Source organism: Cervus elaphus, chromosome X, assembly GCF_910594005.1.
Source record: "Cervus elaphus chromosome X, mCerEla1.1, whole genome shotgun sequence".
Classification (NCBI taxonomy): domain Eukaryota; kingdom Metazoa; phylum Chordata; class Mammalia; order Artiodactyla; family Cervidae; genus Cervus; species Cervus elaphus.
The window spans coordinates 22004303-22075189 of NC_057848.1; positions in this window are offsets into that span (position 1 = coordinate 22004303).

The following is a 70887-nucleotide window of genomic DNA, read 5'->3' on the forward strand; positions in this document are numbered from 1 at the left end:
TCGAGGAGTCAGGCATCGTCTCCTGTGGAGGCACTGATCTCCGCGTACCTCTGAACTTTTCAAAGGATGTGAGGCCTCCGGTCGCGATGAGGTGGGGAACTAGGTCTTTCTCTGTGGTCTACACAGGTGATTCAGACATGCTTTCGTCTTGGGAGATGCAAGACGAGCCTGCATTCAAGTCACTGCAGGGATATCCGGCCTTATTTCGAGTCAGGGCATCGCGGTTTCCATTCCACTTGAGACCGCAAACTCAGGGTCCCTCTCACATACCTAGAGCTGAGAGAAGCCTCCTCTTGAGGTGCTTGTGGTAAGGTGGTATTCCTCTGGAGTCGAAGCCAGGGACTAACCTCTCATCTCGAGTTGATTTGTGGTCCACGGAGCTCTTTCGTGTTGCTACAGTGACCTCAGGATCCCTCTAGCCTTGAAACAGTGTTCTTGGGGTTTCTCTGAAGTACCACCATGGAAATCAAGGCTCCTTTCATGTGTGATATGCAACACGGAATTGCTCTGCACGCAGTGCAGGGGAATCGGGCCTCATCTCCCGGCGAGGAGGAAGTCTCATGGTTTTTCTAGAGTTGCGGCGGGAATCTGGGGTATACTCTCGAGTTACGACGGGGATGGCCCTTCCACCCACGTGTTTGTTCAGCGATGGCAGGACTCCTGCCTATTTGCGAGGGAAAACTCGGGATTCTCCTCGAGGCTTGGCAGGGCAATTGGGACGCCTCTCCAGCTGAGGCGGGAGACCAAGTGTCCCTTTCCATGTGCCACAGGAATCCTGGGACTCCTATCAAGTTTCACGAGGAGTCAGGCATCGTCTCCTTTGGAGGCACTGATCTCTGCGAACCTCTGGAGTTTTCCAAGGATGTGAGGCCTCCGGTCGCCATGAGGTGTGGAACTAGGTCTTTCTCTGTGGTCTCCACAGGGGATTCAGACATCCTTTACTCTTGGGAGATGCAAGACGAGCCTGCATTCAAGTCACTGCAGGGATATCCGGCCTTATTTCGCGTCAGGGCATCGCAGTGTCCATTCCACTTGAGGCCGCAAACTCAGGGTCCCTCTCACATACCTAGAGCTGAGAGAAGCCTCCTCTTGAGGTGCTTGTGGTAAGGTGGTATTCCTCTGGAGTCGAAGCCAGGGACTAACCTCTCATTACGAGTTGATTCTTGGACCACGGAGCTCTTTCGTGTTGCTACAGTGACCTCAGGATCCCTCTAGCCTTGAAACACTGTTCTTTTGGTTTCTCTGGAGTGCCATCAAGGAAATCAAGGCTCCTTTCATGTGTGATGTGCAACACGGAATTGCTCTGCACGCAGTGCAGGGGAATCGGGCCTCATCTCGCGGCGAGGGGGAAGTCTCATGGTTTTTCTCGAGTTGCGGCGGGAACCTGGGGTATATTCTCGAGTTACGACGGGGATGGCCCTTCCACACACGTGTTTATTCAGCGACGGCAGGACTCCTGCCTAGTTGCGAGGGACAACTCGGGATTCTCCTCGAGGCTTGGCAGGGCAATTGGGACGCCTCTCCAGCTGAGGCGGGAGACCAAGGGTCCCTTTCCACGTGCCACAGGAATCCTGTGACTCCTATCAAGTTTCTCGAGGAGTCAGGCATCGTCTCCTTTGGAGGCACTGATCTCCTCCTACCTCTGAAGTTTTCAAAGGATGTGAGGCCTCCGGTCGTGATGAGGTGGGGAACTAGGTCTTTCTCTGTGGTCTACACAGGTGATTCAGACATCCTTTCGTCTTGGGAGATGCAAGACGAGCCTGCATTCAAGTCACTGCAGGGATATCCGGCCTTATTTCGAGTCAGGGCATCGCGGTGTCCATTCCACTTGAGACCGCAAACTCAGGGTCCCTCTCACATACCTAGAGCTGAGAGAAGCCTCCTCTTGAGGTGCTTGCGGTAAGGTGGTATTCCTCTGGAGTCAAAGCCAGGGACTAACCTCTCATCTCGAGTTGATTTGTGGTCCACGGAGCTCTTTCGTGTTGCTACAGTGACCTCAGGATCCCTCTAGCCTTGAAACAGTGTTCTTGGGGTTTCTCTGGAGTGCCACCATGGAAATCAAGGCTCCTTTCATGTGTGATGTGCAACACGGAATTGCTCTGCACGCAGTGCAGGGGAATCGGGCCTCATCTCGCGGCGAGGGGGAAGTCTCATGGTTTTTCTCGAGTTGCGGCGGGAACCTGGGGTATACTCTCGCGTTACGACGGGGATGGCCCTTCCACCCACGTGTTTGTTCAGCGACGGCAGCACTCCTGCCTAGTTGCGAGGGACAACTCGGGATTCTCCTCGAGGCTTGGCAGGGCAATTGGGACGCCTCTCCAGCTGAGGCGGGGGACCAAGTGTCCCTTTCCATGTGCCACAGGAATCCTGGGACTCCTATCAAGTTTCACGAGGAGTCAGGCATCGTCTCCTTTGGAGGCACTGATCTCTGCCTACCTCTGGAGTTTTCCAAGGATGGGAGGCCTCCGGTCGCCATGAGGTGGGGAACTAGGTCTTTCTCTGTGGTCTCCACAGGGGATTCAGACATTCGTTCATTTTGGGAGATGCAAGACGAGCCTGCATTCAAGTCACTGCAGGGATATCCGGCCTTATTTCGAGTCAGGGCATCGCGGTGTCCATTCCACTTGAGGCCGCAAACTCAGGGTACCTCTCACATACCTAGAGCTGAGAGAAGCCTCCTCTTGAGGTGCTTGTGGTAAGGTGGTATTCCTCTGGAGTCGAAGCCAGGGACTAACCTTTCATCTCCAGTTGATTTTTGGTCCACGGAGTTCTTTCGTGTTGCTACAGTGACCTCAGTTTCCCTCTAGCCTTGAAACAGTGTTCTTGGGGTTTCTCTGGAGTGCCATCAAGGAAATCACGGCTCCTTTCATGTGTGATGTGCTACACGGAATTGCTCTGCTCGCAGAGCTGGTTAATCGGGCCTCATCTCGTGGCGAGGGGGAAGTCTCATTGTTTTTCTCGAGTTGCGGCGGGAACCTGGGGTATATTCTCGAGTTACGACGGGGATGGCCCTTCCACACACGTGTTTGTTCAGCGACGTCAGGACTCCTGCCTAGTTGTGACGGACAACTCGGGATTCTCCTCGAGGCTTGGCAGGGCAATTGGGACGCCTCTCCAGCTGAGGCGGGAGACCAAGTGTCCCTATCCACGTGCCACCGGAATCCTGGGACTCCTTTCATGTTTCACGAGGAGTCAGGCATCGTCTCCTTTGGAGGCACTGATCTCCACGTACCTCTTGAGTTTTCAAAGGATGTGAGGCCTCCGGACGCCATGAGGTGGGAAACTAGGTCTTTCTCTGTGGTCTCCACAGGGGATTCAGACATTCTTTCATCTTGGGAGATGCAAGACGAGCCTGCATTCAAGTCACTGCAGGGATTTCCGGCCTTATTTCCAGTCAGGGCATCGCGGTGTCCATTCCACTTGAGGCCGCAAACTCAGGGTCCCTCTCACATACGTAGAGCTGAGAGAAGCCTCCTCTTGAGGTGCTTGTGGTAAGGTGGTATTCCTCTGGAGTCGAAGCCAGGGACTAACCTTTCTTCTCGAGTTGATTTTTGGTCCACAGAGTTCTTTCGTGTTGCTACAGTGACCTCAGGATCCATCTAGCCTTGAAACAGTGTTCTTGGGGTTTCTCTGGAGTGCCATCAAGGAAATCAAGGCTCCTTTCATGTGTGATGTACAAGACGGAATTGCTCTGCACGCAGTACAGGGGAATCGGGCCTCATCTCGCGGCGAGGGGGAAGTCTCATGGTTTTCTCGAGTTGCGGCGGGAACCTTGGGTATATTCGCGAGTTACGACGGGGATGGCCCTTCCACCCACGTGTTTGTTCAGCGACGTCAGGACTCCTGACTAGTTGCGAGGGACAACTCGGGATTCTCCTCGAGGCTTGGCAGGCAATTGGAACGCCTCTCCAGCTGAGGCGGGAGACCAAGTGTCCCTTTCCACGTGCCACAAGAATCCTGGGACTCCTATCAAGTTTCACGAGGAGTCAGGCATCGTATCCTTTGGAGGCACTGATCTCCGAGTACCTCTGGAGTTTTCAAAGGATGTGAGGCCTCCGGTCGCGATGAGGTGGGGAACTAGGTCTTTCTCTGTGGTCTCCACAGGGGATTCAGACATCCTTTACTCTTGGGAGATGCAAGACGAGCCTGCATTCAAGTCACTGCAGGGATATCCGGCCTTATTTCGCGTCAGGGCATCGCAGTGTCCATTCCACTAGAGGCCGCAAACTCAGGGTCCCTGTCACATACCTACAGCTGAGAGAAGCCTCCTCTTGAGGTGCTTGTGGTAAGGTGGTATTCCTCTGGAGTTGAAACCAGGGACTAACCTCTCATCTCGAGTTGATTTGTGGTCCACGGAGCTCTTTCGTGTTGCTACAGTGACCTCAGGTTCTCTCTAGCCTTGAAACAGTGTTCTTGGGGTTTCTCTGGAGTGCCATCAAGGAAATCAAGGCTCCTTTCATGTGTGATGTGCAACACGGAATTGCTCTGCACGCAGTGCAGGGGAATCGGGCCTCATCTCGCGGCGAGGGGGAAGTCTCATGGTTTTTCTCGAGTTGCGGCGGAAATTGGGGTATATTCTCGAATTACGATGGGGATGGCCCTTCCACCCACGTGTTTGTTCAGCGACGTCAGGACTCCTGCCTAGTTGCGAGTGACAACTCGGGATTCTTCTCGAGGCTTGGCAGGGCAGTTGGGACGCCTCTCCAGCTGAGGCGGGAGACCAAGGGTCCCTTTCCACGTGCCACAGGAATCCTGGGACTCCTATCAAGTTTCACGAGGAGTCAGGCATCGTCTCCTTTGGAGGCACTGATCTCCGCGTACCTCTGGAGTTTTCAAAGGATGTGAGGCCTCCGGTCGTGATGTTGTGGGGAATTAGTCTTTCCTCTGTGGTCTCCACAGGGGATTCAGACATCCTTTCGTCTTGGGAAATGCAAGACGAGCCTGCATTCAAGTCACTGCAGGGATATCCGGCCTTATTTCGAGTCAGGGCATCGCGGTGTCCATTCCACTTGAGGCCGCAAACTCAGGGTCCCTCTCACATACCTAGAGCTGAGAGAAGCCTCCTCTTGAGGTGCTTGTGGTAAGGTGGTATTCCTCTGGAGTCGAAGCCAGGGACTAACCTCTCATCTCGAGTTGATTTTTGGTCCACGGAGCTCTTTCGTGTTGCTACATTGACCTCAGGATCCCTCTAGCCTTGAAACAGTGTTCTTGGGGTGTCTCTGGAGTGCCATCAAGGAAATCAAGGCTCCTTTCATGTGTGATGTGCAACACGGAATTGCTCTACATGCAGTGCAGGGAAATCGGGCCTCATCTCGCGGCGAGGGGGAAGTCTCATGGTTTTTCTCGAGTTGCGGCGGGAACCTGGGGTATATTCTCGAGTTACGACGGGGATGGCCCTTCCACACACGTGTTTGTTCAGCGACGGCAGGACTCCTGCCTAGTTGCGAGGGACAACTCGGGATTTTCCTCGAGGCTTGGCAGGGCAATTGGGACGCCTCTCCAGGTGAGGCGGGAGACCAAGGGTCCCTTTCCACGTGCCACAGGAATCCTGGGACTCCTATCAAGTTTCACGAGGGGTCAGGCATCGTCTCCTTTGGAGGCACTGATCTCCGCGTACCTCTGGTGTTTTCAAAGGATGTGAGGCCTGCGGGCGCCATGAGGTGGGGAACTAGGTGTTTCTCTGTGGTCTCCACAGGGGATTCAGACATCCTTTCATCTTGGGAGATGCAAGACGAGCCTGCATTCAAGTCACTGCAGGGATATCCGGCCTTATATCGAGCCAGGGCATCGCGGTGTCCATTCCACTTGAGGCCGCAAACTCAGGGTCCCTCTCACTTACCTACAGCTGAGAATAGCCTCCTCTTGAGGTGCTTGTGGTAAGGTGGAATTCCTCTGGAGTCGAAGCCAGGGACTAACCTCTCATCTTGAGTTGATTTTTGGTCCACGGAGCTCTTTCTTGTTGCTACAGTGACCTCAGGATCCCTCGAGCCTTGAAACAGTGTTCTTGGGGTTTCTCTGGAGTGCCATCAAGGAAATCAAGGCTCCTTTCATGTGTGATGTGCAACACGGAATTGCTCTGCACGCAGTGCAGGGGAATCGGGCCTCATCTCGCGGCGAGGGGAAAGTCTCATGGTTTTTCTCGAATTGCGGCGGGAACCTGGGGTATATTCTCGAGTTACGACGGGGATGGCCCTTCCACCAAGTGTTTGTTCAGCGACGGCAGGACTCCTGCCTAGTTGCGAGGGACAACTCGGGATTCTCCTCGAGTCTTGGCAGGGCAATTGGGACGCCTCTCCAGCTGAGGCGGGAGACCAAGGGTCCCTTTCCACGTGCCACAGGAATCCTGGGACTCCTATCAAGTTTCACGAGAAGTCAGGCATCGTCTGCTTTCTAGGCACTGATCTCCGCGTCCCTCTGTAGATTTGACAGGATGTGAGGCCTCCGGTCACGATGAGGTGGGGAACTAGGTCTTTCTCTGTGGTCTCCACAGGGGATTCAGACATCCTTTCATCTTGGCAGATGCAAGACGAGCCTGAATTCAAGTCACTGGAGGGATATCCGGCCTTATTTCGAGTCAGGGCATCGCGGTGTCCATTCCACTTGAGGCCACAAACTCAGGGTCCCTCTCACATACCTAGAGCTGAGAGAAGCCTCCTCTTGAGGTGCTTATGGTAAGGTGGTATTCCTCTGGAGTCGAAGCCAGGGACTAACCTCTCATCTCGAGTTGATTTTAGGTCCACGGAGCTCTTTCGTGTGGCTACAGTGACATCAGAATCCCTCTAGCCTTAAAACACTATTCTTGGGGTTTCTCTGGAGTGCCATCAAGGAAATCAAGGCTCCTTACATGTGTGATGTGCAACACGGAATTGCTCTGCACGCAGTGCAGGGGAATCGGGCCTCATCTCGCGGCGAGGGGGAAGTCTCATGGTTTCTCTCGAGTTGTGGCGGGAAACTGGGGTATATTCTCGAGTTACGACTGGGATGGCCCTTCCACCCACGTGTTTCTTCAGCAATGTCAGGAGTTCTGCCTAGTTGCGAGGGACAACTCGGGATTCTCCTCGAGGCTTGGCAGGCAATTGGGATGCCTCTCCAGCTGAGGCCGGAGACCAAGGGTCCCTTTCCACGTGCCACAGGAATCCTGGGACTCCTATCAAGTTTCACGAGGAGTCAGGCATCGTCTCCTTTGGAGGCACTGATCTCCGCGTACCTCTGGAGTTTTCAAAGGATGTGAGGCCTCCGGTCGCGATGAAGTGGGGAACTAGATCTTTCTCTGTGGTTTCCACAGGGGATTCAGACATCCTTTCGTCTTGGGAGATGCAAGACGAGCCTGCATTCAAGTCACTGCAGGGATATCTGGTCTTATTTCGAGTCAGGGCATCGCGGTGTCCATTCCACTTGAGGCCGCAAACTCAGGGTCCCTCTCCCATACCTAGAGCTGAGAGAAGCCTCCTCTTGAGGTGCTTGTGGTAAGGTGGTGTTCCTCTGCAGTCGAAGCCAGGGACTAACCTCTCATCTCGAGTTGATTTTTGGTCCACGGAGCTCTTTCGTGTTCTTACAGTGACCTCAGGATCCCTCTAGCCTTGAAACAGTGTTCTTGGGGTTTCTCTGGAGTGCCATCAAGGAAATCAAGGCTCCTTTCATGTGTGATGTGCAACACGGAATTGCTCTGCACGCAGTGCAGGGGAATCGGGCCTCATCTCGTGGCGAGGGGGAAGTCTCATGGTTTTTCTCAAGTTGCGGCGGGAACCTGGGGTATATTCTCGAGTTACGACGGGGATGGCCCTTCCACACACGTGTTTGTTCAGCGACGGCAGGACTCCTGCCTAGTTGCGAGGGACAACTCGGGATTCTCCTCGATGCTTGGCAGGGCAATTGGGACGCCTCTCCAGCTGAGGCGGGAGACCAAGGGTGCCTTTCCACGTGACTCAGGAATCCTGGGACTCCTATCAAGTTTCACGAGGAGTCAGGCATCGTCTCCTTTGGAGTCACTGATCTCCGCATACCTCTGAAGTTTTCAAAGGATGTGAGGCCTCCGGTCGCGATGAGGTGGGGAACTAGATCTTTCTCTGAGGTCTCCACAGGGGATTAGGACATCCTTTCATCTTGGGAGATGCAAGACGCGCCTGCATTCAAGTCACTGCAGGGATATCCGGCCTTATTTTGAGTCAGGGCATCGCGGTGTCCATTCCACTTGAGGCCGCAAACTCAGAACATAGCTAGAGCTGAGAGAAGCCTCCACTTGAGGTGCTTGTGGTAAGGTGGTATTCCTCTGGAGTTGAAGCCAGGGACTAACCTCTCATCTCGAGTTGATTGTTGGTCCACGGAGCTCTTTCCTGTTGCTACAGTGACCTCAGGATCCCGCTAGCCTTGAAACAGTGTTCTTGGGGTTTCTCTGGAGTGCCATCAAGGAAATCAAGGCTCCTTTCATGTGTGATGTGCAACACGGAATTGCTCTGCACGCAGTGCAGGGGAATCGGGCCTCATCTCGCGGAAAGGGGGAAGTCTCATGGTTTTTCTCGAGTTGCGGCGGGAACCTGGGGTATATTCTCGAGTTACGACGGGGATGGCCCTTCCAACCACGTGTTTGTTCAGCGACGGCAGGACTACTGCCTAGTTGCGACGGACAACTCGGGATTCTCCTCGAGGCTTGGCAGGGCAATTGGGACGCCTCTCCAGCTGAGGCGGGAGAACAAGGGTCCCTTTCCACGAGCACAGGAATCCTGGGACTCCTATCAAGTTTCACGAGGAGTCAGGCATCGTCTCCTTTGGAGCCACTGACCTCCGCGTACCTCTGGAGTTTTCAAAGGATGTGAGGCCTGCGGTCGCCATGAGGTGGGGAACTAGGTGTTTCTCTGTGGTCTCCACAGGGGATTCAGACATCCTTTCATCTTGGGAGATGCAAGACGAGCCTGCATTCAAATCACTGCAGGTATATGCGGCCTTAATTTGAGTCAGGGCATCGCGGTGTCCATTCCACTTGAGACCGCAAACTCAGGGTCCATCTCACATACCTAGAGCTGAGAGAAGCCTCGTCTTGAGGTGCTTGTGGTAAGGTGGTATTCCTCTGCAGTCGAAGCCAGAGACTAACCTCTCATCTCGAGTTGATTTGTGGTCCACGGAGCTCTTTCTTGTTGCTACAGTGACCTCAGGATGCCTCTAGCCTTGAAACAGTGTTCTTGGGGTTTCTCTGGAGTGCCATCAAGGAAATCAAGGCTCCTTTCATGTGTGATGTGCAACACGGAATTGCTCTGCATGCACTGCAGGGGAATCAGGCCTCATCTCGCAGCGAGGGGGAAGTCTCATGGTTTTTCTCGAGTTGAGGCGGGAACCAGGGGTATATTCTCGAGTTACAACGGGGATGCCCTTCCACACACGTGTTTGTTCAGCGACGGCAGGACTCCTGCCTAGTTGCGAGGGACAACTCGGGATTCTCCTCGAGGCTTGGCAGGGCAATTGGGACGCCTCTCCAGGTGAGGCGGGAGACCAAGGGTCCCTTTCCACGTGCCACAGGAATCCTGGGACTCCTATCAAGTTTCACGAGGGGTCAGGCATCGTCTCCTTTGGAGGCACTGATCTCCGCGTACCTCTGGTGTTTTCAAAGGATGTGAGGCCTGCGGGCGCCATGAGGTGGGGAACTAGGTGTTTCTCTGTGGGCTCCACAGGGGATTCAGACATCCTTTCATCTTGGGAGATGCAAGACGAGCCTGCATTCAAGTCACTGCAGGGATATCCGGCCTTATATCGAGCCAGGGCATCGCGGTGTCCATTCCACTTGAGGCCGCAAACTCAGGGTCCCTCTCACTTTCCTACAGCTGAGAATAGTCTCCTCTTGAGGTGCTTGTGGTAAGGTGGAATTCCTCTGGAGTCGAAGCCAGGGACTAACCTCTCATCTTGAGTTGATTTTTGGTCCACGGAGCTCTTTCGTGTTGCTACAGTGACCTCAGGATCCCTCGAGCCTTGAAACAGTGTTCTTGGGGTTTCTCTGGAGTGCCATCAAGGAAATCAAGGCTCCTTTCATGTGTGATGTGCAACACGGAATTGCTCTGCACGCAGTGCAGGGGAATCGGGCCTCATCTCGCGGCGAGGGGAAAGTCTCATGGTTTTTCTCGAATTGCGGCGGGAACCTGGGGTATATTCTCGAGTTACGACGGGGATGGCCCTTCCACCAAGTGTTTGTTCAGCGACGGCAGGACTCCTGCCTAGTTGCGAGGGACAACTCGGGATTCTCCTCGAGTCTTGGCAGGGCAATTGGGACGCCTCTCCAGCTGAGGCGGGAGACCAAGGGTCCCTTTCCACGTGCCACAGGAATCCTGGGACTCCTATCAAGTTTCACGAGGAGTCAGGCATCGTCTGCTTTGGAGGCACTGATCTCCGCGTCCCTCTGTAGATTTGACAGGATGTGAGGCCTCCGGTCACGATGAGGTGGGGAACTAGGTCTTTTTCTGTGGTCTCCACAGGGGATTCAGACATCCTTTCATCTTGGCAGATGCAAGACGAGCCTGAATTCAAGTCACTGGAGGGATATCCGGCCTTATTTCGAGTCAGGGCATCGCGGTGTCCATTCCACTTGCGGCCACAAACTCAGGGTCCCTCTCACATACCTAGAGCTGAGAGAAGCCTCCTCTTGAGGTGCTTGTGGTAAGGTGGTATTCCTCTGGAGTCGAAGCCAGGGACTAACCTCTCATCTCGAGTTGATTTTAGGTCCACGGAGCTCTTTCGTGTGGCTACAGTGACATCAGAATCCCTCTAGCCTTAAAACACTATTCTTGGGGTTTCTCTGGAGTGCCATCAAGGAAATCAAGGCTCCTTTCATGTGTGATGTGTAACCCGGAATTGCTCTGCACACGGTGCAGGGGAATCGGAGCTCATCTCGCGAGGAGGGGGAAGTCTCATGGTTTTTCTCGAGTTGCGGCGGGAACCTGGGGTATATTCTCGAGTTACGACGGGGATGGCCCTTTCACACACGTGCTTGTTCAGTGACGTCAGGACTCCTGCCTAGTTGCGAGGGACAACTCGGGATTCTCCTCGGGGCTGGCCAGGGCAATTGGGACGCCTCTCCAGCTGAGGCGGGAGACCAAGGGTCCCTTTCCACGTGCCACAGGAACCCTGGGACTCCTATCAAGTTTTAAGAGGAGTCAGGCATCGTCTCCTTTGGAGGCACTGATCTCCGCGTACCTCTGGAGTTTTCAAAGGATGTGAGGCCTCCGGTCGCGATGAGGTGGGGAACTAGGTCTTTCTCTGTAGTCTCCACAGGGGATTCAGACATACTTTCGTCTTGGGAGACGCAAGACGAACCTGCATTCTAGTCACTGTAGGGATATCCGGCCTTACTTCGAGTCAGGGCATCGAGGTGTCCATTCCACTTGAGGCCGCAAACTCAGGGTCCCTCTCACTTACCTAGAGCTGAGAATAGCCTCCTCTTGAGGTGCTTGTGGTAAGGTGGAATTCCTCTGGAGTCGAAGCCAGGGATTAACCTTTCATCTCGAGTTGATTTTTGGTCCACGGAGATCTTTCGTGTTGCTACAGTGACCTCAGGATCCCTCTAGCCCCGAAACAGGGTTCTTGGGATTTCTCTGGAGTGCCATCAAGGAAATCAAGGCTCCTTACATGTGTGATGTGCAACACGGAATTGCTCTGCACGCAGTGCAGGGGAATCGGGCCTCATCTCGCGGCGAGGGGGAAGTCTCATGGTTTCTCTCGAGTTGTGGCGGGAAACTGGGGTATATTCTCGAGTTACGACTGGGATGGCCCTTCCACCCACGTGTTTCTTCAGCAATGTCAGGAGTTCTGCCTAGTTGCGAGGGACAACTCGGGATTCTCCTCGAGGCTTGGCAGGCAATTGGGATGCCTCTCCAGCTGAGGCCGGAGACCAAGGGTCCCTTTCCACTTGCCACAGGAATCCTGGGACTCCTATCAAGTTTCACGAGGAGTCAGGCATCGTCTCCTTTGGAGGCACTGATCTCCGCGTACCTCTGGAGTTTTCAAAGGATGTGAGGCCTCCGGTCGCGATGAAGTGGGGAACTAGATCTTTCTCTGTGGTTTCCACAGGGGATTCAGACATCCTTTCGTCTTGGGAGATGCAAGACGAGCCTGCATTCAAGTCACTGCAGGGATATCCGGCCTTATTACGAGTCAGGGCATCGCGGTGTCTATTCCACTTGAGGCCGCAATCTCAGGGTCCCTCTCACATACCTAGAGCTGAGAGAAGCCTCCTCTTGAGGTGCTTGTGGTAAGGTGGTATTCCTCTGGAGTCGAAGCCAGGTACTAACCTCTCATCTCGAGTTGATTTTTGGTCCACGGAGCTCTTTCGTGTCGCTACAGTGACATCAGAATCCCACTAGCCTTAAAACAGTTTTCTTGGGGTTTCTCTGGAGTGCCATCAAGGAAATCAAAGCTCCTTTCATGTGTGATGTGTAACACGGAATTGCTCTGCACACGGTGCAGGGGAATCGGAGCTATCTCGCGGCGAGGGGGAAGTCTCATGGTTTTTCTCGAGTTGCGGTGGGAACCTGGGGTATATTCTCGAGATACTACGGGGATTGCCCTTCCACACACGTGTTTGTTCAGCGACGTCAGGACTCCTGCCTAGTTGCGAGGGACAACTCGGGATTCTCCTCGATGCTTGGCAGGGCAATTGGGACGCCTCTCCAGCTGAGGCGGGAGACCAAGGGTGCCTTTCCACGTGCCTCAGGAATCCTGGGACTCCTATCAAGTTTCACGAGGAGTCAGGCATCGTCTCCTTTGGAGTCACTGATCTCCGCGTACCTCTGAAGTTTTCAAAGGATGTGAGGCCTCCGGTCGCGATGAGGTGGGGAACTAGATCTTTCTCTGAGGTCTCCACAGGGGATTAGGACATCCTTTCGTCTTGGGAGATGCAAGACGAGCCTGCATTCAAGTCACTGCAGGGATATCCGGCCTTATTTCGAGTCAGGGCATCGCGGTGTCCATTCCACTTGAGGCCGCAAACTCAGAACATAGCTAGAGCTGAGAGAAGCCTCCTCTTGAGGTGCTTGTGGTAAGGTGGTATTCCTCTGGAGTTGAAGCCAGGGACTAACCTCTCATCTCGAGTTGATTGTTGGTCCACGGAGCTCTTTCCTGTTGCTACAGTGACCTCAGGATCCCGCTAGCCTTGAAACAGTGTTCTTGGGGTTTCTCTGGAGTGCCAACAAGGAAATCAAGGCTCCTTTCATGTGTGATGTGCAACACGGAATTGCTCTGCACGCAGTGCAGGGGAATCGGGCCTCATCTCGCGGCAAGGGGGAAGTCTCATGGTTTTTCTCGAGTTGCGGCGGGAACCTGGGGTATATTCTCGAGTTACGACGGGGATGGCCCTTCCAACCACGTGTTTGTTCAGCGACGGCAGGACTCCTGCCTAGTTGCGACGGACAACTCGGGATTCTCCTCGAGGCTTGGCAGGGCAATTGGGACGCCTCTCCAGCTGAGGCGGGAGACCAAGTGTCCCTTTCCACGTGCACAGGAATCCTGGGACTCCTATCAAGTTTCACGAGGAGTCAGGCATCGTCTCCTTTGGAGGCACTGATTTCCGCGTACCTCTGGAGTTTTCAAAGGATGTGAGGCCTGCGGTCGCCATGAGGTGGGGAACTAGGTGTTTCTCTGTGGTCTCCACAGGGGATTCAGACATCCTTTCATCTTGGGAGATGCAAGACGAGCCTGCATTCAAGTCACTGCAGGTATATGCGGCCTTAATTTGAGTCAGGGCATCGCGGTGTCCATTCCACTTGAGACCGCAAACTCAGGGTCCATCTCACATACCTAGAGCTGAGAGAAGCCTCGTCTTGAGGTGCTTGTGGTAAGGTGGTATTCCTCTGCAGTCGAAGCCAGGGACTAACCTCTCATCTCGAGTTGATTTGTGGTCCACGGAGCTCTTTCTTGTTGCTACAGTGACCTCAGGATGCCTCTAGCCTTGAAACAGTGTTCTTGGGGTTTCTCTGGAGTGCCATCAAGGAAATCAAGGCTCCTTTCATGTGTGATGTGCAACACGGAATTGCTCTGCACGCACTGCAGGGGAATCGGGCCTCATCTCGCAGCGAGGGGGAAGTCTCATGGTTTTTCCCGAGTTGAGGCGGGAACCAGGGGTATATTCTCGAGTTACAACGGGGATGCCCTTCCACACACGTGTTTGTTCAGCGACGGCAGGACTCCTGCCTAGTTGCGAGGGACAACTCGGGATTCTCCTCGAGGCTTGGCAGGGCAATTGGGACGCCTCCCCAGCTGAGGCGGGAGACCAAGGGTCCCTTTCCTTGTGCCACAGGAATCCTGGGACTCCTATCAAGTTTCACGAGGAGTCAGGCATCGTCTCCTTTGGAGGCACTGATCTCAGTGTACCTCTGGAGTTTTCAAAGTATGTGAGGCCTCCGGTCGCGATGAAGTGGGGAACTAGGTCTTTCTCTCTGGTCTCCACAGGGGATTCAGACATCCTTTCGTCTTGGGAGATGCAAGACGAGCCTGCATTCAAGTCACTGCAGGGATATCCGGGCTTATTTCGAGTCAGGGCATCGCGGTGTCCATTCCACTTGAGGCCGCAAACTCAGGGTCCCTCTCACATACCTAGAGCTGAGAGAAGCCTTCTCTTGAGGTGCTTGTGGTAAGGTGGTTTCCTCTGGAGTCGAAGCCAGGGACAAACCTCTCATCTCAAGTTGATTTTTGGTCCACGGAGCTCTGTCATGTAGCTACAGTGACCTCAGGAACCCTCTAGCCTTGAAACAGTGTTCTTGGGGTTTCTCTGGAGTGCCATCAAGGAAATCAAGGCTCCTTTCATGTGTGATGTGCAGCACGGAATTGCTCTGTACGCACTGCAGGGGAATCTGGCCTCATCTCGTGGCGAGGGGGACGTCTCATGGTTTTTCTCGAGTTGCGGCGGGAACCTGGGGTATATTCTCGAGTTACGACGGGGATGGCCCTTCCACACACGTGTTAGTTTAGCGACGTCAGGACTCCTGCCTAGTTGCGAGGGACAACTCGGGATTCTCCTCGAGGCTTGGCAGGGCAATTGGGACGCCTCTCCAGGTGAGGCGGGAGACCAAGGGTCCCTTTCCACGTGCCACAGGAATCCTGGGACTCCTATCAAGTTTCACGAGGGGTCAGGCATCGTCTCCTTTGGAGGCACTGATCTCCGCGTACCTCTGGTGTTTTCAAAGGATGTGAGGCCTCCGGTCGCGAGGAGGTGGGGAACTAGGTCTTTCTGCGTGGTCTCCACAGGGGATTCAGACATCCTTTCATCTTGGGAGATGCAAGACGAGCCTGCATTCAAGTCACTGGAGGAATATCCGGCCTTATATCGAGCCAGGGCATCGCGGTGTCCATTCCACTTGAGGCCGCAAACTCAGGGTCCCTCTCACTTTCCTACAGCTGAGAATAGCCTCCTCTTGAGGTGCTTGTGGTAAGGTGGAATTCCTCTGGAGTCGAAGCCAGGGACTAACCTCTCATCTTGAGTTGATTTTTGGTCCACTGAGCTCTTTCGTGTTGCTACAGTGACCTCAGGATCCCTCGAGCCTTGAAACAGTGTTCTTGGGGTTTCTCTGGAGTGCCATCAAGGAAATCAAGGCTCCTTTCATGTGTGATGTGCAACACGGAATTGCTCTGCACGCAGTGCAGGGGAATCGGGCCTCATCTCGCGGCGAGGGGAAAGTCTCATGGTTTTTCTCGAATTGCGGCGGGAACCTGGGGTATATTCTCGAGTTACGACGGGGATGGCCCTTCCACCAAGTGTTTGTTCAGCGACGGCAGGACTCCTGCCTAGTTGCGAGGGACAACTCGGGATTCTCCTCGAGTCTTGGCAGGGAAATTGGGACGCCTCTCCAGCTGAGGCGGGAGACCAAGGGTCCCTTTCCACGTGCCACAGGAATCCTGGGACTCCTATCAAGTTTCACGAGGAGTCAGGCATCGTCTGCTTTGGAGGCACTGATCTCCGCGTCCCTCTGTAGATTTGACAGGATGTGAGGCCTCCGGTCACGATGAGGTGGGGAACTAGGTCTTTCTCTGTGGTCTCCACAGGGGATTCAGACATCCTTTCATCTTGGCAGATGCAAGACGAGCCTGAATTCAAGTCACTGGAGGGATATCCGGCCTTATTTCGAGTCAGGGCATCGCGGTGTCCATTCCACTTGAGGCCACAAACTCAGGGTCCCTCTCACATACCTAGAGCTGAGAGAAGCCTCCTCTTGAGGTGCTTGTGGTAAGGTCGTATTCCTCTGGAGTCGAAGCCAGGGACTAACCTCTCATCTCGAGTTGATTTTAGGTCCACGGAGCTCTTTCGTGTGGCTACAGTGACATCAGAATCCCTCTAGCCTTAAAACACTATTCTTGGGGTTTCTCTGGAGTGCCATCAAGGAAATCAAGGCTCCTTTCATGTGTGATGTGTAACCCGGAATTGCTCTGCACACGGTGCAGGGGAATCGGAGCTCATCTCGCGAGGAGGGGGAAGTCTCATGGTTTTTCTCGAGTTGCGGCGGGAACCTGGGGTATATTCTCGAGTTACGACGGGGATGGCCCTTTCACACACGTGCTTGTTCAGCGACGTCAGGACTCCTGCCTAGTTGCGAGGGACAACTCGGGATTCTCCTCGGGGCTGGCCAGGGCAATTGGGACGCCTCTCCAGCTGAGGCGGGAGACCAAGGGTCCCTTTCCACGTGCCACAGGAACCCTGGGACTCCTATCAAGTTTTAAGAGGAGTCAGGCATCGTCTCCTTTGGAGGCACTGATCTCCGCGTACGTCTGGAGTTTTCAAAGGATGTGAGGCCTCCGGTCGCGATGAGGTGGGGAACTAGGTCTTTCTCTGTAGTCTCCACAGGGGATTCAGACATCCTTTCGTCTTGGGAGACGCAAGACGAACCTGCATCTAGTCACTGTAGGAATATCCAGCCTTACTTCGAGTCAGGGCTTCGAGGTGTCCATTCCACTTGAGGCCGCAAACTCAGGGTCCCTCTCACTTACCTAGAGCTGAGAATAGCCTCCTCTTGAGGTGCTTGTGGTAAAGTGGAATTCCTCTGGAGTCGAAGCCAGGGATTAACCTTTCATCTCGAGTTGATTTTTGGTCCACGGAGATCTTTCGTGTTGCTACAGTGACCTCAGGATCCCTCTAGCCCCGAAACAGGGTTCTTGGGATTTCTCTGGAGTGCCATCAAGGAAATCAAGGCTCCTTTCATGTGTGATGTGCAACACGGAATTGCTCTGCACGCAGTGCAGGGGAATCGGGCCTCATCTCGCGGCGAGGGGGAAGTCTCATGGTTTCTCTCGAGTTGTGGCGGGAAACTGGGGTATATTCTCGAGTTACGACTGGGATGGCCCTTCCACCCACGTGTTTGTTCAGCGACGTCAGGACTCCTGCCTAGTTGCGAGGGACAACTCGGGATTCTCCTCGATGCTTGGCAGGGCAATTGGGACGCCTCTCCAGCTGAGACGGGAGACCAAGGGTGCCTTTCCACGTGCCTCAGGAATCCTGGGACTCCTATCAAGTTTCACGAGGAGTCAGGCATCGTCTCCTTTGGAGTCACTGATCTCCGCGTACCTCTGAAGTTTTCAAAGGATGTGAGGCCTCCGGTCGCGATGAGGTGGGGAACTAGATCTTTCTCTGAGGTCTCCACAGGGGATTAGGACATCCTTTCGTCTTGGGAGATGCAAGACGCGCCTGCATTCAAGTCACTGCAGGGATATCCGGCCTTATTTTGAGTCAGGGCATCGCGGTGTCCATTCCACTTGAGGCCGCAAACTCAGAACATAGCTAGAGCTGAGAGAAGCCTCCTCTTGAGGTGCTTGTGGTAAGGTGGTATTCCTCTGGAGTTGAAGCCAGGGACTAACCTCTCATCTCGAGTTGATTGTTGGTCCACGGAGCTCTTTCCTGTTGCTACAGTGACCTCAGGATCCCGCTAGCCTTGAAACAGTGTTCTTGGGGTTTCTCTGGAGTGCCATCAAGGAAATCAAGGCTCCTTTCATGTGTGATGTGCAACACGGAATTGCTCTGCACGCAGTGCAGGGGAATCGGGCCTCATCTCGCGGAAAGGGGGAAGTCTCATGGTTTTTCTCGAGTTGCGGCGGGAACCTGGGGTATATTCTCGAGTTACGACGGGGATGGCCCTTCCAACCACGTGTTTGTTCAGCGACGGCAGGACTCCTGCCTAGTTGCGAGGGACAACTCGGGATTCTCCTCGAGGCTTGGCAGGGCAATTGGGACGCCTCTCCAGCTGAGGCGGGAGAACAAGGGTCCCTTTCCACGAGCACAGGAATCCTGGGACTCCTATCAAGTTTCACGAGGAGTCAGGCATCGTCTCCTTTGGAGCCACTGACCTCCGCGTACCTCTGGAGTTTTCAAAGGATGTGAGGCCTGCGGTCGCCATGAGGTGGGGAACTAGGTGTTTCTCTGTGGTCTCCACAGGGGATTCAGACATCCTTTCATCTTGGGAGATGCAAGACGAGCCTGCATTCAAGTCACTTCAGGGATATCCGGCCTTATATCGAGCCAGGGCATCGCGGTGTCCATTCCACTTGAGGCCGCAAACTCAGGGTCCCTCTCACATACCTAGAGCTGAGAGAAGCCTCCTCTTGAGGTGCTTGTGGTAAGGTGGTATTCCTCTGGAGTCGAAGCCAGGGACTAACCTCTCATCTCGATTTGATTTTTGGCACACGGAGCTCTTTCGTGTTGCTTCAGTGACCTCAGGATACTTCAGCCTTGAAATAGTGTTCTTGGGGTTTCTCTGGAGTGCGGTCATGGTAATCAAGGCTCCTTTCATGTGTAATGTGCAACACGGAATTGCTCTGCACGCAGTGCAGGGGAATCGGGCCTCATCTCGCGGCGAGGGGGAACTCTCATGGTGTTTCTCGAGTTGCGGCGGGACCCTGGGGTATATTCTCGAGTTAAGAAGGGGATGGCCCTTCCACACACGTGTTTGTTCAGTGACGTCAGGACTCCTTCCTAGTTGCGAGGTACAACTCGGGATTCTCCTCGAGGCTTGGCAGGGTAATTGGGACGCCTCTCCGGCTGAGGCGGGAGACCAAGGGTCCCTTTCCACGTGCCACAGTAATCCTGGGACTCCTATCAAGTTTCACGAGGAGTCAGGCATCGTCTCCTTTGGAGGCACTGATCTCCGCGTACCTCTGGAGTTTTCAAAGGATGTGAGGCTTCCGGTCGCGATGAGGTGGGTAACTAGGTTTTTCTCTGTGGTCTCCACAGGGGATTCAGACATCCTTTCATCTTGGGAGATGCAAGACGAGCCTGCATTCAAGTCACTGCAGGGATATCCGGCCTTATTTCGAGTCAGGGCATCGAGGTGTCCATTCCACTTGAGGCCGCAAACTCAGGGTCCCTCTCACATACCTAGAGCTGAGAGAAGCCTCCTCTTGAGGTGCTTGTGGTAAGGTGGTATTCCTCTGGAGTCGAAGCCAGGGACTAACCTCTCATCTCGAGTTAATTCTTGGTCCACGGAGCTCTTTCTTGTTGCTACAGTGACCTCAGGATCCCTCTAGCCTTGAAACAGTGATCTTGGGGTTTCTCTGGAGTGCCATCAAGGAAATCAAGGCTCCTTTCATGTGTGATGTGCAACACGGAATTGCTCTGCACGCAGTGCAGTGGAATCGGGCCTCATCTCGGGGCGAGGGGGAAGTCTCATGGTTTTTCTTGAGTTGCGGCGGGAACCTGGGGTATATTCTCGAAGTACGACGGGGATGGAACTTCCACCCACGTGTTTGTTCAACAACGGCAGGACTCCTGCCTAGTTGCGAGGGACAACTCGGGATTCTCCTCGAGGCTTGGCAGGGCAATTGGGACGCCTCTCCAGCTGAGCCGGGAGACCAAGGGTCCCTTTCCACGTGGCACAGGAATCCTGGGACTCCTATCAAGTTTCACGAGGAGTCAGGCATCGTCTCCTTTGGAGGCACTGATCTCCGCGTACCTCTGGAGTTTTCAAAGGATGTGAGGCCTCCGGTCGCGATGAGGTGGGGAACTAGGTCTTTCTCTGTGGTCTACACAGGTGATTCAGACATCCTTTCGTCTTGGGAGATGCAAGACGAGCCTTCATTCAAGTCACTGCAGGGATATCCGGCCTTATTTCGAGTCAGGGCATCGTGGTGTCCATTCCACTTGAGGCTGCAAACTCAGGGTCCCTCTCACATACCTAGAGCTGAGAGAAGCCTCCTCTTGAGGTGCTTGTGGTAAGGTGGTATTCCTCTGGAGTCGAAGCCAGGGACTAACCTCTCATCTCGAGTTGATTTTTGGTCCACGGAGCTCTTTCGTGTTGCTACAGTGACCTCAGGATCCCTCTAGCCTTGAAACAGTGTTCTTGGGGTTTCTCTGGAGTGCCACCAAGGAAATCAAGGCTCCTTTCATGTGTGATGTGCAGCACGGAATTGCTCTGCACGCAGTTCTGGAGAATCGGGCCTCATCTCGCGGCGAGGGAGAAGTCTCATGGTTTTTCTCGAGTTGCGGCGGGAAACTGGGGTATATTCTCGAGTTACGACGGGGATGTCCCTTCCACCCACGTGTTTCTTCAGCGACGTCAGGACTCCTGCCTAGTTGCGAGGGACAACTCGGGATTCTCCTCGAGGCTTGGCAGGGCAATTGGGACGCCTCTCCAGCTGAGGCGGGAGACCAAGGGTCCCTATCCACGTGCCACAGGAATCCTGGGACTCCTATCAAGTTTCACGAGGAGTCAGGCATCGTCTCCTTTGGAGGCACTGATCTCCGCGTACCTCTGGAGTTGTCAAAGGATATGAGGCCTCCGGTCGCGATGAGGTGGGGAACTAGGTTTTTCTCTGTGGTCTACACAGGTGATTCAGACATCCTTTCGTCTTGGGAGATGCAAGACGAGCCTGCATTCAAGTCACTGCAGGGATATCCGGCCTTATTTCGAATCAGGGCATCGCGGTGTCCATTCCACTTGAGGCCGCAAAATCAGGGTCCCTCTCACATACCTAGAGCTGAGAGAAGCCTCCTCTTGAGGTGCTTGTGGTAAGGTGGTATTCCTCTGGAGTCGAAGCCAGTTACTAACCTTTCATCTCGAGTTGATTTTTGGTCCATGGAGTTCTTTCGTGTTACTACAGTGACCTCAGTTTCCCTCTAGCCTTGAAACAGTGTTCTTGGGGTTTCTCTGGAGTGCTATCAAGGAAATCAAGGCTCCTTTCTTGTGTGATGTGCAACACGGAAATGCTCTGCACGCATTGCAGGGGAATCGGGCCTCATCTCGCCGTGAGGGGGTGGTCTCATGGATTTTCTCGAGTTGCGCCGGGAACCTGGGGTATATTCTCGAGTTACGACGGGGATGGCCCTTCCACACACGTGTTTGTTCAGCGACGTCAGGACTCCTGCCTAGTTTCGAGGGACAACTCGGGATTCTCCTCGAGGCTTGGCAGGGCAATTGGGACGCCTCTCCAGCTGAGGCGGGAGACCAAGTGTCCCTTTCCACGTGCCACAGGAATCCTGGGACTCCTAACAAGTTTCACGAGGAGTCAGGCATCGTCTCCTTTGGAGGCACTGATCTCCGCGTACCTCTGGAGTTTTCAAAGGATGTGAGGCCTCCGGTCGCGATGAGGTGGGGAACTAGGTCTTTCTCTGTGGTCTCCACAGGGGATTCAGACATCCTTTCGTCTTGGGAGATGCAAGACGAGCCTGCATTCAAGTCACTGCAGGGATATCCGGCCTTATTTCGCGTCAGGGCATCGCAGTGTCCATTCCACTTGAGGCCGCAAACTCATTGTCCCTCTCACATACCTAGAGCTGAGAGAAGCCTCCTCTTGAGGTGCTTGTGGTAAGGTGGTATTCCTCTGGATTCGAAGCCAGGGACTAACCTCTCATCTCGAGTTGATTTTTGGTCCACGGAGCTCTTTCTTGTTGCTACAGTGACCTCAGGATCCCTCTAGCCTTGAAACAGTGTTCTTGGGGTTTCTCTGGAGTGCCATCAAGGAAATCAAGGCTCCTTTCATGTGTGATGTGCAACACGGAATTGCTCTGCACGCAGTGCAGGGGAATCGGGCCTCATCTCGCGGCGAGGGGGAAGTCTCATGGTTTTTCTCGAGTTGCGGCGGGAACCTGGGGTATATTCTCGAGTTACGACGGGGATGGCCCTTCCACACACGTGTTTATTCAGCGACGGCAGGACTCCTGCCTAGTTGCGAGGGACAACTCGTGATTCTCCTCGAGGCTTGGCAGGGCAATTGGGACGCCTCTCCAGCTGAGCCGGGAGACCAAGGGTCCCTTTCCATGTTCCACAGGAATCCTGTGACTCCTATCAAGTTTCTCGAGGAGTCAGGCATCGTCTCCTGTGGAGGCACTGATCTCCGCGTACCTCTGAAGTTTTCAAAGGATGTGAGGCCTCCGGTCGCGAGGAGGTGGGGAACTAGGTCTTTCTGCGTGGTCTACACAGGTGATTCAGACATCCTTTCGTCTTGGGAGATGCAAGACGAGCCTGCATTCAAGTCACTGCAGGGATATCCGGCCTTATTTCGAGTCAGGGCATCGCGGTGTCCATTCCACTTGAGACCGCAAACTCAGGGTCCCTCTCACATACCTAGAGCTGAGAGAAGCCTCCTCTTGAGGTGCTTGTGGTAAGGTGGTATTCCTCTGGAGTCGAAGCCAGGGACTAACCTCTCATCTCGAGTTGATTTTTGGTCCACGGAGCTCTTTCGTGTTGCTACATTGACCTCAGGATCCCTCTAGCCTTGAAACAGTGTTCTTGGGGTGTCTCTGGAGTGCCATCAAGGAAATCAAGGCTCCTTTCATGTGTGATGTGCAACACGGAATTGCTCTGCACGCAGTGCAGGGGAATCAGGCCTCATCTCGCGGCGAGGGGGAAGTCTCATGGTTTTTCTCGAGTTGCGGCGGGAACCTGGGGTATATTCTTGAGTTACGACTGGGATGGCCCTTCCACACACGTGTTTGTTCAGCGACGGCAGGACTCCTGCCTAGTTGCGAGGGACAACTCGGGATTTTCCTCGAGGCTTGGCAGGGCAATTGGGACGCCTCTCCACCTGAGGCGGGAGACCAAGGGTCCCTTTCCATGTGCCACAGGAATCCTGGGCATCCTATCAAGTTTCACGAGGAGTCAGGCATCGTCTCCTTTGGAGGCACTGATCTCCGCGTACCTCTTGAGTTTTCAAAGGATGTGAGGCCTCCGGACGCCATGAGGTGGGAAACTAGGTCTTTCTCTGTGGTCTCCACAGGTGATTCAGACATTCTTTCATCTTGGGAGATGCAAGACGAGCCTGCATTCAAGTCACTACAGGGATATCCGGCCTTATTTCGAGTCAGGGCATCGCGGTGTCCATTCCACGTGAGGCCGCAAACTCAGGGTCCCTCTCACATACCTAGAGCTGAGAGAAGCCTCCTCTTGAGGTGCTTGTGGTTAGGTGGTATTCCTCTGGAGTCGAAGCCAGGGACTAACCTCTCATCTCGAGTTGATTTTTGGTCCACGGAGCTCTTTCGTGTTGCTACAGTGACCTCAGGATCCCTCTAGCCTTGAAACAGTATTCTTGGGTTTTCTCTGGAGTGCCATCAAGGAAATCAAGGCTCCTTTCATGTGTGATGTGCAACACGGAATTGCTCTGCACGCAGTGCAGGGGAATCGGGCCTCATCTCGCGGCGAGGGGGAAGTCTCATGGTTTGTCTCGAGTTGCGGCGGGAACCTGGGGTATATTCTCGAGTTACGACGGGGATGGCCCTTCCACCCACGTGTTTGTTCAGCGACGTCAGTACTCCTGCCTAGTTGCGACGGACAACTCGGGATTCTCCTCGAGGCTTGGCAGGGCAATTGGGACGCCTCTCCAGCTGAGGCGGGAGACCAAGTGTCCCTTTCCACGTGCCACAGGAATCCTGGGACTCCTATCAAGTTTCACGAGGAATCAGGCATCGTCTCCTTTGGAGGCACTGATCTCCGCGTACCTCTGGAGTTTTCAAAGATGTGAGGCCTCCGGTCGCGATGAGGTGGGGAACTAGGTCTTTCTCTGTGGTCTCCACAGGGGATTCAGACATCCTTTCGTCTTGGCAGATGCAAGACGAGCCTGCATTCAAGTCACTGTAGGGATATCCGGCCTTATTTCGCGTCAGGGCATCGCAGTGTCCATTCCACTTGAGGCCGCAAACTCAGGGTCCCTCTCACATACCTAGAGCTGAGAGAAGCCTCCTCTTGAGGTGCTTGTGGTAAGGTGGTATTCCTCTGGATTCGAAGCCAGGGACTAACCTCTCATCTCGAGTTGATTTTTGGTCCACGGAGCTCTTTCTTGTTGCTACAGTGACCTCAGGATCCCTCTAGCGTTGAAACAGTGTTCTTGGGGTTTCTCTGGAGTGCCATCAAGGAAATCAAGGCTCCTTTCATGTGTGATGTGCAACACGGAATTGCTCTGCACGCAGTGCAGGGGAATCGGGCCTCATCTCGCGGCGAGGGGGAAGTCTCATGGTTTTTCTCGAGTTGCGGCGGGAACCTGGGGTATATTCTCGAGTTACGACGGGGATGGCCCTTCCACACACGTGTTTATTCAGCGACGGCAGGACTCCTGCCTAGTTGCGAGGGACAACTCGGGATTCTCCTCGAGGCTTGGCAGGGCAATTGGGACGCCTCTCCAGCTGAGCCGGGAGACCAAGGGTCCCTTTCCATGTGCCACAGGAATCCTGTGACTCCTATCAAGTTTCTCGAGGAGTCAGGCATCGTCTCCTTTGGAAGCACTGATCTCCGCGTACCTCTGAAGTTTTCAAAGGATGTGAGGCCTCCGGTCGCGATGAGGTGGGGAACTAGGTCTTTCTCTGTGGTCTACACAGGTGATTCAGACATGCTTTCGTCTTGGGAGATGCAAGACGAGCCTGCATTCAAGTCACTGCAGGGATATCCGGCCTTATTTCGAGTCAGGGCATCGCGGTGTCCATTCCACTTGAGACCGCAAACTCAGGGTCCCTCTCACATACCTAGAGCTGAGAGAAGCCTCGTCTTGAGGTGCTTGTGGTAAGGTGGTATTCCTCTGGAGTCGAAGCCAGGGACTAACCTCTCATCTCGAGTTGATTTGTGGTCCACGGAGCTCTTTCGTGTTGCTACAGTGACCTCAGGATCCCTCTAGCCTTGAAACAGTGTTCTTGGGGTTTCTCTGAAGTACCACCATGGAAATCAAGGCTCCTTTCATGTGTGATATGCAACACGGAATTGCTCTGCACGCAGTGCAGGGGAATCGGGCCTCATCTCGCGGCGAGGAGGAAGTCTCATGGTTTTTCTAGAGTTGCGGCGGGAATCTGGGGTATACTCTCGAGTTACGACGGGGATGGCCCTTCCACCCACGTGTTTGTTCAGCGATGGCAGGACTCCTGCCTATTTGCGAGGGAAAACTCGGAATTCTCCTCGAGGCTTGGCAGGGCAATTGGGACGCCTCTCCAGCTGAGGCGGGAGACCAAGTGTCCCTTTCCATGTGCCACAGGAATCCTGGGACTCCTATCAAGTTTCACGAGGAGTCAGGCATCGTCTCCTTTGGAGGCACTGATCTCTGCGAACCTCTGGAGTTTTCCAAGGATGTGAGGCCTCCGGTCGCCATGAGGTGTGGAACTAGGTCTTTCTCTGTGGTCTCCACAGGGGATTCAGACATCCTTTACTCTTGGGAGATGCAAGATGAGCCTGCATTCAAGTCACTGCAGGGATATCCGGCCTTATTTCGCGTCAGGGCATCGCAGTGTCCATTCCACTTGAGGCCGCAAACTCAGGGTCCCTCTCACATACCTAGAGCTGAGAGAAGCCTCCTCTTGAGGTGCTTGTGGTAAGGTGGTATTCCTCTGGAGTCGAAGCCAGGGACTAACCTCTCATTACGAGTTGATTCTTGGACCACGGAGCTCTTTCGTGTTGCTACAGTGACCTCAGGATCCCTCTAGCCTTGAAACAGTGTTCTTTTGGTTTCTCTGGAGTGCCATCAAGGAAATCAAGGCTCCTTTCATGTGTGATGTGCAACACGGAATTGCTCTGCACGCAGTGCAGGGGAATCGGGCCTCATTTCGCGGCGAGGGGGAAGTCTCATGGTTTTTCTCGAGTTGCGGCGGGAACCTGGGGTATATTCTCGAGTTACGACGGGGATGGCCCTTCCACACACGTGTTTATTCAGCGACGGCAGGACTCCTGCCTAGTTGCGAGGGACAACTCGGGATTCTCCTCGAGGCTTGGCAGGGCAATTGGGACGCCTCTCCAGCTGAGGCGGGAGACCAAGGGTCCCTTTCCACGTGCCACAGGAATCCTGGGACTCCTATCAAGTTTCTCGAGGAGTCAGGCATCGTCTCCTTTGGAGGCACTGATCTCCTCGTACCTCTGAAGTTTTCAAAGGATGTGAGGCCTCCGGTCGTGATGAGGTGGGGAACTAGGTCTTTTTCTGTGGTCTACACAGGTGATTCAGACATCCTTTCGTCTTGGGAGATGCAAGACGAGCCTGCATTCAAGTCACTGCAGGGATATCCGGCCTAATTTCGAGTCAGGGCATCGCGGTGTCCATTCCACTTGAGACCGCAAACTCAGGGTCCCTCTCACATACCTAGAGCTGAGAGAAGCCTCCTCTTGAGGTGCTTGTGGTAAGGTGGTATTCCTCTGGAGTCAAAGCCAGGGACTAACCTCTCATCTCGAGTTGATTTGTGGTCCACGGAGCTCTTTCGTGTTGCTACAGTGACCTCAGGATCCCTCTAGCCTTGAAACAGTGTTCTTGGGGTTTCTCTAGAGTGCCACCATGGAAATCAAGGCTCCTTTCATGTGTGATGTGCAACACGGAATTGCTCTGCACGCAGTGCAGGGGAATCGGGCCTCATCTCGCGGCGAGGGGGAAGTCTCATGGTTTTTCTCGAGTTGCGGCGGGAACCTGGGGTATACTCTCGCGTTACGACCGGGATGGCCCTTCCACCCACGTGTTTGTTCAGCGACGGCAGCACTCCTGCCTAGTTGCGAGGGACAACTCGGGATTCTCCTCGAGGCTTGGCAGGGCAATTGGGACGCCTCTCCAGCTGAGGCGGGAGACCAAGTGTCCCTTTCCATGTGCCACAGGAATCCTGGGACTCCTATCAAGTTTCACGAGGAGTCAGGCATCGTCTCCTTTGGAGGCACTGATCTCTGCCTACCTCTGGAGTTTTCCAAGGATGTGAGGCCTCCGGTCGCCATGAGGTGGGGAACTAGGTCTTTCTCTGTGGTCTCCACAGGGGATTCAGACATTCGTTCATTTTGGGAGATGCAAGACGAGCCTGCATTCAAGTCACTGCAGGGATATCCGGCCTTATTTCGAGTCAGGGCATCGCGGTGTCCATTCCACTTGAGGCCGCAAACTCAGGGTCCCTCTCACATACCTAGAGCTGAGAGAAGCCTCCTCTTGAGGTGCTTGTGGTAAGGTGGTATTCCTCTGGAGTCGAAGCCAGGGACTAACCTTTCATCTCCAGTTGATTTTTGGTCCACGGAGTTCTTTCGTGTTGCTACAGTGACCTCAGTTTCCCTCTAGCCTTGAAACAGTGTTCTTGGGGTTTCTCTGGAGTGCCATCAAGGAAATCAAGGCTCCTTTCATGTGTGATGTGCTACACGGAATTGCTCTGCTTGCAGAGCTGGTTAATCGGGCCTCATCTCGTGGCGAGGGGGAAGTCTCATTGTTTTTCTCGAGTTGCGGCGGGAACCTGGGGTATATTCTCGAGTTACGACGGGGATGGCCCTGCCACACACGTGTTTGTTCAGCGACGTCAGGACTCCTGCCTAGTTGCGAGGGACAACTCGGGATTCTCCTCGAGGCTTGGCAGGGCAATTGGGACGCCTCTCCAGCTGAGGCGGGAGACCAAGTGTCCCTATCCACGTGCCACCGGAATCCTGGGACTCCTTTCATGTTTCACGAGGAGTCAGGCATCGTCTCCTTTGGAGGCACTGATCTCCACGTACCTCTTGAGTTTTCAAAGGATGTGAGGCCTCCGGACGCCATGAGGTGGGAAACTAGGTCTTTCTCTGTGGTCTCCACAGGGGATTCAGACATTCTTTCATCTTGGGAGATGCAAGACGAGCCTGCATTCAAGTCACTGCAGGGATTTCCGGCCTTATTTCCAGTCAGGGCATCGCGGTGTCCATTCCACTTGAGGCCGCAAACTCAGGGTCCCTCTCACATACCTAGAGCTGAGAGAAGCCTCCTCTTGAGGTGCTTGTGGTAAGGTGGTATTCCTCTGGAGTCGAAGCCAGGGACTAACCTGTCATCTCGAGTTGATTTTTGGTCCATGGGGCTCTTTCGTGTTGCTACAGTGACCTCAGGATCCCTCTAGCCTTGAAACACTGTTCTTGGGGTTTCTCTGGAGTGCCATCAAGGAAATCTAGGCTCCTTTCATGTATGATGTGCAACACGGAATTGCTCTGCATGCAGTGCAGGGGAATCGGGCCTCATCTCGCGGCGAGGGGGAAGTCTCATGGTTTTTCTCGAGTTGCGGCGGGAACCTGGGGTATATTCTCGAGTTACGACGGGGATGGCCCTTCCACCCACGTGTTTGTTCAGCGACGTCAGGACTCCTGCCTAGTTGCGAGGGACAACTCGGGATTCTCCTCGAGGCTTGGCAGGGCAATTGGGACGCCTCTCCAGCTGAGGCGGTAAACCAAGGGTCCCTTTCCACGTGCCACAGGAATCCTGGGACTCCTATCAAGTTTCACGAGGAGTCATGCATCGTCTCCTTTGGAGGCACTGATCTCCGCGTACCTCTGGAGTTTTCAAAGGATGTGAGGCCTCCGGTCGCGATGAAGTGGGGAACTAGGTGTTTCTCTGTGGTCTCCACAGGGGATTCAGACATCCTTTCTTCTTGGGAGATGCAAGACGAGCCTGCATTCAAGTTACTGCAGGGATGTCCGGCCTTATTTCGAGTAAAGGCATCGCGGTGTCCATTCCACTTGAGGCCGCAAACTCAGGGTCCCTCTCACATACCTAGAGCTGAGAGAAGCCTCCTCTTGAGGTGCTTGTGGTAAGGTGGTATTCCTCTGGAGTCGAAGCCAGAGACTAACCTTTCATCTCGAGTTGATTTTTAGCCCACGGAGCTCTTTCGTGTTGCTACAGTGACCTCGGGATCCCTCTAGCCTTGAAACAGTGTTCTTGGGGTTTCTCTGGAGTGCCATCAAGGAAATCAAGGCTCGTTTCATGTGTCATGTTCAACACTTAATTGCTCTGCACGCAGTGCAAGGGAATCGGGCCTCATCTCGCGGCGAGGGGGAAGTCCCATTGTTTTTCTCGAGTTGCGGCGGGAACCTGGGTACATTCTCGAGTTACGACGGAGATGGCCCTTCCACACACGTGTTTTTTCAGCGACGTCAGGACTCCTGCCTAGTTGTGACGGACAACTCGGGATTCTCCTCGAGGCTTGGCAGGGCAATTGGGTCGCCTCGCCAGCTGAGAGGGAGACCAAGGGTCCCTTTCCACGTGCCACAAGAATCCTGGGACTCCTATCAAGTTTCACGAGGAGTCAGGCATCGTCTCCTTTGGAGGCACTGATCTCCCCGTACCTCTGGAGTTTTCAAAGGATGTGAGGCCTCCGGTCGCGACGAGGTGGGGAACTAGGTCTTTCTCTGTGGTCCTCACAGGGGCTTCAGACATCCTTTCGTCTTTGGAGATGCAAGACGAGCCTGCATTCAAGTCACTGCAGGCATTTCCGGCCTTATTTCGAGTCAGGGCATCGCGGTGTCCATTCCACTTGTGGCCGCAAACTCAGGGTCCCTCTCACATACCTAGAGCTGAGAGAAGCCTCCTCTTGAGGTGCTTGTGGTAAGGTGGTATTCCTCTGGAGTCGAATCCAGGGACTAACCTTTCTTCTCGAGTTGATTTTTGGTCCACAGAGTTCTTTCGTGTTGCTACAGTGACCTCAGGATCCCTCTAGCCTTGAAACAGTGTTCTTGGGGTTTCTCTGGAGTGCCATCAAGGAAATCAAGGCTCCTTTCATGTGTGATGTACAAGACGGAATTGCTCTGCACGCAGTACAGGGGAATCGGGCCTCATCTCGCATCGACGGGGAAGTCTCATGGTTTTCTCGAGTTGCGGCGGGAACCTTGGGTATATTCGCGAGTTACGACGGGGATGGCCCTTCCACCCACGTGTTTGTTCAGCGACGTCAGGACTCCTGACTAGTTGCGAGGGACAACTCGGGATTCTCCTCGAGGCTTGGCAGGCAATTGGAACGCCTCTCCAGCTGAGGCGGGAGACCAAGTGTCCCTTTCCACGTGCCACAAGAATCCTGGGACTCCTATCAAGTTTCACGAGGAGTCAGGCATCGTATCCTTTGGAGGCACTGATCTCCGAGTACCTCTGGAGTTTTCAAAGGATGTGAGGCCTCCGGTCGCGATGAGGTGGGGAACTAGGTCTTTCTCTGTGGTCTCCACAGGGGATTCAGACACCCTTTACTCTTGGGAGATGCAAGACGAGCCTGCATTCAAGTCACTGCAGGGATATCCGGCCTTATTTCGCGTCAGGGCATCGCAGTGTCCATTCCACTTGAGGCCGCAAACTCAGGGTCCCTGTCACATACCTACAGCTGAGAGAAGCCTCCTCTTGAGGTGCTTGTGGTAAGGTGGTATTCCTCTGGAGTCGAAGCCAGGGACTAACCTCTCATCTCGAGTTGATTTTTGGTCCACGGAGCTCTTTCGTGTTGCTACAGTGACCTCAGGATCACTCTAGCCTTGAAACAGTGTTCTTGGGGTTTTTCTGGAGTGCCATCAAGGAAATCAAGGCTCCTTTCATGTTTGATGTGCAGCACGGAATTGCTCTGCACGCAGTGCAGGGGAATCGGGCCTCATCTCAAGGCGAGGGGTAAGTCTCATGATTTTTCTCGAGTTGCGGTGGGAACATGGGGTATATTCTCGTATTACGACGGGGATGGCCCTTCCACCCACGTGTTTGTTCAGCGACGTCAGGACTCCTGCCTAGTTGCGAGGGACAACTCGGGATTCTTCTCGAGGCTTGGCAGGGCAATTGGGACGCCTCTCCAGCTGAGGCGGGAGACCAAGGGTCCCTTTCCACGTCCCACAGGAATCCTGGGACTTCTATCAAGTTTCACGAGGAGTCAGGCATCGTCTCCTTTGGAGGCACTGATCTCCGCGTACTTCTGGAGTTTTCAAAGGATGTGAGGCCTCCGGTCGTGATGTGGTGGGGAATTAGATCTTTCCTCTGTGTTCTCCACAGGGGATTCAGACATCCTTTCGTCTTGGGAAATGCAAAAAGAGCCTGCATTCAAGTCACTGCAGGGATATCCGGGCTTATTTCGAGTCAGGGCATCGCGGTGTCCATTCCACTTGAGGCCGCAAACTCAGGGTCCCTCTCACATACCTAGAGCTGAGAGAAGCCTCCTCTTGAGGTGCTTGTGGGAAGGTGGTATTCCTCTGGAGTCGAAGCCACGGACTAACCTCTCATCTCGAGTTGATTTTTGGTCCACGGAGCTCTTTCGTGTTGCTACAGTGACCTCAGGATCCCTCTAGTCTTGAAACAGTGTTCTTTTGGTTTCTCTGGAGTGCCATCAAGGAAATCAAGGCTCCTTTCATGTGTGATGTGCAACACGGAATTGCTCTGCATGCAGTGCAGGGAAATCTGGCCTCATCTCGCTGCGAGGGGGAAGTCTCATGGTTTTTCTCGAGTTGCGGCGGGAACCTGGGGTATATTCTCGAGTTACGACGGGGATGGCCCTTCCACACACGTGTGTGTTTAGCGACGTCAGGACTCCTGCCTAGTTGCGAGGGACAACTTGGGATTCTCCTCGAGGCGTGGCAGGGCAATTGGGATGCCTATCCAGCTGAGGCGGGAGACCAAGGGTCCCTTTCCACGTGCCACAGGAATCCTGGGACTCCTATCAAGTTTCACGAGGAGTCAGGCATCGTCTCCTTTGGAGGCACTGATCTCCGCGTACCTCTGGAGTTTTGAAAGGATGTGAGGCCTCTGGTCGCCAAGAAGTGGGGAACTAGGTCGTTATCTGTGGTCTCCACAGGGGATTCAGACATCCTTTCGTCTTGGGAGATGCAAGACGAGCCTGCATTCAAGTCACTGCAGGGATATCCGGCCTTATTTCGAGTCAGGGCATCGTGGTGTCCATTCCACTTGAGGCCCCAAACTCAGGGTCACTCTCACGTAGCTAGAGCTGAGAGAAGCCTCCTCTTGAGGTGCTTGTGGTAAGGTGGTATTCCTCTGGAGTCGAAGCCAGGGACTAACCTTTCATCTCGAGTTGATTTTTGGCCCACGGAGCTCTTTCGTGTTGCTACAGTGACCTCGGGATCCCTCTAGACTTGAAACAGTATTCTTCGGGTTTCTCTGGAGTGCCATCAAGGAAATCAAGGCTCGTTTCATGTGTCATGTTCAACACTTAATTGCTCTGCACGCAGTGCAAGGGAATCGGGCCTCATCTCGCGGCGAGGGGGAAGTCCCATTGTTTTTCTCGAGTTGCGGTGGGAACCTGCGTACATTCTCGAGTTACGACGGAGATGGCCCTTCCACACACGTGTTTTTTCAGCGACGTCAGGACTCCTGCCTAGTTGTGACGGACAACTCGGGATTCTCCTCGAGGCTTGACAGGGCAATTGGGACGCCTCTCCAGCTGAGAGGGAGACCAAGGGTCCCTTTCCACGTGCCACAGGAATCCTGGGACTCCTATCAAGTTTCACGAGGAGTCAGGCATCGTCTCCTTTGGAGGCACTGATCTCCGCGTACCTCTGGAGTTTTCAAAGGATGTGAGGCCTCCGGTCGCGACGAGGTGGGGAACTAGGACTTTCTCTGTGGTCTCCACAGGGGCTTCAGACATCCTTTCGTCTTGGGAGATGCAAGACGAGCCTGCATTCAAGTCACTGCAGGCATATCCGGCCTTATTTCGAGTCAGGGCATCGCGGTGTCCATTCCACTTGAGGCCGTAAACTCAGGGTCCCTCTCACATACCTAGAGCTGAGAGAAGCCTCCTCTTGAGGTGCTTGTGGTAAGGTGGTATTCCTCTGGAGTCGAATCCAGGGACTAACCTCTCTTCTCGAGTTGATTTTTGGTCCACAGAGTTCTTTTGTGTTGCTACAGTGACCTCAGGATCCCTCTAGCCTTGAAACATTGTTCTTGGGGTTTCTCTGGAGTGCCATCAAGGAAATCAAGGCACCTTTCATGTGTGATGTGCAAGACGGAATTGCTCTGCACGCAGTACAGGGGAATCGGGCCTCATCTCGCATCGACGGGGAAGTCTCATGGTTTTCTCGAGTTGCGGCGGGAACCTGGGGTATATTCGCGAGTTACGACGGGGATGGCCCTTCCACCCACGTGTTTGTTCAGCGACGGAAGGACTCCTGCCTAGTTGCGAGGGACAACTCGGGATTCTCCTCGAGGCTTGGCAGGGCAATTGGAACGCCTCTCCAGCTGAGGCGGGAGACCAAGTGTCCCTTTCCACGTGCCACAAGAATCCTGGGACTCCTATCAAGTTTCACGAGGAGTCAGGCATCGTATCCTTTGGAGGCACTGATCTCCGAGTACCTCTGGAGTTTTCAAAGGATGTGAGGCCTCCGGACGCCATGAGGTGGGAAACTAGGTCTTTCTCTGTGGTCTCCACAGGGGATTCAAACATCCTTTCATCTTCGGAGATGCAAGACGAGCCTGCATTCAAGTCACTGCAGGGTTATGCGGCCTTAATTCGAGTCAGGGCATCGCCGTGTCCATTCCACTTGAGGTCGCAAACTCAGGGTCCCTCTCACATACCTACAGCTGAGAGAAGCCTCCTCTTGAGGTGCTTGTGGTAAGGTGGTTTCCCCTGGAGTCGAAGCCAGGGATTAACCTCTCATCTCGAGTTGATTTTGGGTCCACGGAGCTCTTTCGTGTTGCCACAGTGACCTCAGGATCCCTCTAGCCTTGAAAGAGTGTTCTTGGGGTTTCTCTGGAGTGCCATCAAGGAAATCAAGGCTCCTTTCATGTGTGATGTGCAACACGGAATTGCTCTGCATGCACTGCAGGGGAATCGGGCCTCATCTCGCAGCGAGGCTGAAGTCTCATGGTTTTTCTCGAGTTGCGGCGGGAACCTGGGGTATATTCTCGAGTTACAACGGGGATGCCCTTCCACACACGTGTTTGTTCAGCGACGTCAGGACTCCTGCCTAGTTGCGAGGGACAACTCGGGATTCTCCTCGAGGCTTGGCAGGGCAATTGGGACGCCTCTCCAGCTGAGGCGGGAGACCAAGGGTCCCTTTCCACGTGCCACAGGAATCCTGGGACTCCTATCAAGTTTCACGAGGAGTCAGGCATCGTATCCTTTGGAGGCACTAATCTCTGCGTACCTCTGGAGTTTTCAAAGGATGTGAGGCCTCCGGTCGCGATGAGGTGGGGAACTAGGTCTTTCTCTGTGGTCTCCACAGGGGATTCAGACATTCTTTCGTCTTGGGAGATGCAAGACGAGCCTGCATTCAAGTCACTGCAGTGATATCCGGCCTTATTTCGCGTCAGGGCATCGCAGTGTCCATTCCACTAGAGGCCGCAAACTCAGGGTCCCTGTCACATACCTAGAGCTGAGAGAAGCCACCTCTTGAGGTGCTTGTGGTAAGGTGGTATTCCTCTGGAGTCGAAGCCAGGGACTACCCTCTCATCTCATGTTGATTTTTGGTCCACGGAGCTCTTTCGTGTGGCTACAGTGACCTCAGGATCCCTCTAGCCTTAAAACAGTGTTCTTGGGGTTTCTCTGGAGTTCCATCAAGGAAATCAAGGCTTCTTTCATGTTTGATGTGCAACACGGAATTGCTCTGCAAGCAGTGCAGGGGAATCGGGCCTCATCTCACGGTGAGGGGGAAGTCTCATGGTTTTTCTCGAGTTGCGGCGAGAACCTGGGGTATAGTCTCGAGTTACGACGGGGATGGCTCTTCCACCCACGTGTTTGTTCAGCGACGTCAGGACTCCTTCCTAGTTGCGAGGGACAACTCGGGATTCTCCTCGAGGCTTGGCAGGGCAATTGGAACGCCTCTCAAGTTGAGGTGGGAGACCAAGGGTCCCTTTCCACGTGCCACAGGAATCCTGGGACTCCTATCAAGTTTCACGAGGAGTCAGAAATCGTCTCTTTGGAGGCACTGATCTCCGCGTACCTCTGGAATTTTCAAAGGATGTGAGGCCTCCGGTCGCGATGAGGTGGGGAACTACGTCTTTCTCTGTGGTCTCCACAGGGGATTCAGACATCCTTTCGTCTTGGGAGATGCAAGACGAGCCTGCATTCAAGTCACTGCAGAGATATCCGGCCTTATTTCGAGTAGGGGCATCGCGGTGTCCATTCGACTTGAGACCGCAAACTCAGGGTCCCTCTCACATACCTACAGCTGAGAGAAGCCTCCTCTTGAGGTGCTTGTGGTAAGGTGGTATTCCTCTGGAGTCGAAGCCACGGACTAACCTCTCATCTCGAGTTGATTTTTGGTCCACGGAGCTCTTTCCTGTTGCTGCAGTGACCTCAGGATCCCTCTAGCCTTGAAACAGTGTTCTTGGGGTTTCTCTGGAGTGCCATCAAGGAAATCAAGGCTCCTTTCATGTGTGATGTGCAACACGGAATTGCTCTGCATGCAGTGCAGGGGAATCGGGCCTCATCTCGCGGTGAGGGGGAAGTCTCATGGTTTTTCTCGAGTTGCGGCGGGAACCTGGGGTATATTCTCGAGTTACGACGGGGATGGCCCTTCCACACACGTGTGTGTTTAGCGACGTCAGGACTCCTGCCTAGTTGCGAGGGACAACTCGGGATTCTCCTCGAGGCTTGGCAGGGCAATTGGGACGCCTCTCCAGCTGAGGCGGGAGATCAAGGTTCCCTTTCCACGTGCCACAGGAATCCTGGGACTCCTATCAATTTTCACGAGGAGTCAGGCATCGTCTCCTTTGGAGGCACTGATCTCCGCGTACCTCTGGAGTTTTCAAAGGATGTGAGGCCTCCGGTCGCGATGAGGTGGGGAACTAGGTCTTTCTCTGTGGTCTCCACAGGGGATTCAGACATCCTTTCGTCTTGGGAGATGCAAGACGAGCCTGCATTCAAGTCACTGCAGGGATATCCGGCCTTATTTCGAGTCAGGGCATCGCGGTGTCCATTCCACTTGAGGCCGCAAACTCAGGGTCACTCTCACATAGCTAGAGCTGAGAGAAGCCTCCTGTTGAGGTGCTTGTGGTAAGGTGGTATTCCTCTGGAGTCGAAGCCAGGGACTAATCTTTCATCTCGAGTTAATTTTTGGCCCAAGGAGCTCTTTCGTGTTGCTACAGTGACCTCGGGATCCCTCTAGACTTGAAACAGTGTTCTTCGGGTTTCTCTGGAGTTCCATCAAGGAAATCAAGGCTCGTTTCATGTTTCATGTTCAACACTTAATTGCTCTGCACGCAGTGCAAGGGAATCGGACCTCATCTCGCGGCGAGGGGGAAGTCCCATTGTTTTTCTCGAGTTGCGGCGGAAACCTGGGTACATTCTCGAGTTACGACGGAGATGGCCCTTCCACACACGTGTTTTTTCAGCGACGTCAGGACTCCTGCCTAGTTGTGACGGACAACTCGGGATTCTCCTCGAGGCTTGGCAGGGCAATTGGGACGCCTCTCCAGCTGAGAGGGAGACCAAGGGTCCCTTTCCACGTGCCACAGGAATCCTGGGACTCCTATCAAGTTTCACGAGGAGTCAGGCATCGTCTCCTTTGGAGGCACTGATCTCCGCGTACCTCTGGAGTTTTCAAAGGATGTGAGGCCTCCGGTCGCGACGAGGTGGGGAACTAGGTCTTTCTCTGTGGTCTCCACAGGGGCTTCAGACATCCTTTCGTCTTGGGAGATGCAAGACGAGCCTGCATTCAAGTCACTGCAGGCATATCCGGCCTTATTTCGAGTCAGGGCATCTCGGTGTCCATTCCACTTGAGGCCGCAAACTCAGGGTCCCTCTCACATACCTAGAGCTGAGAGAAGCCTCCTCTTGAGGTGCTTGTGGTAAGGTGGTATTCCCCTGGAGTCGAATCCAGGGACTAACCTCTCTTCTCGAGTTAATTTTGTTCTACGGAGCTCTTTCGTGTTGCTACAGTGACCTCAGGATCCCTCTAGCCTTGAAACAGTGTTCTTGGGGTTTCTCTGGAGTGCCATCAAGGAAATCAAGGCACCTTTCATGTGTGATGTGCAAGACGGAATTGCTCTGCACGCAGTACAGGGGAATCGGGCCTCATCTCGCATCGACGGGGAAGTCTCATGGTTTTCTCGAGTTGCGGCGGGAACCTGGGGTATATTCTCGAGTTACGACGGGGATGGCCCTTCCAACCACGTGTTTGTTCAGCGACGTCAGGACTCCTGCCTAGTTGCGAGGGACAACTCGGGATTCTCCTCGAGGCTTGGCAGGGCAATTGGAACGCCTCTCCAGCTGAGGCGGGAGACCAAGTGTCCCTTTCCACGTGCCACAAGATCCCTGGGACTCCTATCAAGTTTCACGAGGAGTCAGGCATCGTATCCTTTGGAGGCACTGATCTCCGAGTACCTCTGGAGTTTTCAAAGGATGTGAGGCCTCCGGGCGCGATGAGGTGGGGAAGTAAGACTTTCTCTGTGGTCTCCACAGGGGATTCAAACATCCTTTCATCTTCGGAGATGCAAGACGAGCCTGCATTCAAGTCACTGCAGGGTTATGCGGCCTTAATTCGAATCAGGGCATCGCGGTGTCCATTCCACTTGAGGCCGCAAACTCAGGGTCCCTCTCACATACCTAGAGCTGAGAGAAGCCTCCTCTTGAGGTGCTTGTGGTAAGGTGGTTTCCTCTGCAGTCGAAGCGAGGGATTAACCTCTCATCTCGAGTTGATTTTTGGTCCACGGAGTTCTTTCGTGTTGCCACAGTGACCTCAGGATCCGTCTAGCCTTTAAACAGTGTTCTTGGAGTTTCTCTGGAGTGCCATCAAGGAAATCAAGGCTCCTTTCACGTGTGATGTGCAACACGGAATTGCTCTGCACGCACAGCAGGGGAATCGGGCCTCATCTCGCAGCGAGGGGGAAGTCTCATGGTTTTTCTCGAGTTGCGGCGGGAACCTGGGGTATGTTCTCGAGTTACAACGGGGATGCCCTTCCACACACGTGTTTGTTCAGCGACGTCAGGACTCCTGCCTTGTTGCGAGGGACAACTCGGGATTCTCCTCGAGGCTTGGCAGGGCAATTGGGACGCCTCTCCAGCTGAGGCGGGAGACCAAGGGTCCCTTTCCACGTGCCACAGGAATCCTGGGACTCCTATCAAGTTTCACGAGGAGTCAGGCATCGTATCCTTTGGAGGCACTAATCTCTGCGTCCCTCTGGAGTTTTCAAAGGATGTGAGGCCTCCGGTCGCGATGAGGTGGGGAACTAGGTCTTTCTCTGTGGTCTCCACAGGGGATTCAGACATCTTTCGTCTTGGGAGATGCAAGACGAGCCTGCATTCAAGTCACTGCAGGGATATCCGGCCTTATTTCGCTTCAGGGCATCGCAGTGTACATTCCACTAGAGGCCGCAAACTCAGGGTCCCTGTCACATAACTAAAGCTGAGAGAAGCCTCCTCTTGAGGTGCTTGTGGTAAGGTGGTATTCCTCTGGAGTCGAAGCCAGGGACTACCCTCTCATCTCGTGTTGATTTTTGGTCCACGGAGCTCTTTCTTGTGGCTACAGTGACCTCAGGATCCCTCTAGCCTTGAAACAGTGTTCTTGGGGTTTCTCTGGAGTGCCATCAAGGAAATCAAGGCTTCTTTCATGTTTGATGTGCAACACGGAATTGCTCTGCATGCAGTGCAGGGGAATCGGGCCTCATCTCACGGCGAGGGGGAAGTCTCATGGTTTTTCTCGAGTTGCGGCGAGAACCTGGGGTATATTCTCGAGTTAAGACGGGGATGGCTCTTCCACCCACCTGTTTGTTCAGCGACGTCAGGACTCCTTCCTAGTTGCAAGGGACAACTCGGGATTCTCCTCGAGGCTTGGCAGGGCAATTGGAACGCCTCTCCAGTTGAGGCGGGAGACCAAGGGTCCCTTTCCACGTGCCACAGTAATCCTGGGACTCCTATCAAGTTTCACGAGGAGTCAGGCATCGTCTCCTTTGGAGGCACTGATCTCCGCGTACCTCTGGAGTTTTCAAAGGATGTGAGGCCTCCGGTCGCGATGAGGTGGGGATCTAGGTCTTTCTCTGTGGTCTCCACAGGGGTTTCAACATCCTTTCGTCTTATGAGATGCAAGACGAGCCTGCATTCAAGTCACTGCAGAGATATCCGGCCTTATTTCGAGTCAGGGCATCGCGGTGTCCATTCGACTTGAGACCGCAAAATCAGGGTCCCTCTCACATACCTACAGCTGAGAGAAGCCTCCTCTTGAGGTGCTTGTGGTAAGGTGGTATTCCTCTGGAGTTGAAACCAGGGACTAACCTCTCATCTCGAGTTGATTTGTGGTCCACGGAGCTCTTTCGTGTTGCTACAGTGACCTCAGGATCTCTCTAGCCTTGAAACAGTGTTCTTGGGGTTTCTGTGGAGTGCCATCAAGGAAATCAAGGCTCCTTTCATGTGTGATGTGCAACAAGGAATTGCTCTGCACGCAGTGCAGGGGAATCGGGCCTCATCTCGCGGCGAGTGGGAAGTCTCATGGTTTTTCTCGAGTTGCGGCGGGAACCTGGGGTATATTCTCGAGTTACGACGGGGATGGCCCTTCCACACACGTGTGTGTTTAGCGACGTCAGGACTCCTGCCTAGTTGCGAGGGACAACTCGGGATTCTCCTCCAGGCTTGGCAGGGCAATTGGGACGCCTCTCCAGCTGAGGCGGGAGACCAAGGGTCCCTTTTCACGTGCCACAGGAATCCTGGGACTCCTATCAATTTTCACGAGGAGTCAGGCATCGTCTCCTTTGGAGGCACTGATCTCCGCGTACCTCTGGAGTTTTCAAAGGATGTGAGGCCTCCGGTCGCGATGAGATGGGGACTAGGTCTTTCTCTGTGGTCTCCACTGGGGATTCAGACATCCTTTCGTCTTGGGAGATGCAAGACGAGCCTGCATTCAAGTCACTGCAGGGATATCCGGCCTTATTTCGAGTCAGGGCATCGCGGTGTCCATTCCACTTGAGGCCGCAAACTCAGGGTCCCTCTCACATACCTAGAGCTGAGAGAAGCCTCCTCTTGAGGTGCTTGTGGTAAGGTGGTATTCCTCTGGAGTCGAATCCAGGGACTAACCTCTCTTCTCGAGTTGATTTTTGGTCCACAGAGTTCTTTCGTGTTGCTACAGTGACCTCAGGATCCCTCTAGCCTTGAAACAGTGTTCTTGGGGTTTCTCTGGAGTGCCATCAAGGAAATCAAGGCACCTTTCATGTGTGATGTGCAAGACAGAATTGCTCTGCACGCAGTACAGGGGAATCGGGCCTCATCTCGCGGCGAGTGGGAAGTCTCATGGTTTTTCTCGAGTTGCGGCGGGAACCTGGGGTATATTCTCGAGTTATGACGGGGATGGCCCTTCCAACCACGTGTTTGTTCAGCGACGTCAGGACTCCTGCCTAGTTGCGAGGGACAACTCGGGATTCTCCTCGAGGCTTGGCAGGGCAATTGGAATGCCTCTCCAGCTGAGACGGGAGACCAAGTGTCCCTTTCCACGTGCCACAAGAATCCTGGGACTCCTATCAAGTTTCACGAGGAGTCAGGCATCGTCTCCTTTGGAGGCACTGATCTCCGCGTACCTCTGGAGTTTTCAAAGGATGTGAGGCCTCCGGTCGCGATGAGGTGGGGAACTAAGACTTTCTCTGTGGTCTCCACAGGGGATTCAAACATCCTTTCATCTTCGGAGATGCAAGACGAGCCTGCATTCAAGTCACTGCAGGGATATGCGGCCTGAATTTGAGTCAGGGCATCGCGGTGTCCATTCCACTTGAGACCGCAAACTCAGGGTCCATCTCACATACCTAGAGCTGAGAGAAGCCTCCTCTTGAGGTGCTTGTGGTAAGGTGGTATTCCTCTGGAGTCGAAGCCAGGGACTAACCTCTCATCTCGAGTTGATTTGTGGTCCACGGAGCTCTTTCTTGTTGCTACAGTTACCTCAGGATGCCTCTAGCCTTGAAACAGTGTTCTTGGGGTTTCTCTGGAGTGCCATCAAGGAAATCAAGGCTCCTTTCATGTGTGATGTGCAGCACGGAATTGCTCTGTACGCACTGCAGGGAAATCTGGCCTCATCTCGTGGCGAGGGGGACGTCTCATGGTTTTTCTCGAGTTGCGGCGGGAACCTGGGGTATATTCTCGAGTTACGACGGGGATGGCCCTTCCACACACGTGTTAGTTCAGCGACGTCAGGACTCCTGCCTAGTTGCGAGGGACAACTCGGGATTCTCCTCGAGGCTTGGCAGGGCAATTGGGACGCCTCTCCAGCTGAGGCGGGAGACCAAGGGTCCCTTTCCACGTGCCACAGGAATCCTGGGACTCCTATCAAGTTTCACGAGGAGTCAGGCATCGTCTCCTTTGGAGGCACTAATCTCTGCGTACCTCTGGAGTTTTCGAAGGATGTGAGGCCTCCGGTCGCGATGAGGTGGGGAACTAGGTCTTTCTCTGTGGTCTCCACAGGGGATTCAGACATCCTTTCGTCTTGGGAGATGCAAGACGAGCCTGCATTCAAGTCACTGCAGGGATATCCGGCCTTATTTCGCGTCAGGGCATCGCAGTGTCCATTCCACTTGAGGCCGCAAACTCAGGGTCCCTCTCACATACCTAGAGTTGAGAGAAGCCTCCTCTTGAGGTGCTTGTGGTAAGGTGGTATTCCTCTGGAGTCGAAGCCAGGGACTACCCTCTCATCTCGTGTTGATTTTTGGTCCACGGAGCTCTTTCGTGTTGCTACATTGACCTCAGGATCCCTCTAGCCTTGAAACAGTGTTCTTGGGGTTTCTCTGGAGTGCCATCAAGGAAATCAAGGCTCCTTTCATGTGTGATGTGCAACACGGAATTGCTCTGCATGCAGTGCAGGGGAATCGGGCCTCATCTCGCGGCGAGGGGGAAGTCTCATGGTTTTTCTCGAGTTGCGGCGGGAACCGGGGTATATTCTCGAGTTACGACGGGGATGGCCCTTCCACCCACGTGTTTGTTCAGCGACGTCAGGATTCCTGCCTAGTTGTGAGGGACAACTCGGGATTCTCCTCGAGGCTTGGCAGGGCAATTGGGACGCCTCTCCAGCTGAGGCGGTAGACCAAGGGTCCCTTTCCACGTGCCACAGGAATCCTGGGACTCCTATCAAGATTCACGAGGAGTCAGGCATCGTCTCCTTTGGAGGCACTGATCTCCGCGTACCTCTGGAGTTTTCAAAGGATGTGAGGCCTGCGGGCGCCATGAGGTGGGGAACTAGGTGTTTCTCTGTGGTCTCCACAGGGGATTCAGACATCCTTTACTCTTGGGAGATGCAAGACGAGCCTGCATTCAAGTCACTGCAGGGATATCCGGCCTTATATCGAGCCAGGGCATCGCGGTGTCCATTCCACTTGAGGCCGCAAACTCAGGGTCCCTCTCACTTTCCTACAGCTGAGAATAGCCTCCTCTTGAGGTGCTTGTGGTAAGGTGGAATTCCTCTGGAGTCGAAGCCAGGGACTAACCTCTCATCTTGAGTTGATTTTTGGTCCACGGAGCTCTTTCGTGTTGCTACAGTGACCTCAGGATCCCTCGAGCCTTGAAACAGTGTTCTTGGGGTTTCTCTGGAGTGCCATCAAGGAAATCAAGGCTCCTTTCATGTGTGATGTGCAACACGGAATTGCTCTGCATGCAGTGCAGGGGAATCGGGCCTCATCTCGCGGTGAGGGGGAAGTCTCATGGTTTTTCTCGAGTTGCGGCGGGAACCTGGGGTATATTCTCGAGTTACGACGGGGATGGCCCTTCCACACACGTGTGTGTTTAGCGACGTCAGGACTCCTGCCTAGTTGCGAGGGACAACTCGGGATTCTCCTCGAGGCTTGGCAGGGCAATTGGGACGCCTCTCCAGCTGAGGCGGGAGATCAAGGTTCCCTTTCCACGTGCCACAGGAATCCTGGGACTCCTATCAAGTTTCACGAGGAGTCAGGCATCGTCTCCTTTGGAGGCACTGATCTCCGCGTACCTCTGGAGTTTTCAAAGGATGTGAGGCCTCCGGTCGCGATGAGGTGGGGAACTAGGTCTTTCTCTGTGGTCTCCACAGGGGATTCAGACATCCTTTCGTCTTGGGAGATGCAAGACGAGCCTGCATTCAAGTCACTGCAGGGATATCCGGCCTTATTTCGAGTCAGGGCATCGCGGTGTCCATTCCACTTGAGGCCGCAAACTCAGGGTCACTCTCACATAGCTAGAGCTGAGAGAAGCCTCCTGTTGAGGTGCTTGTGGTAAGGTGGTATTCCTCTGGAGTCGAAGCCAGGGACTAATCTTTCATCTCGAGTTAATTTTTGGCCCAAGGAGCTCTTTCGTGTTGCTACAGTGACCTCGGGATCCCTCTAGACTTGAAACAGTGTTCTTCGGGTTTCTCTGGAGTTCCATCAAGGAAATCAAGGCTCGTTTCATGTGTCATGTTCAACACTTAATTGCTCTGCACGCAGTGCAAGGGAATCGGACCTCATCTCGCGGCGAGGGGGAAGTCCCATTGTTTTTCTCGAGTTGCGGCGGAAACCTGGGTACATTCTCGAGTTACGACGGAGATGGCCCTTCCACACACGTGTTTTTTCAGCGACGTCAGGACTCCTGCCTAGTTGTGACGGACAACTCGGGATTCTCCTCGAGGCTTGGCAGGGCAATTGGGACGCCTCTCCAGCTGAGAGGGAGACCAAGGGTCCCTTTCCACGTGCCACAGGAATCCTGGGACTCCTATCAAGTTTCACGAGGAGTCAGGCATCGTCTCCTTTGGAGGCACTGATCTCCGCGTACCTCTGGAGTTTTCAAAGGATGTGAGGCCTCCGGTCGCGACGAGGTGGGGAACTAGGTCTTTCTCTGTGGTCTCCACAGGGGCTTCAGACATCCTTTCGTCTTGGGAGATGCAAGACGAGCCTGCATTCAAGTCACTGCAGGCATATCCGGCCTTATTTCGAGTCAGGGCATCTCGGTGTCCATTCCACTTGAGGCCGCAAACTCAGGGTCCCTCTCACATACCTAGAGCTGAGAGAAGCCTCCTCTTGAGGTGCTTGTGGTAAGGTGGTATTCCCCTGGAGTCGAATCCAGGGACTAACCTCTCTTCTCGAGTTAATTTTGTTCTACGGAGCTCTTTCGTGTTGCTACAGTGACCTCAGGATCCCTCTAGCCTTGAAACAGTGTTCTTGGGGTTTCTCTGGAGTGCCATCAAGGAAATCAAGGCACCTTTCATGTGTGATGTGCAAGACGGAATTGCTCTGCACGCAGTACAGGGGAATCGGGCCTCATCTCGCATCGACGGGGAAGTCTCATGGTTTTCTCGAGTTGCGGCGGGAACCTGGGGTATATTCTCGAGTTACGACGGGGATGGCCCTTCCAACCACGTGTTTGTTCAGCGACGTCAGGACTCCTGCCTAGTTGCGAGGGACAACTCGGGATTCTCCTCGAGGCTTGGCAGGGCAATTGGAACGCCTCTCCAGCTGAGGCGGGAGACCAAGTGTCCCTTTCCACGTGCCACAAGATCCCTGGGACTCCTATCAAGTTTCACGAGGAGTCAGGCATCGTATCCTTTGGAGGCACTGATCTCCGAGTACCTCTGGAGTTTTCAAAGGATGTGAGGCCTCCGGGCGCGATGAAGTGGGGAAGTAAGACTTTCTCTGTGGTCTCCACAGGGGATTCAAACATCCTTTCATCTTCGGAGATGCAAGACGAGCCTGCATTCAAGTCACTGCAGGGTTATGCGGCCTTAATTCGAATCAGGGCATCGCGGTGTCCATTCCACTTGAGGCCGCAAACTCAGGGTCCCTCTCACATACCTAGAGCTGAGAGAAGCCTCCTCTTGAGGTGCTTGTGGTAAGGTGGTTTCCTCTGCAGTCGAAGCGAGGGATTAACCTCTCATCTCGAGTTGATTTTTGGTCCACGGAGTTCTTTCGTGTTGCCACAGTGACCTCAGGATCCGTCTAGCCTTTAAACAGTGTTCTTGGAGTTTCTCTGGAGTGCCATCAAGGAAATCAAGGCTCCTTTCATGTGTGATGTGCAACACGGAATTGCTCTGCACGCACAGCAGGGGAATCGGGCCTCATCTCGCAGCGAGGGGGAAGTCTCATGGTTTTTCTCGAGTTGCGGCGGGAACCTGGGGTATGTTCTCGAGTTACAACGGGGATGCCCTTCCACACACGTGTTTGTTCAGCGACGTCAGGACTCCTGCCTTGTTGCGAGGGACAACTCGGGATTCTCCTCGAGGCTTGGCAGGGCAATTGGGACGCCTCTCCAGCTGAGGCGGGAGACCAAGGGTCCCTTTCCACGTGCCACAGGAATCCTGGGACTCCTATCAAGTTTCACGAGGAGTCAGGCATCGTATCCTTTGGAGGCACTAATCTCTGCGTCCCTCTGGAGTTTTCAAAGGATGTGAGGCCTCCGGTCGCGATGAGGTGGGGAACTAGGTCTTTCTCTGTGGTCTCCACAGGGGATTCAGACATCTTTCGTCTTGGGAGATGCAAGACGAGCCTGCATTCAAGTCACTGCAGGGATATCCGGCCTTATTTCGCTTCAGGGCATCGCAGTGTACATTCCACTAGAGGCCGCAAACTCAGGGTCCCTGTCACATAACTAAAGCTGAGAGAAGCCTCCTCTTGAGGTGCTTGTGGTAAGGTGGTATTCCTCTGGAGTCGAAGCCAGGGACTACCCTCTCATCTCGTGTTGATTTTTGGTCCACGGAGCTCTTTCTTGTGGCTACAGTGACCTCAGGATCCCTCTAGCCTTGAAACAGTGTTCTTGGGGTTTCTCTGGAGTGCCATCAAGGAAATCAAGGCTTCTTTCATGTTTGATGTGCAACACGGAATTGCTCTGCATGCAGTGCAGGGGAATCGGGCCTCATCTCACGGCGAGGGGGAAGTCTCATGGTTTTTCTCGAGTTGCGGCGAGAACCTGGGGTATATTCTCGAGTTACGACGGGGATGGCTCTTCCACCCACCTGTTTGTTCAGCGACGTCAGGACTCCTTCCTAGTTGCAAGGGACAACTCGGGATTCTCCTCGAGGCTTGGCAGGGCAATTGGAACGCCTCTCCAGTTGAGGCGGGAGACCAAGGGTCCCTTTCCACGTGCCACAGTAATCCTGGGACTCCTATCAAGTTTCACGAGGAGTCAGGAATCGTCTCCTTTGGAGGCACTGATCTCCGCGTACCTCTGGAGTTTTCAAAGGATGTGAGGCCTCCGGTCGCGATGAGGTGGGGAACTAGGTCTTTCTCTGTGGTCTCCACAGGGGTTTCAACATCCTTTCGTCTTATGAGATGCAAGACGAGCCTGCATTCAAGTCACTGCAGAGATATCCGGCCTTATTTCGAGTCAGGGCATCGCGGTGTCCATTCGACTTGAGACCGCAAAATCAGGGTCCCTCTCACATACCTACAGCTGAGAGAAGCCTCCTCTTGAGGTGCTTGTGGTAAGGTGGTATTCCTCTGGAGTTGAAACCAGGGACTAACCTCTCATCTCGAGTTGATTTGTGGTCCACGGAGCTCTTTCGTGTTGCTACAGTGACCTCAGGATCTCTCTAGCCTTGAAACAGTGTTCTTGGGGTTTCTGTGGAGTGCCATCAAGGAAATCAAGGCTCCTTTCATGTGTGATGTGCAACACGGAATTGCTCTGCACGCAGTGCAGGGGAATCGGGCCTCATCTCGCGGCGAGTGGGAAGTCTCATGGTTTTTCTCGAGTTGCGGCGGGAACCTGGGGTATATTCTCGAGTTACGACGGGGATGGCCCTTCCACACACGTGTGTGTTTAGCGACGTCAGGACTCCTGCCTAGTTGCGAGGGACAACTCGGGATTCTCCTCCAGGCTTGGCAGGGCAATTGGGACGCCTCTCCAGCTGAGGCGGGAGACCAAGGTTCCCTTTCCACGTGCCACAGGAATCCTGGGACTCCTATCAATTTTCACGAGGAGTCAGGCATCGTCTCCTTTGGAGGCACTGATCTCCGCGTACCTCTGGAGTTTTCAAAGGATGTGAGGCCTCCGGTCGCGATGAGATGGGGACTAGGTCTTTCTCTGTGGTCTCCACTGGGGATTCAGACATCCTTTCGTCTTGGGAGATGCAAGACGAGCCTGCATTCAAGTCACTGCAGGGATATCCGGCCTTATTTCGAGTCAGGGCATCGCGGTGTCCATTCCACTTGAGGCCGCAAACTCAGGGTCCCTCTCACATACCTAGAGCTGAGAGAAGCCTCCTCTTGAGGTGTTTGTGGTAAGGTGGTATTCCTCTGGAGTCGAATCCAGGGACTAACCTCTCTTCTCGAGTTGATTTTTGGTCCACAGAGTTCTTTCGTGTTGCTACAGTGACCTCAGGATCCCTCTAGCCTTGAAACAGTGTTCTTGGGGTTTCTCTGGAGTGCCATCAAGGAAATCAAGGCACCTTTCATGTGTGATGTGCAAGACAGAATTGCTCTGCACGCAGTACAGGGGAATCGGGCTTCATCTCGCGGCGAGTGGGAAGTCTCATGGTTTTTCTCGAGTTGCGGCGGGAACCTGGGGTATATTCTCGAGTTACGACGGGGATGGCCCTTCCACCCACGTGTTTGTTCAGCGACGTCAGGACTCCTGCCTAGTTGCGAGGGACAACTCGGGATTCTCCTCGAGGCTTGGCAGGGCAATTGGAACGCCTCTCCAGCTGAGACGGGAGACCAAGTGTCCCTTTCCACGTGCCACAAGAATCCTGGGACTCCTATCAAGTTTCACGAGGAGTCAGGCATCGTCTCCTTTGGAGGCACTGATCTCTGCGTACCTCTGGAGTTTTCAAAGGATGTGAGGCCTCCGGTCGCGATGAGGTGGGGAACTAAGACTTTCTCTGTGGTCTCCACAGGGGATTCAAACATCCTTTCATCTTCGGAGATGCAAGACGAGCCTGCATTCAAGTCACTGCAGGGATATGCGGCCTGAATTTGAGTCAGGGCATCGCGGTGTCCATTCCACTTGAGACTGCAAACTCAGGGTCCATCTCACATACCTAGAGCTGAGAGAAGCCTCCTCTTGAGGTGCTTGTGGTAAGGTGGTATTCCTCTGGAGTCGAAGCCAGGGACTAACCTCTCATCTCGAGTTGATTCTTGGTCCACGGAGCTCTTTCTTGTTGCTACAGTTACCTCAGGATGCCTCTAGCCTTGAAACAGTGTTCTTGGGGTTTCTCTGGAGTGCCATCAAGGAAATCAAGGCTCCTTTCATGTGTGATGTGCCGCACGGAATTGCTCTGTACGCACTGCAGGGGAATCTGGCCTCATCTCGTGGCGAGGGGGACGTCTCATGGTTTTTCTCGAGTTGCGGCGGGAACCTGGGGTATATTCTCGAGTTACGACGGGGATGGCCCTTCCACACACGTGTTAGTTCAGCGACGTCAGGACTCCTGCCTAGTTGCGAGGGACAACTCGGGATTCTCCTCGAGGCTTGGCAGGGCAATTGGGACGCCTCTCCAGCTGAGGCGGGAGACCAAGGGTCCCTTTCCACGTGCCACAGGAATCCTGGGACTCCTATCAAGTTTCACGAGGAGTCAGGCATCGTCTCCTTTGGAGGCACTAATCTCTGCGTACCTCTGGAGTTTTCGAAGGATGTGAGGCCTCCGGTCGCGATGAGGTGGGGAACTAGGTCTTTCTCTGTGGTCTCCACAGGGGATTCAGACATCCTTTCGTCTTGGGAGATGCAAGACGAGCCTGCATTCAAGTCACTGCAGGGATATCCGGCCTTATTTCGCGTCAGGGCATCGCAGTGTCCATTCCACTTGAGGCCGCAAACTCAGGGTCCCTCTCACATACCTAGAGTTGAGAGAAGCCTCCTCTTGAGGTGCTTGTGGTAAGGTGGTATTCCTCTGGAGTCGAAGCCAGGGACTACCCTCTCATCTCGTGTTGATTTTTGGTCCACGGAGCTCTTTCGTGTTGCTACATTGACCTCAGGATCCCTCTAGCCTTGAAACAGTGTTCTTGGGGTTTCTCTGGAGTGCCATCAAGGAAATCAAGGCTCCTTTCATGTGTGATGTGCAACACGGAATTGCTCTGCATGCAGTGCAGGGGAATCGGGCCTCATCTCGCGGCGAGGGGGAAGTCTCATGGTTTTTCTCGAGTTGCGGCGGGAACCGGGGTATATTCTCGAGTTACGACGGGGATGGCCCTTCCACCCACGTGTTTGTTCAGCGACGTCAGGATTCCTGCCTAGTTGTGAGGGACAACTCGGGATTCTCCTCGAGGCTTGGCAGGGCAATTGGGACGCCTCTCCAGCTGAGGCGGTAGACCAAGGGTCCCTTTCCACGTGCCACAGGAATCCTGGGACTCCTATCAAGATTCAAGAGGAGTCAGGCATCGTCTCCTTTGGAGGCACTGATCTCCGCGTACCTCTGGAGTTTTCAAAGGATGTGAGGCCTGCGGGCGCCATGAGGTGGGGAACTAGGTGTTTCTCTGTGGTCTCCACAGGGGATTCAGACATCCTTTCATCTTGGGAGATGCAAGACGAGCCTGCATTCAAGTCACTGCAGGGATATCCGGCCTTATATCGAGCCAGGGCATCGCGGTGTCCATTCCACTTGAGGCCGCAAACTCAGGGTCCCTCTCACTTTCCTACAGCTGAGAATAGCCTCCTCTTGAGGTGCTTGTGGTAAGGTGGAATTCCTCTGGAGTCGAAGCCAGGGACTAACCTCTCATCTTGAGTTGATTTTTGGTCCACGGAGCTCTTTCGTGTTGCTACAGTGACCTCAGGATCCCTCGAGCCTTGAAACAGTGTTCTTGGGGTTTCTCTGGAGTGCCATAAAGGAAATCAAGGCTCCTTTCATGTGTGATATGCAACACGGAATTGCTCTGCATGCAGTGCAGGGGAATCGGGCCTCATCTCGCGGCGAGGGGAAAGTCTCATGGTTTTTCTCGAATTGCGGCGGGAACCTGGGGTATATTCTCGAGTTACGACGGGGATGGCCCTTCCACCAAGTGTTTGTTCAGCGACGGCAGGACTCCTGCCTAGTTGCGAGGGACAACTCGGGATTCTCCTCGAGGCTTGGCAGGGCAATTGGGACGCATCTCCAGCTGAGGCGGGAGACCAAGGGTCCCTTTCCACGTGCCACAGGAATCCTGGGACTCCTATCAAGTTTCACGAGGAGTCAGGCATCGTATCCTTTGGAGGCACTAATCTCTGCGTCCCTCTGGAGTTTTCAAAGGATGTGAGGCCTCCGGTCGCGATGAGGTGGGGAACTAGGTCTTTCTCTGTGGTCTCCACAGGGGATTCAGACATCTTTCGTCTTGGGAGATGCAAGACGAGCCTGCATTCAAGTCACTGCAGGGATATCCGGCCTTATTTCGCGTCAGGGCATCGCAGTGTACATTCCACTAGAGGCCGCAAACTCAGGGTCCCTGTCACATACCTAAAGCTGAGAGAAGCCTCCTCTTGAGGTGCTTGTGGTAAGGTGGTATTCCTCTGGAGTCGAAGCCAGGGACTACCCTCTCATCTCGTGTTGATTTTTGGTCCACGGAGCTCTTTCGTGTGGCTACAGTGACCTCAGGATCCCTCTAGCCTTGAAACAGTGTTCTTGGGGTTTCTCTGGAGTTCCATCAAGGAAATCAAGGCTTCTTTCATGTTTGATGTGCAACACGGAATTGCTCTGCATGCAGTGCAGGGGAATCGGGCCTCATCTCACGGCGAGGGGGAAATCTCATGGTTTTTCTCGAGTTGCGGCGAGAACCTGGGGTATATTCTCGAGTTACGACGGGGATGGCTCTTCCACCCACCTGTTTGTTCAGCGACGTCAGGACTCCTTCCTAGTTGCAAGGGACAACTCGGGATTCTCCTCGAGGCTTGGCAGGGCAATTGGAACGCCTCTCCAGTTGAGGCGGGAGACCAAGGGTCCCTTTCCTTGTGCCACAGTAATCCTGGGACTCCTATCAAGTTTCACGAGGAGTCAGGAATCGTCTCCTTTGGAGGCACTGATCTCCGCGTACCTCTGGAGTTTTCAAAGGATGTGAGGCCTCCGGTCGCGATGAGGTGGGGAACTAGGTCTTTCTCTGTGGTCTCCACAGGGGTTTCAGACATCCTTTCGTCTTATGAGATGCAAGACGAGCCTGCATTCAAGTCACTGCAGAGATATCCGGCCTTATTTCAAGTCAGGGCATCGCGGTGTCCATTCGACTTGAGACCGCAAAATCAGGGTCCCTCTCACATACCTACAGCTGAGAGAAGCCTCCTCTTGAGGTGCTTGTGGTAAGGTGGTATTCCTCTGGAGTTGAAACCAGGGACTAACCTCTCATCTCGAGTTGATTTGTGGTCCACGGAGCTCTTTCGTGTTGCTACAGTGACCTCAGGATCTCTCTAGCCTTGAAACAGTGTTCTTGGGGTTTCTGTGGAGTGCCATCAAGGAAATCAAGGCTCCTTTCATGTGTGATGTGCAACACGGAATTGCTCTGCACGCAGTGCAGGGGAATCGGGCCTCATCTCGCGGCGAGTGGGAAGTCTCATGGTTTTTCTCGAGTTGCGGCGGGAACCTGGGGTATATTCTCGAGTTACGACGGGGATGGCCCTTCCACACACGTGTGTGTTTAGCGACGTCAGGACTCCTGCCTAGTTGCGAGGGACAACTCGGGATTCTCCTCGAGGCTTGGCAGGGCAATTGGGACGCCTCTCCAGCTGAGGCGGGAGACCAAGGTTCCCTTTCCACGTGCCACAGGAATCCTGGGACTCCTATCAAGTTTCACGAGGAGTCAGGCATCGTCTCCTTTGGAGGCACTGATCTCCGCATACCTCTGGAGTTTTCAAAGGATGTGAGGCCTCCGGTCGCGATGAGATGGGGACTAGGTCTTTCTCTGTGGTCTCCACTGGGGATTCAGACATCCTTTCGTCTTGGGAGATGCAAGACGAGCCTGCATTCAAGTCACTGCAGGGATATCCGGCCTTATTTCGAGTCAGGGCATCGCGGTGTCCATTCCACTTGAGGCCGCAAACTCAGGGTCCCTCTCACATACCTAGAGCTGAGAGAAGCCTCCTCTTGAGGTGTTTGTGGTAAGGTGGTATTCCTCTGGAGTCGAATCCAGGGACTAACCTCTCTTCTCGAGTTGATTTTTGGTCCACAGAGTTCTTTCGTGTTGCTACAGTGACCTCAGGATCCCTCTAGCCTTGAAACAGTGTTCTTGGGGTTTCTCTGGAGTGCCATCAAGGAAATCAAGGCACCTTTCATGTGTGATGTGCAAGACAGAATTGCTCTGCACGCAGTGCAGGGGAATCGGGCCTCATCTCGCATCGATGGGGAAGTCTCATGGTTTTTCTCGAGTTGCGGCGGGAACCTGGGGTATATTCTCGAGTTACGACGGGGATGGCCCTTCCACCCACGTGTTTGTTCAGCGACGTCAGGACTCCTGCCTAGTTGCGAGGGACAACTCGGGATTCTCCTCGAGGCTTGGCAGGGCAATTGGAACGCCTCTCCAGCTGAGACGGGAGACCAAGTGTCCCTTTCCACGTGCCACAAGAATCCTGGGACTCCTATCAAGTTTCACGAGGAGTCAGGCATCGTCTCCTTTGGAGGCACTGATCTCCGCGTACCTCTGGAGTTTTCAAAGGATGTGAGGCCTCCGGTCGCGATGAGGTGGGGAACTAAGACTTTCTCTGTGGTCTCCACAGGGGATTCAAACATCCTTTCATCTTCGGAGATGCAAGACGAGCCTGCATTCAAGTCACTGCAGGGATATGCGGCCTGAATTTGAGTCAGGGCATCGCGGTGTCCATTCCACTTGAGACCGCAAACTCAGGGTCCATCTCACATACCTAGAGCTGAGAGAAGCCTCCTCTTGAGGTGCTTGTGGTAAGGTGGTATTCCTCTGGAGTCGAAGCCAGGGACTAACCTCTCATCTCGAGTTGATTTGTGGTCCACGGAGCTCTTTCTTGTTGCTACAGTTACCTCAGGATGCCTCTAGCCTTGAAACAGTGTTCTTGGGGTTTCTCTGGAGTGCCATCAAGGAAATCAAGGCTCCTTTCATGTGTGATGTGCAGCACGGAATTGCTCTGTACGCACTGCAGGGGAATCTGGCCTCATCTCGTGGCGAGGGGGACGTCTCATGGTTTTTCTCGAGTTGCGGCGGGAACCTGGGGTATATTCTCGAGTTACGACGGGGATGGCCCTTCCACACACGTGTTAGTTCAGCGACGTCAGGACTCCTGCCTAGTTGCGAGGGACAACTCGGGATTCTCCTCGAGGCTTGGCAGGGCAATTGGGACGCCTCTCCAGCTGAGGCGGGAGACCAAGGGTCCCTTTCCACGTGCCACAGGAATCCTGGGACTCCTATCAAGTTTCACGAGGAGTCAGGCATCGTCTCCTTTGGAGGCACTAATCTCTGCGTACCTCTGGAGTTTTCGAAGGATGTGAGGCCTCCGGTCGCGATGAGGTGGGGAACTAGGTCTTTCTCTGTGGTCTCCACAGGGGATTCAGACATCCTTTCGTCTTGGGAGATGCAAGACGAGCCTGCATTCAAGTCACTGCAGGGATATCCGGCCTTATTTCGCGTCAGGGCATCGCAGTGTCCATTCCACTTGAGGCCGCAAACTCAGGGTCCCTCTCACATACCTAGAGTTGAGAGAAGCCTCCTCTTGAGGTGCTTGTGGTAAGGTGGTATTCCTCTGGAGTCGAAGCCAGGGACTACCCTCTCATCTCGTGTTGATTTTTGGTCCACGGAGCTCTTTCGTGTTGCTACATTGACCTCAGGATCCCTCTAGCCTTGAAACAGTGTTCTTGGGGTTTCTCTGGAGTGCCATCAAGGAAATCAAGGCTCCTTTCATGTGTGATGTGCAACACGGAATTGCTCTGCATGCAGTGCAGGGGAATCGGGCCTCATCTCGCGGCGAGGGGGAAGTCTCATGGTTTTTCTCGAGTTGCGGCGGGAACCGGGGTATATTCTCGAGTTACGACGGGGATGGCCCTTCCACCCACGTGTTTATTCAGCGACGTCAGGATTCCTGCCTAGTTGTGAGGGACAACTCGGGATTCTCCTCGAGGCTTGGCAGGGCAATTGGGACGCCTCTCCAGCTGAGGCGGTAGACCAAGGGTCCCTTTCCACGTGCCACAGGAATCCTGGGACTCCTATCAAGATTCACGAGGAGTCAGGCATCGTCTCCTTTGGAGGCACTGATCTCCGCGTACCTCTGGAGTTTTCAAAGGATGTGAGGCCTGCGGGCGCCATGAGGTGGGGAACTAGGTGTTTCTCTGTGGTCTCCACAGGGGATTCAGACATCCTTTCATCTTGGGAGATGCAAGACGAGCCTGCATTCAAGTCACTGCAGGGATATCCGGCCTTATATCGAGCCAGGGCATCGCGGTGTCCATTCCACTTGAGGCCGCAAACTCAGGGTCCCTCTCACTTTCCTACAGCTGAGAATAGCTTCCTCTTGAGGTGCTTGTGGTAAGGTGGAATTCCTCTGGAGTCGAAGCCAGGGACTAACCTCTCATCTTGAGTTGATTTTTGGTCCACTGAGCTCTTTCGTGTTGCTACAGTGACCTCAGGATCCCTCGAGCCTTGAAACAGTGTTCTTGGGGTTTCTCTGGAGTGCCATCAAGGAAATCAAGGCTCCTTTCATGTGTGATGTGCAACACGGAATTGCTCTGCATGCAGTGCAGGGGAATCGGGCCTCATCTCGCGGCGAGGGGAAAGTCTCATGGTTTTTCTCGAATTGCGGCGGGAACCTGGGGTATATTCTCGAGTTACGACGGGGATGGCCCTTCCACCAAGTGTTTGTTCAGCGACGGCAGGACTCCTGCCTAGTTGCGAGGGACAACTCGGGATTCTCCTCGAGGCTTGGCAGGGCAATTGGGACGCATCTCCAGCTGAGGCGGGAGACCAAGGGTCCCTTTCCACGTGCCACAGGAATCCTGGGACTCCTATCAAGTTTCACGAGGAGTCAGGCATCGTGTCCTTTGGAGGCACTAATCTCTGCGTCCCTCTGGAGTTTTCAAAGGATGTGAGGCCTCCGGTCGCGATGAGGTGGGGAACTAGGTCTTTCTCTGTGGTCTCCACAGGGGATTCAGACATCCTTTCGTCTTGGGAGATGCAAGACGAGCCTGCATTCAAGTCACTGCAGGGATATCCGGCCTTATTTCGCGTCAGGGCATCGCAGTGTACATTCCACTAGAGGCCTCAAACTCAGGGTCCCTGTCACATACCTAAAGCTGAGAGAAGCCTCCTCTTGAGGTGCTTGTGGTAAGGTGGTATTCCTCTGGAGTCGAAGCCAGGGACTACCCTCTCATCTCGTGTTGATTTTTGGTCCACGGAGCTCTTTCGTGTGGCTACAGTGACCTCAGGATCCCTCTAGCCTTGAAACAGTGTTCTTGGGGTTTCTCTGGAGTTCCATCAAGGAAATCAAGGCTTCTTTCATGTTTGATGTGCAACACGGAATTGCTCTGCATGCAGTGCAGGGGAATCGGGCCTCATCTCACGGCGAGGGGGAAATCTCATGGTTTTTCTCGAGTTGCGGCGAAAACCTGGGGTATATTCTCGAGTTACGACGGGGATCTCTCTTCCACCCACCTGTTTGTTCAGCGACGTCAGGACTCCTTCCTAGTTGCAAGGGACAACTCGGGATTCTCCTCGAGGCTTGGCAGGGCAATTGGAACGCCTCTCCAGTTGAGGCGGGAGACCAAGGGTCCCTTTCCACGTGCCACAGTAATCCTGGGACTCCTATCAAGTTTCACGAGGAGTCAGGAATCGTCTCCTTTGGAGGCACTGATCTCCGCGTACCTCTGGAGTTTTCAAAGGATGTGAGGCCTCCGGTCGCGATGAGGTGGGGAACTAGGTCTTTCTCTGTGGTCTCCACAGGGGTTTCAGACATCCTTTCGTCTTATGAGATGCAAGACGAGCCTGCATTCAAGTCACTGCAGAGATATCCGGCCTTATTTCGAGTCAGGGCATCGCGGTGTCCATTCGACTTGAGACCGCAAAATCAGGGTCCCTCTCACATACCTACAGCTGAGAGAAGCCTCCTCTTGAGGTGCTTGTGGTAAGGTGGTATTCCTCTGGAGTTGAAACCAGGGACTAACCTCTCATCTCGAGTTGATTTGTGGTCCACGGAGCTCTTTCGTGTTGCTACAGTGACCTCAGGATCTCTCTAGCCTTGAAACAGTGTTCTTGGGGTTTCTGTGGAGTGCCATCAAGGAAATCAAGGCTCCTTTCATGTGTGATGTGCAACACGGAATTGCTCTGCACGCAGTGCAGGGGAATCGGGCCTCATCTCGCGGCGAGTGGGAAGTCTCATGGTTTTTCTCGAGTTGCGGCGGGAACCTGGGGTATATTCTCGAGTTACGACGGGGATGGCCCTTCCACACACGTGTGTGTTTAGCGACGTCAGGACTCCTGCCTAGTTGCGAGGGACAACTCGGGATTCTCCTCGAGGCTTGGCAGGGCAATTGGGACGCCTCTCCAGCTGAGGCGGGAGACCAAGGTTCCCTTTCCACGTGCCACAGGAATCCTGGGACTCCTATCAAGTTTCACGAGGAGTCAGGCATCGTCTCCTTTGGAGGCACTGATCTCCGCGTACCTCTGGAGTTTTCAAAGGATGTGAGGCCTCCGGTCGCGATGAGATGGGGACTAGGTCTTTCTCTGTGGTCTCCACTGGGGATTCAGACATCCTTTCGTCTTGGGAGATGCAAGACGAGCCTGCATTCAAGTCACTGCAGGGATATCCGGCCTTATTTCGAGTCAGGGCATCGCGGTGTCCATTCCACTTGAGGCCGCAAACTCAGGGTCCCTCTCACATACCTAGAGCTGAGAGAAGCCTCCTCTTGAGGTGTTTGTGGTAAGGTGGTATTCCTCTGGAGTCGAATCCAGGGACTAACCTCTCTTCTCGAGTTGATTTTTGGGCCACGGAGTTCTTTCGTGTTGCTACAGTGACCTCAGGATCCCTCTAGCCTTGAAACAGTGTTCTTGGGGTTTCTCTGGAGTGCCATCAAGGAAATCAAGGCACCTTTCATGTGTGATGTGCAAGACAGAATTGCTCTGCACGCAGTACAGGGGAATCGGGCCTCATCTCGCATCGATGGGGAAGTCTCATGGTTTTTCTCGAGTTGCGGCGGGAACCTGGGGTATATTCTCGAGTTACGACGGGGATGGCCCTTCCACCCACGTGTTTGTTCAGCGACGTCAGGACTCCTGCCTAGTTGCGAGGGACAACTCGGGATTCTCCTCGAGGCTTGGCAGGGCAATTGGAACGCCTCTCCAGCTGAGACGGGAGACCAAGTGTCCCTTTCCACGTGCCACAAGAATCCTGGGACTCCTATCAAGTTTCACGAGGAGTCAGGCATCGTCTCCTTTGGAGGCACTGATCTCCGCGTACCTCTGGAGTTTTCAAAGGATGTGAGGCCTCCGGTCGCGATGAGGTGGGGAACTAAGACTTTCTCTGTGGTCTCCACAGGGGATTCAAACATCCTTTCATCTTCGGAGATGCAAGACGAGCCTGCATTCAAGTCACTGCAGGGATATGCGGCCTGAATTTGAGTCAGGGCATCGCGGTGTCCATTCCACTTGAGACCGCAAACTCAGGGTCCATCTCACATACCTAGAGCTGAGAGAAGCCTCCTCTTGAGGTGCTTGTGGTAAGGTGGTATTCCTCTGGAGTCGAAGCCAGGGACTAACCTCTCATCTCGAGTTGATTTGTGGTCCACGGAGCTCTTTCTTGTTGCTACAGTTACCTCAGGATGCCTCTGGCCTTGAAACAGTGTTCTTGGGGTTTCTCTGGAGTGCCATCAAGGAAATCAAGGCTCCTTTCATGTGTGATGTGCCGCACGGAATTGCTCTGTACGCACTGCAGGGGAATCTGGCCTCATCTCGTGGCGAGGGGGACGTCTCATGGTTTTTCTCGAGTTGCGGCGGGAACCTGGGGTATATTCTCGAGTTACGACGGGGATGGCCCTTCCACACACGTGTTAGTTCAGCGACGTCAGGACTCCTGCCTAGTTGCGAGGGACAACTCGGGATTCTCCTCGATGCTTGGCAGGGCAATTGGGACGCCTCTCCAGCTGAGGCGGGAGACCAAGGGTCCCTTTCCACGTGCCACAGGAATCCTGGGACTCCTATCAAGTTTCACGAGGAGTCAGGCATCGTATCCTTTGGAGGCACTAATCTCTGCGTACCTCTGGAGTTTTCGAAGGATGTGAGGCCTCCGGTCGCGATGAGGTGGGGAACTAGGTCTTTCTCTGTGGTCTCCACAGGGGATTCAGACATCCTTTCGTCTTGGGAGATGCAAGACGAGCCTGCATTCAAGTCACTGCAGGGATATCCGGCCTTATTTCGCGTCAGGGCATCGCAGTGTCCATTCCACTTGAGGCCGCAAACTCAGGGTCCCTCTCACATACCTAGAGTTGAGAGAAGCCTCCTCTTGAGGTGCTTGTGGTAAGGTGGTATTCCTCTGGAGTCGAAGCCAGGGACTACCCTCTCATCTCGTGTTGATTTTTGGTCCACGGAGCTCTTTCGTGTAGCTACATTGACCTCAGGATCCCTCTAGCCTTGAAACAGTGTTCTTGGGGTTTCTCTGGAGTGCCATCAAGGAAATCAAGGCTCCTTTCATGTGTGATGTGCAACACGGAATTGCTCTGCATGCAGTGCAGGGGAATCGGGCCTCATCTCCCGGCGAGGGGGAAGTCTCATGGTTTTTCTCGAGTTGCGGAGGGAACCGGGGTATATTCTCGAGTTACGACGGGGATGGCCCTTCCACCCACGTGTTTGTTCAGCGACGTCAGGATTCCTGCCTAGTTGTGAGGGACAACTCGGGATTCTCCTCGAGGCTTGGCAGGGCAATTGGGACGCCTCTCCAGCTGAGGCGGTAGACCAAGGGTCCCTTTCCACGTGCCACAGGAATCCTGGGACTCCTATCAAGATTCACGAGGAGTCAGGCATCGTCTCATTTGGAGGCACTGATCTCCGCGTACCTCTGGAGTTTTCAAAGGATGTGAGGCCTGCGGGCGCCATGAGGTGGGGAACTAGGTGTTTCTCTGTGGTCTCCACAGGGGATTCAGACATCCTTTCATCTTGGGAGATGCAAGACGAGCCTGCATTCAAGTCACTGCAGGGATATCCGGCCTTATATCGAGCCAGGGCATCGCGGTGTCCATTCCACTTGAGGCCGCAAACTCAGGGTCCCTCTCACTTTCCTACAGCTGAGAATAGCCTCCTCTTGAGGTGCTTGTGGTAAGGTGGAATTCCTCTGGAGTCGAAGCCAGGGACTAACCTCTCATCTTGAGTTGATTTTTGGTCCACTGAGCTCTTTCGTGTTGCTACAGTGACCTCAGGATCCCTCGAGCCTTGAAACAGTGTTCTTGGGGTTTCTCTGGAGTGCCATCAAGGAAATCAAGGCTCCTTTCATGTGTGATGTGCAACACGGAATTGCTCTGCACGCAGTGCAGGGGAATCGGGCCTCATCTCGCGGCGAGGGGAAAGTCTCATGGTTTTTCTCGAATTGCGGCGGGAACCTGGGGTATATTCTCGAGTTACGACGGGGATGGCCCTTCCACCAAGTGTTTGTTCAGCGACGGCAGGACTCCTGCCTAGTTGCGAGGGACAACTCGGGATTCTCCTCGAGTCTTGGCAGGGCAATTGGGACGCCTCTCCAGCTGAGGCGGGAGACCAAGGGTCCCTTTCCACGTGCCACAGGAATCCTGGGACTCCTATCAAGTTTCACGAGGAGTCAGGCATCGTCTGCTTTGGAGGCACTGATCTCCGCGTCCCTCTGTAGATTTGACAGGATGTGAGGCCTCCGGTCACGATGAGGTGGGGAACTAGGTCTTTCTCTGTGGTCTCCACAGGGGATTCAGACATCCTTTCATCTTGGCAGATGCAAGACGAGCCTGAATTCAAGTCACTGGAGGGATATCCGGCCTTATTTCGAGTCAGGGCATCGCGGTGTCCATTCCACTTGCGGCCACAAACTCAGGGTCCCTCTCACATACCTAGAGCTGAGAGAAGCCTCCTCTTGAGGTGCTTGTGGTAAGGTGGTATTCCTCTGGAGTCGAAGCCAGGGACTAACCTCTCATCTTGAGTTGATTTTAGGTCCACGGAGCTCTTTCGTGTGGCTACAGTGACATCAGAATCCCTCTAGCCTTAAAACACTATTCTTGGGGTTTCTCTGGAGTGCCATCAAGGAAATCAAGGCTCCTTTCATGTGTGATGTGTAACCCGGAATTGCTCTGCACACGGTGCAGGGGAATCGGAGCTCATCTCGCGAGGAGGGGGAAGTCTCATGGTTTTTCTCGAGTTGCGGCGGGAACCTGGGGTATATTCTCGAGTTACGACGGGGATGGCCCTTTCACACACGTGCTTGTTCAGTGACGTCAGGACTCCTGCCTAGTTGCGAGGGACAACTCGGGATTCTCCTCGGGGCTGGCCAGGGCAATTGGGACGCCTCTCCAGCTGAGGCGGGAGACCAAGGGTCCCTTTCCACGTGCCACAGGAACCCTGGGACTCCTATCAAGTTTTAAGAGGAGTCAGGCATCGTCTCCTTTGGAGGCACTGATCTCCGCGTACCTCTGGAGTTTTCAAAGGATGTGAGGCCTCCGGTCGCGATGAGGTGGGGAACTAGGTCTTTCTCTGTAGTCTCCACAGGGGATTCAGACATACTTTCGTCTTGGGAGACGCAAGACGAACCTGCATTCTAGTCACTGTAGGGATATCCGGCCTTACTTCGAGTCAGGGCATCGAGGTGTCCATTCCACTTGAGGCCGCAAACTCAGGGTCCCTCTCACTTACCTAGAGCTGAGAATAGCCTCCTCTTGAGGTGCTTGTGGTAAGGTGGAATTCCTCTGGAGTCGAAGCCAGGGATTAACCTTTAATCTCGAGTTGATTTTTGGTCCACGGAGATCTTTCGTGTTGCTACAGTGACCTCAGGATCCCTCTAGCCCCGAAACAGGGTTCTTGGGATTTCTCTGGAGTGCCATCAAGGAAATCAAGGCTCCTTACATGTGTGATGTGCAACACGGAATTGCTCTGCACGCAGTGCAGGGGAATCGGGCCTCATCTCGCGGCGAGGGGGAAGTCTCATGGTTTCTCTCGAGTTGTGGCGGGAAACTGGGGTATATTCTCGAGTTACGACTGGGATGGCCCTTTCACCCACGTGTTTCTTCAGCAATGTCAGGAGTTCTGCCTAGTTGCGAGGGACAACTCGGGATTCTCCTCGAGGCTTGGCAGGCAATTGGGATGCCTCTCCAGCTGAGGCCGGAGACCAAGGGTCCCTTTCCACTTGCCACAGGAATCCTGGGACTCCTATCAAGTTTCACGAGGAGTCAGGCATCGTCTCCTTTGGAGGCACTGATCTCCGCGTACCTCTGGAGTTTTCAAAGGATGTGAGGCCTCCGGTCGCGATGAAGTGGGGAACTAGATCTTTCTCTGTGGTTTCCACAGGGGATTCAGACATCCTTTCGTCTTGGGAGATGCAAGACGAGCCTGCATTCAAGTCACTGCAGGGATATCCGGCCTTATTACGAGTCAGGGCATCGCGGTGTCCATTCCACTTGAGGCCGCAAGCTCAGGGTCCCTCTCACATACCTAGAGCTGAGAGAAGCCTCCTCTTGAGGTGCTTGTGGTAAGGTGGTATTCCTCTGGAGTCGAAGCCAGGTACTAACCTCTCATCTCGAGTTGAATTTTGGTCCACGGAGCTCTTTCGTGTCGCTACAGTGACATCAGAATCCCACTAGCCTTAAAACAGTTTTCTTGGGGTTTCTCTGGAGTGCCATCAAGGAAATCAAAGCTCCTTTCATGTGTGATGTGTAACACGGAATTGCTCTGCACACGGTGCAGGGGAATCGGAGCTATCTCGCGGCGAGGGGGAAGTCTCATGGTTTTTCTCGAGTTGCGGCGGGAACCTGGAGTATATTCTCGAGATACTACGGGGATTGCCCTTCCACACACGTGTTTGTTCAGCGACGTCAGGACTCCTGCCTAGTTGCGAGGGACAACTCGGGATTCTCCTCGATGCTTGGCAGGGCAATTGGGACGCCTCTCCAGCTGAGGCGGGAGACCAAGGGTGCCTTTCCACGTGCCTCAGGAATCCTGGGACTCCTATCAAGTTTCACGAGGAGTCAGGCATCGTCTCCTTTGGAGTCACTGATCTCCGCGTACCTCTGAAGTATTCAAAGGATGTGAGGCCTCCGGTCGCGATGAGGTGGGGAACTAGATCTTTCTCTGAGGTCTCCACAGGGGATTAGGACATCCTTTCGTCTTGGGAGATGCAAGACGAGCCTGCATTCAAGTCACTGCAGGGATATCCGGCCTTATTTCGAGTCAGGGCATCGCGGTGTCCATTCCACTTGAGGCCGCAAACTCAGAACATAGCTAGAGCTGAGAGAAGCCTCCTCTTGAGGTGCTTGTGGTAAGGTGGTATTCCTCTGGAGTTGAAGCCAGGGACTAACCTCTCATCTCGAGTTGATTGTTGGTCCACGGAGCTCTTTCCTGTTGCTACAGTGACCTCAGGATCCCGCTAGCCTTGAAACAGTGTTCTTGGGGTTTCTCTGGAGTGCCATCAAGGAAATCAAGGCTCCTTTCATGTGTGATGTGCAACACGGAATTGCTCTGCACGCAGTGCAGGGGAATCGGGCCTCATCTCGCGGCAAGGGGGAAGTCTCATGGTTTTTCTCGAGTTGCGGCGGGAACCTGGGGTATATTCTCGAGTTACGACGGGGATGGCCCTTCCAACCACGTGTTTGTTCAGCGACGGCAGGACTCCTGCCTAGTTGCGAGGGACAACTCGGGATTCTCCTCGAGGATTGGCAGGGCAATTGGGACGCCTCTCCAGCTGAGCCGGGAGACCAAGGGTGCCTTTCCACGTGCCTCAGGAATCCTGGGACTCCTATCAAGTTTCACGAGGAGTCAGGCATCGTCTCCTTTGGAGGCACTGATTTCCGCGTACCTCTGGTGTTTTCAAAGGATGTGAGGCCTGCGGGCGCCATGAGGTGGGGAACTAGGTCTTTCTCTGTGGTCTCCACAGGGGATTCAGACATCCTTTCATCTTGGGAGATGCAAGACGAGCCTGCATGCAAGTCACTGCAGGGATATCCGGCCTTATATCGAGCCAGGGCATCGCGGTGTCCATTCCACTTGAGGCCGCAAACTCAGGGTCCCTCTCACTTTCCTACAGCTGAGAATAGCCTCCTCTTGAGGTGCTTGTGGTAAGGTGGAATTCCTCTGGAGTCGAAGCCAGGGACTAACCTCTCATCTTGAGTTGATTTTTGGTCCACGGAGCTCTTTCGTGTTGCTACAGTGACCTCAGGATCCCTCGAGCCTTGAAACAGTGTTCTTGGGGTTTCTCTGGAGTGCCATCAAGGAAATCAAGGCTCCTTTCATGTGTGATGTCCAACACGGAATTGCTCTGCACGCAGTGCAGGGGAATCGGGCCTCATCTCGCGGCGAGGGGAAAGTCTCATGGTTTTTCTCGAATTGCGGCGGGAACCTGGGGTATATTCTCGAGTTACGACGGGGATGGCCCTTCCACCAAGTGTTTGTTCAGCGACGGCAGGACTCCTGCCTAGTTGCGAGGGACAACTCGGGATTCTCCTCGAGTCTTGGCAGGGCAATTGGGACGCCTCTCCAGCTGAGGCGGGAGACCAAGGGTCCCTTTCCACGTGCCACAGGAATCCTGGGACTCCTATCAAGTTTCACGAGGAGTCAGGCATCGTCTGCTTTGGAGGCACTGATCTCCGCGTCCCTCTGTAGATTTGACAGTATGTGAGGCCTCCGGTCACGATGAGGTGGGGAACTAGGTCTTTCTCTGTGGTCTCCACAGGGGATTCAGACATCCTTTCATCTTGGCAGATGCAAGACGAGCCTGAATTCAAGTCACTGGAGGGATATCCGGCCTTATTTTGAGTCAGGGCATCGCGGTGTCCATTCCACTTGCGGCCACAAACTCAGGGTCCCTCTCACATACCTAGAGCTGAGAGAAGCCTGCTCTTGAGGTGCTTGTGGTAAGGTGGTATTCCTCTGGAGTCGAAGCCAGGGACTAACCTCTCATCTCGAGTTGATTTTAGGTCCACGGAGCTCTTTCGTGTGGCTACAGTGACATCAGAATCCCTCTAGCCTTAAAACACTATTCTTGGGGTTTCTCTGGAGTGCCATCAAGGAAATCAAGGCTCCTTTCATGTGTGATGTGTAACCCGGAATTGCTCTGCACACGGTGCAGGGGAATCGGAGCTCATCTCGCGAGGACGGGGAAGTCTCATGGTTTTTCTCGAGTTGCGGCGGGAACCTCGGGTATATTCTCGAGTTACGACGGGGATGGCCCTTTCACACACGTGCTTGTTCAGTGACGTCAGGACTCCTGCCTAGTTGCGAGGGACAACTCGGGATTCTCCTCGGGGCTGGCCAGGGCAATTGGGACGCCTCTCCAGCTGAGGCGGGAGACCAAGAGTCCCTTTCCACGTGCCACAGGAACCCTGGGACTCCTATCAAGTTTTAAGAGGAGTCAGGCATCGTCTCCTTTGGAGGCACTGATCTCCGCGTACCTCTGGAGTTTTCAAAGGATGTGAGGCCTCCGGTCGCGATGAGGTGGGGAACTAGGTCTTTCTCTGTAGTCTCCACAGGGGATTCAGACATACTTTCGTCTTGGGAGACGCAAGACGAACCTGCATTCTAGTCACTGTAGGGATATCCGGCCTTACTTCGAGTCAGGGCATCGAGGTGTCCATTCCACTTGAGGCCGCAAACTCAGGGTCCCTCTCACTTACCTAGAGCTGAGAATAGCCTCCTCTTGAGGTGCTTGTGGTAAGGTGGAATTCCTCTGGAGTCGAAGCCAGGGATTAACCTTTCATCTCGAGTTGATTTTTGGTCCACGGAGATCTTTCGTGTTGCTACAGTGACCTCAGGATCCCTCTAGCCCCGAAACACGGTTCTTGGGATTTCTCTGGAGTGCCATCAAGGAAATCAAGGCTCCTTACATGTGTGATGTGCAACACGGAATTGCTCTGCACGCAGTGCAGGGGAATCGGGCTTCATCTCGCAGCGAGGGGGAAGTCTCATGGTTTTTCTCGAGTTGAGGCGGGAACCAGGGGAATATTCTCGAGTTACAACGGGGATGCCCTTCCACACACGTGTTTGTTCAGTGACGGCAGGACTCCTGCCTAGTTGCGAGGGACAACTCGGGATTCTCCTCGAGGCTTGGCAGGGCAATTGGGACGCCTCCCCAGCTGAGGCGGGAGACCAAGGGTCCCTTTCCTTGTGCCACAGGAATCCTGGGACTCCTATCAAGTTTCACGAGGAGTCAGGCATCGTCTCCTTTGGAGGCACTGATCTCAGTGTACCTCTGGAGTTTTCAAAGTATGTGAGGCCTCCGGTCGCGATGAAGTGGGGAACTAGGTCTTTCTCTGTGGTCTCCACAGGGGATTCAGACATCCTTTCGTCTTGGGAGATGCAAGACGAGCCTGCATTCAAGTCACTGCAGGGATATCCGGGCTTATTTCGAGTCAGGGCATCGCGGTGTCCATTCCACTTGAGGACGCAAACTCAGGGTCCCTCTCACATACCTAGAGCTGAGAGAAGCCTTCTCTTGAGGTGCTTGTGGTAAGGTGGTTTCCTCTGGAGTCGAAGCCAGGGACAAACCTCTCATCTCAAGTTGATTTTTGGTCCACGGAGCTCTGTCATGTAGCTACAGTGACCTCAGGAACCCTCTAGCCTTGAAACAGTGTTCTTGGGGTTTCTCTGGAGTGCCATCAAGGAAATCAAGGCTCCTTTCATGTGTGATGTGCAGCACGGAATTGCTCTGTACGCACTGCAGGGGAATCTGGCCTCATCTCGTGGCGAGGGGGACGTCTCATGGTTTTTCTCGAGTTGCGGCGGGAACCTGGGGTATATTCTCGAGTTACGACGGGGATGGCCCTTCCACACACGTGTTAGTTTAGCGACGTCAGGACTCCTGCCTAGTTGCGAGGGACAACTCGGGATTCTCCTCGAGGCTTGGCAGGGCAATTGGGACGCCTCTCCAGGTGAGGCGGGAGACCAAGGGTCCCTTTCCACGTGCCACAGGAATCCTGGGACTCCTATCAAGTTTCACGAGGGGTCAGGCATCGTCTCCTTTGGAGGCACTGATCTCCGCGTACCTCTGGTGTTTTCAAAGGATGTGAGGCCTGCGGGCGCCATGAGGTGGGGAACTAGGTGTTTCTCTGTGGTCTCCACAGAGGATTCAGACATCCTTTCATCTTGGGAGATGCAAGACGAGCCTGCATTCAAGTCACTGCAGGGATATCCGGCCTTATATCGAGCCAGGGCATCGCGGTGTCCATTCCACTTGAGGCCGCAAACTCAGGGTCCCTCTCACTTACCTACAGCTGAGAATAGCCTCCTCTTGAGGTGCTTGTGGTAAGGTGGAATTCCTCTGGAGTCGAAGCCAGGGACTAATCTCTCATCTTGAGTTGATTTTTGGTCCACGGAGCTCTTTCGTGTTGCTACAGTGACCTCAGGATCCCTCGAGCCTTGAAATAGTGTTCTTGGGGTTTCTCTGGAGTGCCATCAAGGAAATCAAGGCTCCTTTCATGTGTGATGTGCAACACGGAATTACTCTGCACGCAGTGCAGGGGAATCGGGCCTCATCTCGCGGCGAGGGGAAAGTCTCATGGTTTTTCTCGAATTGCGGCGGGAACCTGGGGTATATTCTCGAGTTACGACGGGGATGGCCTTTCCACCAAGTGTTTGTTCAGCGACGGCAGGACTCCTGCCTAGTTGCGAGGGACAACTCGGGATTCTCCTCGAGTCTTGGCAGGGCAATTGGGACGCCTCTCCAGCTGAGGCGGGAGACCAAGGGTCCCTTTCCACGTGCCACAGGAATCCTGGGACTCCTATCAAGTTTCACGAGAAGTCAGGCATCGTCTGCTTTCTAGGCACTGATCTCCGCGTCCCTCTGTAGATTTGACAGGATGTGAGGCCTCCGGTCACGATGAGGTGGGGAACTAGGTCTTTCTCTGTGGTCTCCACAGGGGATTCAGACATCCTTTCATCTTGGCAGATGCAAGACGAGCCTGAATTCAAGTCACTGGAGGGATATCCGGCCTTATTTCGAGTCAGGGCATCGCGGTGTCCATTCCACTTGAGGCCACAAACTCAGGGTCCCTCTCACATACCTAGAGCTGAGGAAGCCTCCTCTTGAGGTGCTTGTGGTAAGGTGGTATTCCTCTGGAGTCGAAGCCAGGGACTAACCTCTCATCTCGAGTTGATTTTAGGTCCACGGAGCTCTTTCGTGTGGCTACAGTGACATCAGAATCCCTCTAGCCTTAAAACACTATTCTTGGGGTTTCTCTGGAGTGCCATCAAGGAAATCAAGGCTCCTTTCATGTGTGATGTGTAACCCGGAATTGCTCTGCACACGGTGCAGGGGAATCGGAGCTCATCTCGCGGCGAGGGGGAAGTCTCATGGTTTTTCTCGAGTTGCGGCGGGAACCTGGGGTATATTCTCGAGTTACGACGGGGATGGCCCTTTCACACACGTGCTTGTTCAGCGACGTCAGGACTCCTGCCTAGTTGCGAGGGACAACTCGGGATTCTCCTCGGGGCTGGCCAGGGCAATTGGGACGCCTCTCCAGCTGAGGCGGGAGACCAAGGGTCCCTTTCCACGTGCCACAGGAACCCTGGGACTCCTATCAAGTTTTAAGAGGAGTCAGGCATCGTCTCCTTTGGAGGCACTGATCTCCGCGTACCTCTGGAGTTTTCAAAGGATGTGAGGCCTCCGGTCGCGATGAGGTGGGGAACTAGGTCTTTCTCTGTAGTCTCCACAGGGGATTCAGACATCCTTTCGTCTTGGGAGCCGCAAGACGAACCTGCATTCTAGTCACTGTAGGAATATCCGGCCTTACTTCGAGTCAGGGCATCGAGGTGTCCATTCCACTTGAGGCCGCAAACTCAGGGTCCCTCTCACTTACCTAGAGCTGAGAATAGCCTCCTCTTGAGGTGCTTGTGGTAAAGTGGAATTCCTCTGGAGTCGAAGCCAGGGATTAACCTTTCATCTCGAGTTGATTTTTGGTCCACGGAGATCTTTCGTGTTGCTACAGTGACCTCAGGATCCCTCTAGCCCCGAAACAGGGTTCTTGGGATTTCTCTGGAGTGCCATCAAGGAAATCAAGGCTCCTTACATGTGTGATGTGCAACACGGAATTGCTCTGCACGCAGTGCAGGGGAATCGGGCCTCATCTCGCGGCGAGGGGGAAGTCTCATGGTTTCTCTCGAGTTGTGGCGGGAAACTGGGGTATATTCTCGAGTTACGACTGGGATGGCCCTTCCACCCACGTGTTTCTTCAGCAATGTCAGGAGTTCTGCCTAGTTGCGAGGGACAACTCGGGATTCTCCTCGAGGCTTGGCAGGCAATTGGGAGGCCTCTCCAGCTGAGGCCGGAGACCAAGGGTCCCTTTCCACGTGCCACAGGAATCCTGGGACTCCTATCAAGTTTCACGAGGAGTCAGGCATCGTCTCCTTTGGAGGCACTGATCTCCGCGTACCTCTGGAGTTTTCAAAGGATGTGAGGCCTCCGGTCGCGATGAAGTGGGGAACTAGATCTTTCTCTGTGGTTTCCACAGGGGATTCAGACATCCTTTCGTCTTGGGAGATGCAAGACGAGCCTGCATTCAAGTCACTGCAGGGATATCTGGTCTTATTTCGAGTCAGGGCATCGCGGTGTCCATTCCACTTGAGGCCGCAAACTCAGGGTCCCTCTCCCATACCTAGAGCTGAGAGAAGCCTCCTCTTGAGGTGCTTGTGGTAAGGTGGTGTTCCTCTGCAGTCGAAGCCAGGGACTAACCTCTCATCTCGAGTTGATTTTTGGTCCACGGAGCTCTTTCGTGTTCTTACAGTGACCTCAGGATCCCTCTAGCCTTGAAACAGTGTTCTTGGGGTTTCTCTGGAGTGCCATCAAGGAAATCAAGGCTCCTTTCATGTGTGATTTGCAACACGGTATTGCTGTGCACGCAGTGCAGGGGAATCGGGCCTCATCTCACGGCGAGGGGGAAGTCTCATGGTTTTTCTCAAGTTGCGGCGGGAACCTGGGGTATATTCTCGAGTTACGACGGGGATCGCCCTTCCACACACGTGTTTGTTCAGCGACGGCAGGACTCCTGCCTAGTTGCGAGGGACAACTCGGGATTCTCCTCGATGCTTGGCAGGGCAATTGGGACGCCTCTCCAGCTGAGGCGGGAGACCAAGGGTGCCTTTCCACGTGCCTCAGGAATCCTGGGACTCCTATCAAGTTTCACGAGGAGTCAGGCATCGTCTCCTTTGGAATCACTGATCTCCGCGTACCTCTGGTGTTTTCAAAGGATGTGAGGCCTCCGGTCGCGATGAGGTGGGGAACTAGATCTTTCTCTGAGGTCTCCACAGGGGATTAGGACATCCTTTCGTCTTGGGAGATGCAAGACGCGCCTGCATTCAAGTCACTGCAGGGATATCCGGCCTTATTTTGAGTCAGGGCATCGCGGTGTCCATTCCACTTGAGGCCGCAAACTCAGAACATAGCTAGAGCTGAGAGAAGCCTCCTCTTGAGGTGCTTGTGGTAAGGTGGTATTCCTCTGGAGTTGAAGCCAGGGACTAACCTCTCATCTCGAGTTGATTGTTGGTCCACGGAGCTCTTTCCTGTTGCTACAGTGACCTCAGGATCCCGCTAGCCTTGAAACAGTGTTCTTGGGGTTTCTCTGGAGTGCCATCAAGGAAATCAAGGCTCCTTTCATGTGTGATGTGCAACACGGAATTGCTCTGCACGCAGTGCAGGGGAATCGGGCCTCATCTCGCGGAAAGGGGGAAGTCTCATGGTTTTTCTCGAGTTGCGGCGGGAACCTGGGGTATATTCTCGAGTTACGACGGGGATGGCCCTTCCACACACGTGTTTGTTCAGCGACGGCAGGACTCCTGCCTAGTTGCGAGGGACAACTCGGGATTCTCCTCGAGGCTTGGCAGGGCAATTGGGACGCGTCTCCAGCTGAGGCGGGAGAACAAGGGTCCCTTTCCACGAGCACAGGAATCCTGGGACTCCTATCAAGTTTCATGAGGAGTCAGGCATCGTCTCCTTTGGAGCCACTGACCTCCGCGTACCTCTGGAGTTTTCAAAGGATGTGAGGCCTGCGGTCGCCATGAGGTGGGGAACTAGGTGTTTCTCTGTGGTCTCCACAGGGGATTCAGACATCCTTTCATCTTGGGAGATGCAAGACGAGACTGCATTCAAGTCACTTCAGGGATATCCGGCCTTATATCGAGCCAGGGCATCGCGGTGTCCATTCCACTTGAGGCCGCAAACTCAGGGTCCCTCTCACATACCTAGAGCTGAGAGAAGCCTCCTCTTGAGGTGCTTGTGGTAAGGTGGTATTCCTCTGGAGTCGAAGCCAGGGACTAACCTCTCATCTCGATTTGATTTTTGGCACACGGAGCTCTTTCGTGTTGCTTCAGTGACCTCAGGATACTTCAGCCTTGAAATAGTGTTCTTGGGGTTTCTCTGGAGTGCGGTCATGGTAATCAAGGCTTCTTTCATGTGTAATGTGCAACACGGAATTGCTCTGCACGCAGTGCAGGGGAATCGGGCCTCATCTCGCGGCGAGGGGGAACTCTCATGGTTTTTCTCGAGTTGCGGCGGGACCCTGGGGTATATTCTCGAGTTAAGAAGGGGAAGGCCCTTCCACACACGTGTTTGTTCAGTGACGTCAGGACTCCTTCCTAGTTGCGAGGTACAACTCGGGATTCTCCTCGAGGCTTGGCAGGGTAATTGGGACGCCTCTCCGGCTGAGGCGGGAGACCAAGGGTCCCTTTCCACGTGCCACAGGAATCCTGGGACTCCTATCAAGTTTCACGAGGAGTCAGGCATCGTCTCCTTTGGAGGCACTGATCTCCGCGTACCTCTGGAGTTTTCAAAGGATGTGAGGCCTCCGGTCGCGATGAGGTGGGTAACTAGGTTTTTCTCTGTGGTCTCCACAGGGGATTCAGACATCCTTTCATCTTGGG